The 72089-nt window shown below is 41.7% G+C and overlaps 1 protein-coding gene across 1 annotated transcript; it reads right to left on the reverse strand.

Annotated features, from left to right (window-relative positions):
* Positions 1 to 24635: 24635 nt before the first annotated feature.
* Positions 24636 to 38124, reverse strand: LOC126267440 (facilitated trehalose transporter Tret1-2 homolog). Its single transcript, XM_049972740.1, has 4 exons — positions 38000 to 38124; positions 32007 to 32287; positions 28491 to 29078; positions 24636 to 26809 (listed from the first exon to the last, which is right to left on the reverse strand). Exons 1-4 carry the CDS (start codon positions 38070 to 38072, stop codon positions 26234 to 26236), a joined length of 1518 nt encoding a protein of 505 aa, XP_049828697.1. The 5' UTR covers positions 38073 to 38124; the 3' UTR covers positions 24636 to 26233.
* Between the last annotated feature and the right edge of the window lie 33965 nt (positions 38125 to 72089).

Genomic DNA, 72089 nt, shown 5'->3' on the forward strand with positions numbered 1-72089 from the left:
GTCGTCACAACTTTACTTCTGCCAGTACCTCGTCTGTTGTGAGGACGGGACGTGAGCCGTGCTTGGGTAGCTCAGTTGGTAGAGCCCTTGCCCGTGAAAGGCAAAGGTCCCGAGTTCGAGTCTCGGTCCGACACACAGTTTTAATCTTCCAGGAAGTTTCATATCAGCGCACACTCCGCTGCAGAGTGAAAATCTCATTCTGGAGATTGCGGTGATATTCGAACAACGACGGGTTCCAGGCGTCAGAAGCAACATTATCCTGAAAGTCTTCAGGGAACTTGAGTTACTTCTTCACTATGATCCAAAGTTACTTCCAAAGGCTTTCACATGTTACGGAAGTCAGGTTTATGAGAATGACGTTAAAAGTCATCGGCAGTCATCGCATTGGGGCAATCCTTCTTCATTTCTGCCAAAATAAGTTCGGCGAGTCAAGACGAACATTAAGTCCATAATGACGGGAATGTTCAGAATGAGTTTTTATTTTAACTGATCCTTCCGTCACTTCTTGGTAGAAAAACGTAACTATAAACATAAAAAGAACAATAATGTGTATGTTCTGCAGGATTAATTTATTCTGGTTAACCCGATTTCGGTTTACAAGGCCATCGTCAGACTTTAACCATCGTCGTCAAAAAAGTTACAACATTTGTAAATAACTTCTGAAAATATGTCACTCATCTAGACTGAGGCACAAACACACAGTAAATGTCATCCTTGACAGTGCAGCGGTAATGCGGACGTCGGCTTCAACTTTGTGACGTCGAGACAACTCCCCTTACTATACCTCCATGGACACGAACACACAGTAAGTGTCATATTTGTCAGTGCAGCAGTAATTCTGCAATGTCAGAAATGACTTTTACTGTGCGTTCGTGTACATAAAAGTATACTAAGAGGAGCTGTCTCGGCGTCAGAAACTTGAAGCCGACGTCTGCATGTTAGCTGCCCCAAACTTTACCTGCAAGTGGAAGTGTTTCATCAAAACTGCCAACTTGCGTCATTTGCGGTGTACATATTGCTCTGCTTGTGGCCTAATGCATAAAGGAATCAAGTAAGTGGACCTGTCAGGCGATGTTTTCATTTCTATACACGTCTTCTGTTGTTGCGCTTTTTACTTTTACCGGTCTGGCTTTATTTCTGTCATCTGATTTTTTTATTTCATGTCAGTTCAACTCGAAAAGCAAAATATCTTTTCTGGAGGAGGACTAAACCGAACATCATTTTCGTCACTTGGTATTAAGGAAGATGCTAAACTATGAAAGCAACCTTTTCATATCACATTCTTCTTTTCTTGGTTACTGGAAAGGATAGTTACATTAAAAAGACCAAATTCGTCATATTAATGGTTCAGATATGCATGTATGAGAAGAGAAACTACTTTTCTGAGACAGTGTTCTTCAGTAAGGCACCGTAACATTTACTGTTCAAAACAACGGTTGTGGTATTGTGTTTTACATCTTTAGTTTTTATTTTATTCATTTAGTAAACCTGGCAAGATTATGGCTATAAAATCCTCTCTTACATACAACCATGCATACTACATATTTTGCTTTAAATTCGTGACGATAAGGATGTTCAAAGTTACATTTAATATTCGGCATTGCGTAACCGTTAGAGATTACTATAGAGCAGAAAAAAAACACAGTTTAGATTCGTTCATGGAAAGTACGACGGTAAACACTAATTACAGGAAGGTAGTTTAAAACTACGAGCGTCAGCAGCAGTGAACACGAGAGAAGTCGTAGGAGTGTAACGTGATAAAACACAGTTGATGAATATAGGGGAAAAGAAAGTAACTCTAGTGACTGTGAAATGTAAAGAGAAACTGCCTCGTCAGAAGGTCGATGAAAAGTGCTACGTCAGTACTCTAAGGCGCTTGAAGGAAAACATGAGACTAAAACGTCCACAATCGTTCGAATAACCGGTTATTTCACCATGACAATGCACGACTGCATATACCTATACTGTTCAGTAATTTTCGGCTTTAAACAAGATGGCAGTCGTTGCCTGTCGGCCACACTCACCAGATTTAGCTTCGTGTAACTTGTTCCTCTAATCCGAGATCAGAATCAAGTTGAAGGGGCGCAGGTTTGATACAGTGGAGGAGACTGGAGTGGAATCTCGCAGGGTACCAAACATCCTAAGAAACAAAGACTACTAGGACGAAGCGCATAAACGTAGGGATCACTGTATTCGCTCTCAGGGGACTAATTTGAAGGTGATGGTTCCGAAAAGATATAGGTACTTTTGAGTAGCTCTCCGGAGTTGAAGTTGGGGTCACACAGGGTTTCACTATCTCATTTCGTGTCTGACATGTACACTTACAAGTAAGGCTACCCAAGAGATGTACTTCTATTTCGATCGGCTTTGAATATATTGCAGTGTAGAGCAAAATAAGACACTTATTTTTTTTATATGTGCACATATCCGTTGACGGAGTGAAACACCTCCTTGAGAAAGCTTGAGTTTAGTATTTTTGATGCAACACCGTTACAACGATAACAGATGTAAACAACTTGAAATTAAAGTTCTGTAGTTTTTGATGTACGTTACAGCGGTGTACCCAAATATTTCGAAAAGTAACTTTTTTTCGAAATCCCTCACCCCGCTGCTTTACCTTTCAATTCGACATTTGACAAATAGAAAAACGTATAGCACCGTTAATACCAAATTCAGTTATATATGACGAAGTGGTATTCCAAAAATTAATTTGTCTGAAATGTGTTAGAAATATTTCTGTATCGATGTACCCGCGCCAGATACGACTGTTTTCGCTCCAGTGCCAGTTATCGTGTTGAGTTGTTTAATACGTCTTTCGTAGATAAATATATTCTAAATTATATTCTACATATATTCTCTCATGTATATTTCCTTTTAATTTTATTAAAATTAAAAAATATCTTTTGTTGAATTTCTGTTTTCGTTTTACAGTTGGTGGTTTTCTTTGTTGTAATCTTTTGAGATTTAGTTATGTCGAATTTGAAATTGTTCGTACATTATTGTTGTAACATTTGTAACATAATTGTAAATCTGCACAGTAATCTATTTATCAGACTTTTCGGGTAAACAGAAAAAAAAACACTCAGAACGAGCTCTGATTTTGCAGACCAAGCACGTGGGACAATACAGAATATACGTTAAGGATACATTTATCTGGGAAAGACTTCTTAAATAACCTAAACTGACAACTAGCTTTGAGGCGGACACATATAGAATGCGCATACAGCGATATAGAGGTATTTCTAGCTTACTTCTGACAAATGCGTCTTTGGAATACCACTTCGACACACACAACCGAATTTCGTATCACCGATATTATACGTTTTCCTGTTATTAAACTGCAGAACGGATTGGAGAGGTGTTTCGAAAAAATAATTTTTTCCACCAATCTGGGTGCACCATTGTAATGTACATTAGAAACTACAGAAATATTACTCCAAGATTTTTATTATTTCTATTACCTTTTCAATACCATTCATTCAGAAATATTAAACTCATAATTATTCTAGGTATTGTTTCATTACCTTAACGCCCATATAGGGATGTATAAAAAAATATATATTTCTTATTTTGCTGTTCATTACAAAACACTGTAAGGCAATCAAAATAGAAATGCATCCCTTAGGTAGGCTTACTTGTCCGTGCTGCGTCGGCAAGCAGAAGCGCGGGAGGTGCAGGCGGACCCAGCTGGGTTACAAATCCATCACGCCTCGGAGACGATTGTCGGTGCTTCCGCACCGCCGTTGAGGCATTATCGACTTAAGGCTGCGAATTGCCGCCGGATTAGAAGATGCGGCCCACTTTGTACCGGCGGGTCGCTCCTCGGTGATCCCGGGCTTCCAGCCGCGATTACTTGCAGAAGGCAGCGCGCGCGGCGCAGTAAAACTGCCTGTCGCGTGCCCGCGGCGAGCCGCTCCCTGGATTAGGCACCTCTGGGATTAACAGAGGGAAGCCATAAATCGTCCTGAATTAATGCAGAAACCGTGAATTATCAGTCGGCGGGAAATTAATAACAACAGATATACCGCACGATATACAGTAAGTCCCACGACCGCTAAGACCCAGGACGCCAGTTCTAAGGAAATCCACAATCACATTTACTGCCGACATACCTCCCCCATAATTTTAAAGTTGTCGGTTAGCGCTCTGTCGGTGAGAAGTTCATTCGCCATGAAGCTGGATATGAATGAGAAAAAGAAACAGCCGTGACCTTTCTAGTGACCATGAACCATTCGTCAAAAGTAATTTAGGAAAATAGTGATGTGCATAACAGAATGGTCGTATGGTATTTGAGACAGCTTCTCTTCGATTACACACCTGTAGTCTTCACCAACATAATTTGATTATACGTCTTATGTTATTGTTAACATTTTATTTTTCTTATTACAATTACGTACATTACATGGTCAATACACAGGTGGCTAAGAACTTTTACTTTGATCTCTGGGCGCTGTACACAGCGACTCTTTTAAACGGCGCTCGACCCAAAGATATCTCGTTGGATCCCCGTTGCGCAAGAAAACTATGTACCACGGTACTGGCCAGCAAAAGATGAGGCGTTAGTGGTGTAATGCTTTGACTGTGCACAAATGTCTCAGACTTTTCTACCCAGGCTCTTCAAGTGAAGGCTTGTTACATTATTGATGGTGATTCGTCTGTACATGATATTCTCGGTAGCCTCCTTGCAGCTATCTGAGAACGCTAGAGTGTATCGTACTTATTAGCTGAATCGAACACGACTGAAAATATAAGAGAAAGAAGTAGAGACTTTCCACGATAACTGCTGATAGGAGCGTACGAGTTGCCACTCACTTCAGTATGAAATATGACCCAGTTAGTTCAGAGGTATCCATTGTCGCTGTTGTGGTCTTCAGTCCTGAGACTGGTTTGATGGAGCTCTCCATGCTACTCTATCCTGTGCAAGCTTCTTCATCTCCCAGTACCTACTGCAAACTACGTCCTTCTGAATCTGCTAACTGTATTCAGCTCTTGCTCTCCATCTACAATTTGTACCCTCCACGCTGCCCTCCGATACTAAATTGGTGATCCCTTGATGCCTCAGAACATGTCCTACCAACCGATCCCTTCTTCTGGTCATGTTGTGCCACAAACTTCCCTTCTCCCCAATTCTATTCAATACCTCCTCATTAGTTATGTGATCTACCCACCTAATCTTTAGCGTTCTTCTGTAGCACCACATTTCGAAAGCTTCTATTCTCTTATTATGGAAGCTATTTATCGTCCACGTTTCACTTCTATAGATGGCTACACTCCATACAAATACTTACAGAAGCGACTTACTGACGCTTAAATCTATACTCCATGATTTCTACCCAGAAACGCTTTCCTTGCCGTTGCCAGTCTACATTTGATGTCCTCTCTACTTCGACCATCGTCAGTTATTTTGCTCCCCAAATAGCAAAACTCATTTACTACTTTAATATATCCATACACGTTATGAAAACTGATTTGCGTATGCCTGTATATTCCACATTTCCTAAGCCACTCGATGGACTTCTACTAAATTTGGGACACATATTATTTACCACCTGGAAAGAATCGCTATATAGTTTGACAAGAACCCTTCAATACGCCCTTACTTTCACATATAATGGCAATGCTACTTATGAATCTTAATGCTGTCACACTTCACTATATTTACTGAAGAGTTCAGGACGTTGTTCGTCTTTCTTTCTTGTACTTTCATTTTTGGGAAGTTCTTGTTACATGTAAATAATTAGACTTCGTGCAATGAAATCTCTTAAATATTTGCCACTAATGTAATTAACAAGAAACAAAAAAGAGAAAAAGGAAAGAACATAATCAAGCTAGCGCAGCTCGTTGGTATACCTTTGGTAATGTGAATGTGGGCTGCATTAATTACTGTAAAATAACAACTACTTTAAATGTGCTGTGAACAATTGCTCCTATAACCGCAGCTAAATAAATCGGCGCCATGAAAAACGTCGTATTTCAAGAAACAAGACTGTGCAATACGTGAGTCTAAACTCGACTACGACCTGTCAAGTATGACTACTACTGGCTCATTAACAGTATCAGCAGGCTAACTACCAAAGTTATTCATATGGTGATGTATATAAGCTTAAACCACTGCAGTCTTCAACCAAAAAATCTATTGTGAACTACATTTTAGGAATCATAAACATAGACATAAACATACACTATATTGCGTGATGTACACTTCTATTATTATTGTTATTATTATTACTGTTAGACTAAAACTGTCAAACACCCTAACCACAAAATTGTTACAATTTATTTAGTGTTGACATTTTTGGAAACCTTTTAATTCCTACACTTACTACAGCAAGTGGCCTAGCATTCAGTAAATCTCTTTCCATTCATGGTATTTTGCTCTGCTGGGATATCGGTTATACACTTCATGGTGTTATTTTGGTTTTCTAGTTGCTTTTTCTGATTTCGGATGGGACGTTTCCCAATCCCACCAACCACCTTACAGATTAGGTGAACTCTACTGAAACCTAGCCTCATATTGGATAACTTAGGTTGTTTTATTTGGTCTAATTTGTCATCTTTTTGCACCAGTATACACATGGTAATGTTTTTATAAATCGGTAGAATGGCATTTATTGAGCTGTCATAGTCATTCAGGTAACCTTTCCGTATTGCATGACTGTATGTGATGGATGATACTACTGAAGACTTGTACAGTTAAATAATGTGATTGTTTCGTTTAGTAGATCACAAGCTAGGGTATTGTACTTCGTGACCCTTTTTTGCTGCTGACGCTATGACTTTTAAACTTAGTATTAAGTTATCCATTCTACTGGCTATTGATCTCCGTGGCTGTGGAATATCGTAATTTAAGGAATACAGCAACAAGCCACCTTTTATGTATTTTTATTTATACTAATACTAGTTTCGGGTGTTCTCCCATGTGCAGTCCGCTTAACACATATTTAAATCTTCATGAGCACATCGTTTACACTATGACTCGGTTTAGGATGCTGCAGCTGGCCTGTGCCAAATAGCGATTTGTTTAGCTACTTCACTTCATGCGTTGTTTGTTTGCAACTTATTACTCGTTAGATGCACTTACTTTCAGTTCCGTTTGTCATCTCTCATAATCTCCGCATTTATAAATATGGCACAAGCACTCTTCCTTTGACGATGCACGAAAACAGCACAGCATTCACCAAGTTGGGGAATGACTTGCTTTCATGTAAACAAACATGTCAGTTGGCATTTCCACTTGGCGGATGGAGTATCCTAAGCCCGTCGATGTGACGATCATTTTCTAAAGAAGATTTACATACGCATTACACAAACTGAAGATGAGTGAAATCCCGGAACACCCATTGAGACTGATAAAAATGTATAAAATTACTGCATTTGTTAAAACTATTTATGGTTAGAGTTCTTTTATTGAATCCTATCCGTTTCTATTCCTATATTTCTTTCTCTACTTCTAGGGTACAGCGGGATGTTCTATATTCCGTCCTCTGTAGAGCCCAGTTTACACTAGGCGAATAACGGTCGAAAAGGCAGTACGTCCCCGTTAGGGATATTTGAATTCATTTCTCGGTCAATGCCTTCCAGACAAAAATGCAAGGTCTTGGCGGCATGTCAGATTAACCGTTCATATGTACAACGGACTAACGTCAGCCCCTTGCTCGACGTATAACATGTAATTAACTCTGAAGGACACTTTTGTCTTACGTCACATTGGAAAAATCAACCAGAGGTAGATTCATAATGCAAGCTCTATTTAATCGTAATATCAACTTTGGCTTAAGACATTATTTTTTTGTACATTTTGTGTAGCAGTGGTCTTTAAACTTCCAAAAATATTTGATTATTTCACTTTTACACAGTTTTTAGAGAAGACACGCTTTTCAATATGTCTTGTATCTTACTTTATCTAGCATTACTGTAACGGCAGATGAGAAGCTCATTGTATTAAAAAAAAAGTTAAGCGATAACTCTAGAGATGATATCTGCGTCTCAGTTTCCAGCGGTTCTCTTTGATCCAGCAGCACTGTTTCACCGTTGTTTGTTGTTGTTGTGATCTTCAGTCCTGAGACTGGTTTGATGCAGCTCTCCATGCTACTCTATCCTGTGCAAGCTTCTTCATCTCCCAGTACCTACTGCAACCTACATCCTTATGAATCTGCTTGGTGTATTCATATCTTGGTCTCCCTCTACGATTTTTACCCTCTAAGCTGCCCTCCAATACTAAATTGGTGATCCCTTGATGCCTCAGAACATGTCCTACCAACCGATCCCTTCTTCTGGTCATGTTGTGCCACAAACTTCCCTTCTCCACAATCCTATTCAATACTTCCTCATTAGTTATGTGATCTACCTATCTAATCTTCAGCATTCCTCTGTAGCACCACATTTCGAAAGCTTCTATTCTCTTCTTGTCCAAACTATTTAACGTCCATGTTTCACTTCCATACATGGCTACACTGCATACAAATACTTTCAGAAAAGGCTTTCTGGCATTTAAATCTATACTCGATGTTAACAAATTTCTCTTCTTCAGAAACGCTTTCCTTGCCATTGCCAGTCTACATTTTATATCCTCTCTACTTCGACCATCATCAGTTATTTTGCTCCACAAACAGCAAAACTCCCTTACTACTTTAAGTGTCTCATTTCCTAACCTAATTCCCTCAACATAACCCGACTTAATTCTACTACATTCCATTATCCTCGTTTTGCTTTTGTTGATGTTCATCTTATATACTCCACTCAAGACACTGTCCATTCCATTCAACTGCTGTTCCAAGTCCTTTGCTGTCTCTGACAGAATTACAGTGACATCAGCGAACCTCAAAGTATTTATCTCTTCTCCATGGATTTTAATACCTTCTCCGAATTTTTCTTTTGTTTCCCTTATTGTATGCTCAATATACAGATTTAATAACATCAGTGAGAGGCTACAACCCTGTCTTACTCCCTTCCCAAACACTGCTTCCCTTTCATGTCCCTCGACTCTTATAACTGCCATCTGGTTTCTGTACAAATTGCAAATAGCCTTTCGCTCCCTGTATTTCACCCCTGCCACCTTTAGAATTTGAAAGAGAGTATTCCAGTCAACATTGTCAAAAGCTTACTCTAAGTCAACAAATGCTAAAAACGTAGGTTTGCCTTTCCTTAATCTTTCTGCTAAGATGAGTAATAAGGTCAGTATTGCCTCACGTGTTTCAGTATTTCTACGGAATTCAAACTGACCTTCCCCGAGGGCGGCTTCTACTAGTTTTTCCATTCGTCTGTAAAGAATTCGTGTTATTATTTTGCAGCTGTGGCTTATTAAATTTATTGTTCGGTAATTTTCACATCTGTCAACACCTGCTTTCTTTGGGACTGGAATTATTATATTCTTCTTGAAGTCTGAGGGTATTTCGCCTCTTTCATACATGTTGCTCCCCAGGTGGTAGAATTTTCTCAGGACTGGCCCTCCGAAGGCGGTCAGTAGTTCCAATGGAATGTTGTCTACTCCGGTTGCCTTGTTTCGACTCAGGTCTTTCAGTGCTCTGTCAAACTCTTCACGCAGTATTGTATCTCCCATTTCATCTTCATCTACATCCTCTTCCATTTCCATAATATTGTCCTCAAGTACATCGCCCTTGTATAGACCCTCTATATACTTCTTCCTCCTTTGTGCTTTCCCTTCTTTTCTTAGAATTGGGTTTCCATCTGAGCTCTTGATGTTCATACAAGTTGTTCTCTTATCTACAAAGGTCTCTTTAATTTTCCTGTAGGCAGTATCTATCTTACCCCTAGTGAGACAAGCCCCTAGATCCTTACATTTGTCCTGTAGCCATCCTGCTTAGCCATTTTGCACTTCCTGTCGATCTCATTTTTGAGACGTTTGTATTGATTTTTGCATGCTTCATTTACTGCATTTTTATATTTTCTCCCTTCATCAATCAAATTCAATATTTCATCTGTTACCCAAGGATTTCTACTAGCCCTCATCTTTTTACTACTTCATCCCTCAAAGCTACCCATTCTTCTTCTACTGTATTTCTTTCCCCCATTCCTGTCAATTGCTCCCTTATGCTCTCCCTGAAACTCTGTACAACCTCTGGTTCTTTTAGTTTATCCATGTCCCATCTCATTAAATTTCCACCTTTTTGCCGTTTCTTCAGTTTTAATCTACAGGTCATTACCAATAGATTGTGGTCAGAGTCCACATCTGCTCCTAGAAATGTCTTACAATTTAAAACCTGGTACCTAAATCTCTGTCTTACCATTATATAATCTATCTGATACCTTTTAGTATCTCCAGGGTTCTTCCATGTATACAGCTTTCTTTTATGATTCTTCAACCAAGTGTTACCTATGATTAAGTTGTGCTCTGTGCAAAATTCTACCAGGCGGCTTCCTCTTTCATTTCTTTGCCCCAGTCCATATTCACCTACTACGTTTCTTTCTCTTCCTTTCCCTACTACCGAATTCCAGTCACCCATGACTATTAAATTTTCGTCTCCCTTCACTACCTGAATAATTTCTTTTATCTCATCATACATTTCATCAATTTCTTCATCATCCGCATAGCTAGTTGGCATGTAAACTTGTACTACTGTAGTAGGAGTGGGCTTTGTGTCTATCTTGGCCACAATAATGCGTTCACTATGCTGTTTGTAGTAGCTTACCCGCATTCCTATTTTCCTATTCATTATTAAACCTACTCCTGCGTTACCCCTATTTGATTTTGTTTATAACCCTGTAGTCACCTGACCAAAAGTCTTGTTCCTTCTGCCACCGAACTTCACTAATTCCCACTATATCAAACTTTAACCTATCCATTTCCCTTTTTAAATTTTCTAACCTACCTGCCCGATTAAGGGATCTGACATTTCACGCTCCGATCCGTAGAACACCAGTTTTCTTTCTCCTGATAACGACATCCTCTTGAGTAGTCCCCTCCCGGAGATCCGAATGGGGGACTATTTTACCTCCGGAATATTTTACTCAAGAGGACGCCATCGTCATTTAATCATACAGTAAAGCTGCATGCCCTCGGGAAAAATTACGGCCGTAGTTTCCCCTTGCTTTCAGCCGTTCGCAGTACCAAAACATGAAGGCCATTTTGGTTATTGTCACAAGGCCGGATCAGTCAATCATCCAGACTGTTGTTCTTGCAACTACTGAAAAGGCTGCTGCCCCTCTTCAAGAACCACACGTTTGTCTGGCCTCTCAAGAGATACCCCTCCGTTGTGGTTGTATCTACGATACGGCTATCTATCCCGCTGAGACACGCAAGTCTCCCCACCAACGGCAAGGTCCATGGTTCATTGGGGGGGGGGGGGTTCACCGTAGAAGAGACAAAATGAATGTCATTGTGTGATAAGTATTTCTACATCTACATGGACACTCTGCAAATCACACGTAAGTGCCTGGCAGAGAATTTATCGAACCACTTTCCAATAATTCTCTATTATTCCAATCTCTAACAGCGCGCGGAGAAAAAACGAACACCTATATATTTCCGCGTGAGCTCTGACTTCCCTTGCGCCGCCCCTCCCGCTGGAGATTCGAGTCCTCCGTCGGGCATGGGTGTGTGTGTTGTTCTTAACATAAGTTAGTTTAAGTAGTGTGTAGGCATAGGGACCGATGACCTTAGCAGTTTGGTACCTTAGGAATTCACACACTTACGTTTTCTGATTGCCCATATTTTATTATGATGATCGTTTCTCCCTATGTAGGTCGGTATCAAGATGATAGCATTTGTAGACTTAGAGAAAGCTTTTGACAATGTTGACTGGAATACTCTTTTTCAAATTCTAAAGGTGGCAGGGGTAAAATACAGGGAGCGAAAGGCTATTTATAATTTGTACAGAAACCAGATGGCAGTAATAAGAGTCGAGGGGCATGAAAGGGAAGCAGTGGTTGGGAAAGGAGTGAGACAGGGTTGTAGCCTCTCCCCGATGTTATTCAATCTGTATATTGAGCAAGCAGTAAAGGAAATAAAAGAAAAATTTGGAGTAGGTATTAAAATTCATGGAGACGAAGTAAAAACTTTGAGGTTCGCCGATGACATTGTAATTCTGTCAGAGACGGCAAAGGACTTGGAAGAGCAGTTGAACGGAATGGACAGTGTCTTGAAAGGAGGATATAAGATGAACATTAACAAAAGCAAAACGAGGATAATGGAATGTAGTCAAATTAAATCGGGTGATGCTGAGGGAATTAGATTAGGAAATGAGACACTTAAAGTAGTAAAGGAGTTTTGCTATTTAGGAAGTAAAATAACTGATGATGGTCGAAGTAGAGAGGATATAAAATGTAGACTGGCAATGGCAAGGAAAGCGTTTCTGAAGAAGAGAAATTTGTTAACATCGAATATAGATTTATGTATCAGGAAGTCGTTTCTGAAAGTATTTGTTTGGAGTGTAGCCATGTATGGAAGTGAAACATGGACGATAACTAGTTTGGACAAGAAGAGAATAGAAGCTTTCGAAATGTGGTGCTACAGAAGAATACTGAAGATAGGGTGGATAGATCACGTAACTAATGAGGAGGTATTGAATAGGATTGGGGAGAAGAGAAGTTTGTGGCACAACTTGACTAGAAGAAGGGATCGGTTGGTAGGACATGTTTTGAGGCATCAAGGGATCACAAATTTAGCATTGGAGGGCAGCGTGGAGGGTAAAAATCGTAGAGGGAGACCGAGAGATGAGTACACTAAGCAGATTCAGAAGGATGTAGGTTGCAGTAGGTACTGGGAGATGAAGCAGCTTGCACAGGATAGAGTAGCATGGAGAGCTGCATCAAACCAGTCTCAGGACTGAAGACAACAACAACAACATCAAGATGATTCCGCTGCACCGAAAAACGCCTTTGTTTTAATGGTGTTGACCTCAAATCTCGTACCACGTCTGTGACACTCTCTTCCCTATGATAAAAAACGTGTTGCTGTTCTTTGAACTTTCTCGATATGCTCCATTAACCCTATCTGGTATTGTTCTCACACCGGGCAGCGGTACTCCGAAAGAAGACGGACAAGCGAACTGCAGGCAGTCTCTTTAGTAGATCCGTTGCATCTTCAAACTGTTCTACCAATAAAACACAGTCCTTGGTTCGCTATCCCGCAACATTTTCTGTTTGTTCTTTCCAATTTAAGTTGCTCTTAATTTTAAGTCCTAGGTATTTATCTGAATTTACCGCCTTTAGATTTGACTGATTTGTCGTACAACCAACGACTGACGGATTCCTTTCAGCACTCACCTGCAAGACCTCACACTTCTCATTATATCGGTTAACTACCATCATATGTTGTTCACAGATAAACATAACTCATTATACAGATATTATTTTCAATTTATAGTCAGCTGTCAATAGTACCGTGTCATTATGTATAGTTAAGTTTTACAACTACCTTACAAATATTTGAAATCGCCCCAGTTTTGGTCTTTAGCCGTGTGTCCCATGATCTGGCAATTTATCGCAACCTGAAGTTGTTCGATACATAGTTTTCTCTTATACATTTAAATGCGTTATTCCATAATGAAAATCAGAGCTTGTGGTTTTAAGGGAGTGTGCTCTGAGTAAAACAGGGTTCTGTCACCTTCAGTGGACTCAAGCCGATTCGTGTCATATTCAGAAGGAGAAGCATGCAAAGGAGTTCAGATCCACAATCGAACACACCACCAAGAACGCATATTTACGTCGACATCGAAATATATGTGTACAGATTTCAGTAATCTTGTAGTGAAAAAATACAAATTATTTACGTCTACCTTACTAATTTATACTTTACAGATACAGCACCGTAAATTATGATATAACGATTTTACAATTACTCTATAGAAATAACTACAAATTTACTTAACTTTCTCTTTTGTTGAACCAGTTATCTTACACTGTTAGAAGAAATTCTGGATAACGTTTTATCAAAATTGCTAAGGAAAGTTTTTTTTGTGTTACGAAACTAAATATTACTTTTTTTCAGATTAAAGATAGATTCAGTTATCTCATGATTTCTTATTACGCAATACAAAAAGGAAGGGAATTCCACCGCAAAATGTTACTTGCGGCGTACCAACAAACTATGAGCTTGGCAGCAAACATCTCCAATAAAAAGTGAACCAAATCAGACTGAAAGCGGTATCGCAGCATCATACAAAAATGGTTACACAAGATGTATGGTTGCTTTACGTGGTGTATACTTCACTTAAATTTGGGTTTTGTAAACAATCCACAGCATTTTTACTGTTCTACACTTCACTGTTGCGGAGCTCAGGATCTCAAACAGTGTGTACATGTTACATAATAAACATTGTTCTTTTTTTAGATCGCATAAGTGTACCTATCATACCTAGCTACCCTTTTTAACCTCTCCTGTGTAACCGTATAGGCGCTCAGAAATGATTTTTGCGTGTTTTGGATGTTCAAGACGAAGGATCGATATTACAGCATGACCTCAGCCTCTAACTCGTCTTAAATTTTGTTAATCAGCAATCAACACTTGGCAGATATCGTCATGACTTTACAATAGCTCTGATTTATCTGACCTTGTTGCCTCTACAGATCTGAGGACAAGGCTCTTACGGAAATGTCGTCAATCTCTCCTTGTTGCACAAACTTAAGCAATCTCCACCAAATCAGAAGATGTTATAGCGACATTGCAGTTAGGTAGGTACCATGCTTCTACTTGTTTCATATCCATGTGTCAGCCTCATTCATTAAAAGCTGTATTACAGGAGTGCCTCATCTCTTCTTCCTACTTCGATATCGTTACTTTCTCTTATTTCACAACTTGTATCGTCTGTCTTCCATTGTTAAGAAGGTACAATATATTGTGTAAGCCTCGACAGATATTCGACTAGATTTCACGTAACAATAGCCTCATGTTCATTTAGTTTTCTCTGTAGTGTTTGCTTATCTTCTACTGAAGCTGTTTGTTGCTGTTGCGTTGCCTGTTTCTTAACTTACACGCTAAATTTTAATCCGTGTTATCGTTCCCTAATCTCTCAAAGCCTTAAAAATGTTCAAATGTGTGTGAAATCTTATGGAACTTAACTGCTAAGGTCATCGGTTCCTAAGCTTACGCACTACTGAACCTAAATTATCCTCAGGACGAACACACACACCCATGCCAGAGGAAGGACTCGAAGCTCCACCGGGACCGGCCGCTCAGTCCATGACTGCAGCGCCTCGGACCGCTCGGCTAATACCGCGCGGCTCTCAAAGCCTCACGTTTCGGGAGTGATTCTTGGAAGTTCTATTCTATTGTTTACTAATATTCGTCATTACTAGTTTATCTTTCGTGCCAATAAGCGCACACGTGTACAGTTTAAAATATGAATGTGAATAGCTATTATACGATCTAAATTATAAATGGTGCCCTCCTGACTTTGTCTGGTCTTAAAAGATTTATTTATTCGCTTCCTGACTGACTCACTCCTGTCAAAAAAAATTTGAAAGCCAACGTGTCAAAATGCGGTGCGTAATATGGAAAAAGAGTCATTGACTGTTCTTTTTCTATGGTATAATATTTCATGCTGTGTCAACATGTCATAGTAATGGAATTTTCACGTGTTCTGAACGAAGAAGGAACTTCACATAAAGATTCTCGTAGCGTGATGACACTCGACAATTTTTCACAGTACGGTTTTCTCTACAACACTACCTCCAGGAGCAGATGGTGCCAATTATGCAGAAAATGAATACTGTGGTTCCGTTTTTGTGTATTCATTTGGTCCATTACGTTAACATCGTCAGGATTTCCCACCTTAAACGACATATTCTACTTAGTTCTCGAAATTTTGGTGAATGAAGGGCGGGAAACGTTGCAAGTGCGAGTGTCACATTTTCAACTTTGGAGGATAAGCAAAGAATTAAGGTATACTCACCTTACATTTAATGAGAGGGAAATTTTCATAAAAAAAATCGAGAAAGCCGTTGCCGATGATTTGGACATGTGCACACAAGACTATAGTAACTGCAAAGGGGGCAGCATACACAGTGGAAGTCATGGGAAAGAGAGTCAAGATACTTCAAAGACAGCTATGGGACGACAAAGGACAACGATCTGGAGGCAGCATATCTTTATCCAGACGTGGTCCACGGTCGAACAAAATGAAATCAGCGAATCAACTCAGCGGACCCTGAACCAGATGGGGATACACGAATGAAAACGAAGAAGAAGGCATAGTGTGGACAAGATTTTATGTTTATTTTCGGTTTAATATTCTACAGGCCGTAAGAGATTCCCTTTATGCTATTGAATCGACCACATTGGTCGTTATTTCATGTTTTATCCGTCACTCCACTGTAAAATCTTCTCGTCCTTCCATTCGGAGTTGAGATATCCCAGGTAAAATACCAATATCTATAGCCGTTGTCGCTAATGGACATTAATGCGGTAATGTTCTTTCCAGTGACTCTTAACACTTTCAAGGCGTCCGCTCCTTACGTGGTCTTACTGAGTTAGGGTCACACTTTGCGAACTAAAGCAGAAAAACATCAGATTAGAAGAGCTGGATTACACAGTTAACATAAATGTGTCATTGGTATTGGGCATGGCCGGATCATCAGTGGAATGAGGAATCTTTGGTGTCGTGTTTGTGAACGCGGTAATGTGAGGGTGGTGTCCGGCTGCTGGATGAGTCTCTGTTTGGCCAGGGAAAGTCCTTTCGTCATCTGTTCCACAGTCCCACTGTCCGGTATGTCCCACAAAAGTAATAAGCAGTTCTGTGCGTTGAGCCGTCTACATTCCTCATCTGTCTCGTGAACTATCTACCAAGAAGCTTTGAGAACTTGGTGAAAAATGCTGTGTAATAAGAGATTTAGAACGCTGTGAGTGGTAAAAAATTTGAAAAAATTATAATTTGCGCAGTACCTTGGTTCATGAAAATCAGATCAAAACGACAGCTTCTCCATTCTAAGAAAGTCTGAATTAACTGGGTTTTCTTATGTTGGGTTGCCATGATAAAAATGACACAGCAAATATTTATAAGACTGACCTTTGTTACTGAAAAGGAGAACTGGTAATCACAGGAAATGCTGGAAACGGTGATTTCGATGTGCATCTCCCGCATCCACTACCCGAATTACTTTGCTGTGTTACTATGTTTCTCTGAGAGAGAGCAGCAGACGTGTTTAGTGACCAGTGGAATGCAACGCAAGATGGTGCTCACGATAAAACGAGTATGTTCATTATTGTGTGTTACACAAAATACAATAGGTAGAAGACTTGTGAAGAACTGTTTGTAGAAGAGTTAAAGACGGGAAGTGTTTTGGCAAAACTTCCAGCAAAGGCTGCAACGTAAAACTTAGTGGCAAACGATGCGAAAGGGGATCTATAGCGAATAAAAGCAGAACCTACATGAAAACTGTTCGAATACTAGAAAACAGTGCTCGTATGAAGGGAAGTCTGCAACAGAGGCCGACAAAATGTCGACTCCACTTGTCTATGAAAGTGGAAATTAAGAGATGATCGTGTCGAAACATTATCGGAAATGGCCTACATCTCTATCCTTACATGTACCGGGGGATCAAAAATTCAGTATAAATTTGAAAAATGAATAAATCACGAAATAATGTAGATAGAAGGGCTCAAATTGACACACATGCTTGGAATGACATGGAGTTTTATTAGAACCAAAAACATACAAACGATCAAAAAATGTCCGACAGATGGCGCGTCGTCTGATGAGAATGGCAATAATTAGCATAACAAAGTAAGACAAAGCAATGATGATGTTCTTTACAGGAAATGCTCAATATGTGCACCGTCATTCCTCAGCAGTAGCTGTAGTCGAGGAATAATGTTGTGAGCAGCACTGTAAAGCATGTCCGGAGTTGTAGTGAGGCACTGGCGTCGGATGTTGTCTTTCAGCATCCGTAGAGATGTCGGTGGATCACGATACACCTGCGACTTCAGGTAACGCCAAAGCCAATAATCGCACGGACTGAGGTCTGGGGACCTGGGAGGCCAAGCATGACGAAAGTGGCGGCTGAGAACACGATCATCACCAAACGACGCGCGCAAGAGATCTTTCACGCGTCTAGCAATACTTTTTTTTGGTTCTTATAAAACCCCACGCATTCCAAGCATGTGTGTCAATTTTTACCTCTCTATTTAAATTATTCCGTGGTTCATTAAGTTTTCAAATTTATACTGACTTTTTGATCACCCGGTACATTGTCATGCGTCCAGAGGAACTTTCGTGTGTTGAGTCCTAATAGAGGCGTGTAGCGGAATACCAGGTATTTTGGATTCTTAGTTTTTCATTTCTTCAGGTGAAATATGATTCAGGCTGTCGGTATGAGTGAACATGCACCATTATGCATCAGAAGAGCTGTGGTGTAATATCAAGACTGGTGTCTGGTAACCAATGTCACGATTTTTTCGTCGAACCTTTAATGTTAACCAGTATGCCCATAAGCTGTTTGATCCGTAAGTGAATTAGATGACGGTGTGTATGTTTTCAACAAAACGGAGTAACGGCGCAGACCGCTTTGATAAACTTGACGTTGAGGCGCACAGTGAGGCGAAGATAACCATCTCGTGGTCTTCTCCATCGCATAATCTTTCTCACTGTGATATTTACCTGGGGGACAAACTGTAGGATCTGGTGTACTCAGATAATCGTCCATACCGGAAGAGCTACAGCAGAACACTTAAAGCACTCTCCTCTGTCAAAGGTCTCACAATCTGATAATCAAGCACAGCGCTGCATCGAGATCAACAGTGGCTGTTTCCAGCACCCTGTATGATGTTTAACAACTTGGATCAATCCCACGTCACTCTTATTGTACATAGTATCCGACTCACATTTAAATTGCTCATCCTGTACATCAAAGACTTTGTTTCGAGACTTAACCACTCTCCCCAGTAATTATACTGATTTCTACTTACTCGTAATTGAAACGTCCCCTTTTAAAAATCCCTACGAAAGAATGGCCCTGACTAACATTAACCTATACGTTTCACAAATAACTTACCTCACAAAAATCTTCGTTATTTAAGCTACTGCAATACAGCGAGCGCCACTACTGCCAGCTAAATAAAAGATTCAAACTACGGAAGGCACTAACTACTGATAGCTATAGTTAGCAAATGAAAGATTTTAATAGAGAACAAACAATGTATTTACCTTAATAGTCATAATATATATAGGAGTTCATGACATCCAGTCTTACAAATTTCAAAAGTCCGCCATCTCTCTTCCCACGTTCACCACTGCTGGCGGCTCACCTCCAACTGCGCAACGCTACGCGCTCCTAACACCCATCTGCCCAACACTACAATGGCAGACAAAAATGTAAACCAACCACTGACTGCACACAGCACAGCCAGTGATTTTTCATATAAAGCGCTACGTTGCGGCGGAGTTACCAATATAAGAACCTAAACAGCCTACTTACATAGCTTTGCATGCAGTTGGATTTTCGTGTCCCAGTAACCTTCATAGAATATACAGATCACTTGAATGTGACATGACATAGCCATCTGGACATTTTATACTGAAAATTTGTGTGCGGTGTATCATGATTTAAGTGTCACGAGAATAAATGTGTTTGGTGCTGATACGTTATATTTTTTCCCGTATTTTCCACCCTCCTAAAATCACTCTATAAACGCGAATTTAGCTCTGAAAATCGTTGATTCACATGGGCCTAGTCACGTTCGTGAGACTCATGTGTTCCATCTCACCGATTTTCAAAGCGTGAACTGAGGTTTGTGTTAGGGTGCTGGATTAGAATCGTCCGCGCAGCTCTCTGAACCACAACGCCATGGAGGTGTAGTGATTAGCGAGTCTGCATGTTTAGCTGGAGACCCAGGTTCAAATCCTGGCCTTGACACATATTTTAATTCATTACTCCAAGCCTTACGCTTATCCAAGACAAAAAATTTAAATTTCGAAACATCTCACGCGAAACCTGGTGAGAGACACTTTCAGTCTTCTCAAGAGCGCTACTACGAGAGGCCTGGTATAGCCGGTTGCCGGCCGGGGTAGCCGAGCGGTTCTAGGCGCTACAGTCTGTAACCGCGTGACCGCTACGGTCACAGGTTCGGTGGTGGTGGTGGTGGTGGTTAGTGTTTAACGTCCCGTCGACAACGAGGTCATTAGAGACGGAGCGCAAGCTTAGGTTATGGAAGGATTGGGAAGGAAATCGGCCGTACCCTTTCAAAGGAGCCATCCCGGCATTTGCCTGAAACGATTTAGGGAAATCACGGAAATCCTAAATCAGGATGGCTGGAGACGGTATTGAACCGTCGTGCTCCCGAATGCGAGTGCAGTGTGCTAACCACTGCGCCACCTCGCTCGGTCACGGGTTCGAATCCTGCCTCGGGCATGGATATGTGTGATGTCCTTAGGTTAGTTAGGTATAAGTAGTTCTAAGTCTGGGGGACTGATGACCTCAGATGTCCCATAGTTCTCAGAGCCATTTGGACCATTTTGTAGCCGCTTCAGGGCCGACAGAGGACGACTTTCTGTATGATCCTAAAGCAGTGGTTTAGTTACAACTGAGAAGGGAAAAAAAACTGAAAAGAAATAAACACTTTGTACACGACGCAGAACAATAAGATCCATGGGAAAATGGAGGAATACTTAGAATATCTTATACTGTAACATAATGCGAAGTAATACAAAACGACAAAAAAAAAAAAAAAAAGAACCAAGAGTCCTCTAGGTATTACACATTGAGTAAGTTTATAAAGTTCGAAAAGGGATAAATAGAACCGTGTTTGTACTAACAGCCAACCTTCCCAAGTGTATGCTTCGATACTGTTCATCTTATCGATAAAAATAACTCTACTCGCCTAGGTCAGGAGTTCACTACACTCAGCTGGCGGCTACACGGGTAGCGGAGGCTGTGTGGCGTGGACTGGGCGGTTTTTTAGGTTAGAAGGCCTCGGGAAAGTGCGGGATGGGCTGCAGTGTCAAAGGGTGCTTGGCAATTACAGGACGTGCTTGGATCAAGGAACAGTCGGAATTATAGTTGTAAATTGTTGTAGTTGCACTGGAAAAGTCCCTGAGCTTCAAGCGCTAATAGAAAGCACAGAAGCTGATATCGTTATAGGTACAGAAAGCTGGCTAAGGCCTGAAATAAGTTCTGCAGAAATTTTTACGAAGTCTCAGACGGTGTTCAGGAAAGATAGATTAGGCAGAATTGGTGGTGGAGTGTTTGTGTCTGTCAGTAGTGGTTTATCTTGTAGTGAAGTCGAAGTAGATACTCCGTGCGAATTGGTGTGGGTGGAGGTTATACTTAACAGCCGAATTAAGTTAATAATTGGCTCCTTCTACCGACCCCCAGACTCCGATGATACAGTTGCGGAACAGTTCAGAGAAAGTTTGAGTCTCGTAACAAATAAATACCCCACTCATACGGTTATAGTTGGTGGGGACTTCAACCTACCCTCGGTATGTTGGCAAAAATACTTGTTCAAAACCGGTGGTAGGCAGAAAACGTCTTCCGAGATTGTCCTAAATGCTTTCTCCGGAAATTATTTCGAGCAGTTAGTCCACGAGCCCACGCGAATTGTAAATGGTTGCGAAAACACACTTGACCTCTTAGCCACAAACAATCCAGAGCTGATAGAGAGCATCATGACTGATACAGGGATTAGTGATCACAAGGTCATTGTAGCTAGGCTCAATACAATTTCTTCCAAATCCATCAGAAACAAACGCAAAATAATTTTATTTAAAAAAGCGGATAAAGTGCCACTAGAAGCCTTCCTAAAAGACAATTTCCATTCCTTCCGAACTGACTATGCGAATGTAGACGAGATGTGGCTCAAATTCAAAGATATAGTAGCAACAGCAATTGAGATATTCATACCCCATAAATTGGTAAGAGATGGAACGGATCCCCCGTGGTACACAAAAAAGGTCCGAACACTGTTGCAGAGGCAACGGAAAGAGCATGCGAAGTTCAGAAGAATGCGAAATCCCGAAGATGGGCTAAAATTTACAGACGCGCGAAATTTGGCACGTACTTCGATGCGAGATGCCTTTAATAGGTTCCACAACGAAACATTGTCTCGAAATTTGGTAGAAAATCCGAAGAAATTCTGGTCGTATGTAAAGTACACAAGCGGCAAGACGCAGTCAATACCTTCGCTGCGCAGTGCCGATTGTACTGTTATCGACGACTGTGCTGCTAAAGCGGAGTAATTGAACACAGTTTTCCGAAATTCCTTCACCAGGGAAGACGAATGGAATATTCCAGAATTTGAAACACGAACATCTGCTAGCATGAGTCTCTTAGAAATAGATACCTTAGGTGTTGCGAAGCAACTCAAATCGCTTGATACGGGCAAGTCTTCAGGTCCAGATTGTATACCGATTAGGTTCCTTTCAGATTACGCTGATACTATAGCTCCCTACTTAGCACTCATATACAACCGCTCGCTCACCGATAGATCTGTACCTACAGATTGGAAAATTGCGCAGGTTGCACAGTGTTCAAGAAGGGTAGTAGGAGTAATCCATTTAACTACAGACCTATATCATTGACGTCGGTTTGCAGTAGGGTTTTGGAGCATATACTGTATTCAAACATTATGAATCACCTCGAAGGGAACGATCTATTGACACGTAATCAGCATGGCTTCAGAAAACATCGCTCTTGTGCAACGCAGCTAGCTCTTTATTCGCACGAAGTAATGGCCGCTATCGACAGGGGATCTCAAGTTGATTCCGTATTTCTAGATTTCCGGAAAGCTTTTGACACCGTTCCTCACAAGCGACTTCTAATCAAGCTGCGGAGCTATGGGGTATCGTCTCAGTTGTGCGACTGGATTCGTGATTTCCTGTCAGGAAGGTCGCAGTTCGTAGTAATAGACGGCAAATCATCGAGTAAAACTGAAGTGATATCAGGTGTTCCCCAGGGAAGCGTCCTGGGACCTCCACTGTTCCTGATCTATATAAATGACCTGGGTGACAATCTGAGCAGTTCTCTTAGACTGTTCGCAGATGATGCTGTAATTTACCGTCTAGTAAGGTCAACCGAGGACCAGTATCAGTTGCAAAGCGATTTAGAAAAGATTGCTGTATGGTGTGTCAGGTGGCAGTTGACGCTAAATAACGAAAAGTGTGAGATGATCCACATGAATTCCAAAAGAAATCCGTTGGAATTCGATTACTCGATAAATAGTACAATTCTCAAGGCTGTCAATTCAACTAAGTACCTGGGTGTTAAAATTACGAACAACTTCAGTTGGAAGGACCACATAGATAATATTGTCGGGAAGGAGAGCCAAAGGTTGCGTTTCATTGGCAGGACACTTAGAAGATGCAACAAGTCCACTAAAGAGACAGCTTACACTACACTCGTTCGTCCTCTGTTAGAATATTGCTGCGCGGTGTGGGATCCTTATCAGGTGGGATTGACGGAGGACATCGAAAGGGTGCAAAAAAGGGCAGCTCGTTTTGTATTATCACGTTATAGAGGAGAGAGTGTGGCAGATATGATACACGAGTTGGGATGGAAGTCATTACAGCATGGACGTTTTTCGTCGCGGCGAGACCTTTTTACGAAATTTCAGTCACCAACTTTCTCTTCCGAATGCTAAAATATTTTGTTGAGCCCAACCTACATAAGTAGGAATGATCATCAAAATAAAATAAGAGAAATCAGAGCTCGAACAGAAAGGTTTAGGTGTTCGTTTTTCCCGCTCGCTGTTCGGGAGTGGAATAGTAGAGAGATAGTATGATTGTGGTTCGATGAACTCTCTGCCAAGCACTTAAATGTGAATTGGAGAGTAGACATGTAGATGTATAGATGTATTTCAAGAAGAACTTTTATAAAAATTCGAATAGTGTCTGGAACGTCTCATTTAGATAAATGAGTGTTGTGCCCTTTGTGAATCTGTCTCGTGTAAGTGAACGTCAGAACTCTAACCGTATACCTCTACACATGTCGCACTCTTCCATACCGTTTTCTTGCTCCAGCGGTCACACAGATGTTTAGTCTCCGTTCAGTCAAGAGCGAAGTGCTTACTACGGCTGCTGACATCATTCGCTAACTTTTACAAATATTCACAATTATAGTTGCACAGACCAAGATTTCTCCAAATGTTCCTGGATGCTGTTTTATTTATTTATTTCTTTGTTTATTAATTTTTTTGACCTACGTGGTCTCAGGAGGAAGGAAATTGTTAGGGAGTCATGCGATTTTTCTTATTTCTTTCCGCGACTTATTCCGTTCGTTGTAGCGAGTCAATCGATTCACTTTACCGGCAATGTGAAATTTTAGTAATTACGCTGATGTCTGATACCTTTCTATGAAGTTATTTAGTTTCTCCGTGTTTGAGACGCCGCTTTCTCTCATTCACACTGTACCGTAAAGAGCTTCTAGAAAATCTTTATTACCTTTTTACAATACCATCATTATTTAAATTTCAGTAAAAAATTAATCTCCCTTTTCTTTCATTTCTGTGTTGTATTTCCATATGTGAAAACCTTGACAATAGCGAATGGAAAACATATGTTCGTAACTTTTTTATTGGCGAAACGCAGTTTGTTCTCCCTAAAATCAGACGGGAGGAGAAAGGAGAGTTCTTGGTTGTTTAGCCAAACGTTATCTTAGGTTCTGTAAGACATTACTGCAGTGCAAGTAATCTGGACAAAGCAGGAATACGAATAAAAAGAAGTAAAGTATAATTTTGGTCACAGCAATTTATTGCAAACAAATATGTTTCGAATAATAATACTGATTTTCATACAAAGTACAAAACAGTTTATATATATACATAAATTTTTATTTATATATTTATTCTATTAACACTATCGCAGTATATAATTAATTAACCTTATGATTGACGTCATATAATATCATTTCAGTGAAAGTGAGCTACAACAGAATGAGATTCCAGTCCTGCGTGTTTGCTTAAATGTGTCGTGATACTGTAAACTGATGCAAGGGGATCGTGTAGCTTATGCGGCAGCAGTGTCACTGTGTAGTCGCTTATTACTTCAAAACTGTGCCTTACTAGCGATCAAGCAGCCCAGTTTTCAGATCCATGTTCTTCCTAGAGAAGCCAGAGCATTTCTTTCGGGCATACACCCTAACACTAGGTCACTTGGACAACCAGAGTACAGGAAATCAACATTGGCCCTGTTGAAGGAATAGTCCCAGCATCCACCATAAATAATAACTGGAATAATGTAAATGAATGAGGAAGGTATGTCTTGAGACTGTAGTCCTGTAGCGAAGTGAAATGGAATATTAAACTGTTCAGACAGTGAAGAGAATAACAGGTTTTGAAACGTGGTGCGACAAAAGAATGATAAGTTAGGTTGAGTTAATACCCAGTGAGGAGGTATTAAATCAAATGGAAGAAACAAAATATTTATGGCAGCAATTGATTAAAAATTGATAGTACTCATTCTGCAATACGAAGAAATATTTGGTAATCGGCGGAAGTGTAGAGGGTGAAATTGTGAAATTGTACTGGGCTCCAACGCTTGACTATAGTAAGCAGGTTCAAATGCTAGGAGATGAAGAGGATGCAAAGGACAGGCTAGCGTGGAAAGCTGCATCAAACCAGTCTTCATTGTAAATGCACACAATAAAAATAGTAACAACAAGAACGAAGCACTGGACTAAGGCATGACCTCCCAACTGGGAGCCTGCACAAAATAATGTATGTCGCAACATTCTCATAAATCTGCAATGAAATGTGTATAGAAGACTAATACAGGTTGATCAAGAGCGAATTAGTGGCATTTATCTCGTGGTGATACTATCAGATGGGAGTTTCTCTTGGTTCGCTGATGTAAGTTACAGTGTCGGATACAACTTTAGTCACTGAGTCTGCTGCCGGTTTCACACTTTTAATTCATCAACATATTCGTAGTATCTTTTGTTGAGTGAGCTTTACTTAGTATGTTCAGAGCATAAAATCTTCCAGAACCTTCGTACATCCGTAGTTTTACATGGCAGACAGCTTATTTGGAAAAGTGCAGGGTAAGATTCTCTTTTACAATAGACCAGCGCCCCTGCTTGTCTCGAAATGTGTCTCGTCACAGAGGCTGAAATAATTTTCCTCCCTGTGAAAGGAATCAGCGTCGATGACGTCTCTCTATACCACTCAAACTCGCAGATGTGGACGAATGTCAGCAGTGCGCTTGTAGCCATCAGTGACAGCTTAACTCATTCTGTGGGGTATGTTCATGCCCCTCTAAACCGCTTCCGGCTGCGTGACTTTAGACCCGTTTCAGTCAGGTTCTGGTTGCAGGCTGGGGTCCACGACCGGATCGCGGGCGGTGAACCGCTAGATGACATCACCGGAGTCCTCAGAAGTGCAGCAGGTGAAGCAGATGGGCGTTCCCGCGTCCGTCAGCTTCTGCTGGATCTCCTGCGACTGGAGGCCGCGAGTCTCGGGCACGAGCGCCGCGGAGAAGACCGTGTAGATGATGCAGATGCCGCCCAGGAGCGAGTACGCCGGCGTCGTGCCGTACTCCTCAATGAAGCCGTCGAAGAGTCCGGTCATGATGCTGCACGCTATCCAGCTGATACAAACGGCGACGCCCGCCGCCCACTTCTTGGAGACGGAGGGTAGCAGCTCGGCGATCAACAGCCAGGGTAGCGGACCCAGGCCGACGGCGAAGCCGATGAGGAAGACGTTGATGGTGACAAGTGGCAGCCAGCCCGCTGCTTCGTGCAACCAGAGCCAGCTCTGGTGCACCGCCAGCAGCAGGTGCGACACGGACATGAGCACCCCGGAGGCGATCAGCAGCGGGCGGCGCCCGAAGTTCTCCACAAGGAGAGCAGAGGCGCCGGTGCCCACCAACTGGACGGCGCCGGTAATAACTGTGGATATCTGCGGCGAGATTGAGGTGCCCGCCTCCTGAAGGGAAAAGGAGCTGTATTAGTGTCGAGGAACTGATTCTTCTTATTGTGAAATGTTCTACCAGCTATGCACCCCATCCCACATGGACCATTCGACGTCTACTGGCCATTATATCACTCTCTGCCATTTGCGTCTTTCAGATGTGATTTGGTGGGTGTAGAGTCAGCATAACAGCCTCCAAAATGTCATCAGCTTGCCAGACATGGGAGCCGATACTTCTCACTTAACTGCTGTATTGGCATCATCAAGCAGAGGGCACCCATCACTAGTCGTAAAGTGTAATAAATGGATTGGTTCAAATGGCTCTGAGCACTATGGGACTTAACTTCTGAGGTCATCTGTCCCCTAGAACTTAGAACTACTTAAACCTAACCAACCTAAGGATATCACATACATCCATGTCCTAGGCAGGATTCGAACCTGCGACTGTAGCGGCCTCTCGGTTTCCGACTGTAGCGTCTAGAACCGCTCGGCCACTCTGGCCGGCGAATAAATGGGTACTTGATCGAAAATTTACACTTGAACAAACAGACTTTCACTATGACAATATTTCATGCGGAAATCAGTGGCGGCTCGTAACCATACATTCACAAACTTATTCTTTTGAGACCCACAGCTATTATCGTTTAATACCACCCCATGTATATATGCTATTAATTATGATAGACCGTGTATAATTACTTACAGCGAGTTAAAATATTTAGTGGAAAGCAAATACTCTTTGGGCGTGTCTGTGCACTGTGTCTCCACCCATTTAGAGAACACACTGCGAAAGGATCGGTACAACTTTGGGAAACTGCCTAAGGGTGTTCTTGGTGACTCGGAGAGGTAAATAGAGAAGATATTCGCCCGCTGGCTCTTTATTTTTCAGGCAAAAAAGTCTACTGGTCCGGGCACCACAAACCACTGTAGCTGAAACGACGCTGACTTCAACAGTCTGCCACCACAGCGTTTCGTCATCACAGCCAGCGCCATGTGTAGGTAGTATTACGTGGTCAGCAGCCAGAGGTATTTCTGAACTCCGACCCTTCTAGTCACTAACCCACTTGGAACACCATCGCCAGGTGCAGCCATCCAGAAGCTGGGAGCCAGAGTTTGCCCCGTGGATGATACCGCCTTCACAGCAAGCCACTTCCGTGCTGGCAAGCAACATAAAAAGCCAGTTCAACAAAATACAAGACTGCATGAGGAGCAATAGCTCACCGATAGCAATGCTGACTTAATGTGGACACGAATCTCCAGAAGTCAACTAATTCCGATCTGAGTGAGATTGGACCCGATATACATTGATTTGGATTGGATTCTTTCGGGGAGGAGACCAGACAGCGAGGTTATCGGTCTCATCGGATTAGGGAAGGATAGGGAAGGAAGTCGGCCGTGCCCTTTCAAAGGAACCATCCCGGCATTTACCTGGAGCGATTTAGGGAAATCACGTAAAACCTAAATCAGGATGGCCGGATGCGGGACCCATTACAGGTTCCACACTTCTGGAGAGAAGGTGTTGCACCAGCTGTTCCTATAAGTCTACTCCTGAACCGCCCGCCTCCCCCCCCCCCCCCCCCCCCTCATCTCACAACAGGGTCGTCGCTGCCCATTACTGTCAATGCCGGTACATAAAGCGAAACCGTTTGAAGGACAAAGTAAATCACTGCAGAAGGAAGTGAATGACGATACTTACAGCGAATATGTCAACCGTATAGAAGAGGATTGCGTCGACGCCACTGAGCTGCTGGAAGGCCATGAGCGGGAAGACGATGAAGCACGCACGCAGTGTGGGCGGCTTCTGCTTGGTCGGAACCTCAGGCTCGGGCCTCGGCTGGTCACGTTGGGCGTGCAGCTGCCTGAGGCGCTCGTCGTCCAACTTCTGCAGCTGTAGACCCTCCTTCTGCTTGATGGCGGCGCTGTCCAGCAGCACGGAGGCCAGCGCGGGCGGGCTGTGCTCCAGGTGCAGCCACGCCTCGGCTCGCACCGCCTTCTCGTGCCGCTTTCGGTTGTGCAGGTACTCGGGCGACTCGGGCATCAGCATGAAGGCGGCGCAGAAGCCGAGCGGCAGCACGGCCATGGTGACGGTTAGCCAGCGCACCGGCAGCACGATGCCCACGCCGTACACCACCAGCAGGCCGGCGGCCAGCATGAGGTCCAGCAGCGTGCCCAGTGCGCCGCGGATCTCGGCCGCCGCCACCTCCTCGGCGTACAGCGGCGCTATCGTCGTCACACCAGCCGCGGCCAGCCCACAGATGAAGCGCCCCACCATCAGCAGGATCAGCTGAGGACAACATACAGTACTCCTTTCACTATCACATATTCCCAACTCTTGAGAATAGGGCTGACTGTTGAGGCTCTGTCCCTTTCAGCCAAATATCGCTGGAAGCTGGGACTGGGCCTGAAGGAGTCCCAACTGGGATTACTGGGAGGGGATCACCAGTTCCGGCATTCTCCTGGTGACCAACTGGAACCTTCCGATAATAGTGGTCAGACTGATTGAGGAGGAGGAGATTAGTGTTTAATCTCCTGTCGACAACGAGGTCATTAGAGACGGAGCACAGGCTCGGATTAGGTTCAAATGGTTCAAATGGCTCTGAGCATTATGGGACTTCTGAGGTCATCATTAGAACAGCTTAAACCTAACTAACCTAAGGACATGAAACACATCCATACCCGAGGGAGGATTCGAACCTGCGACTGTAGGGGTCGCGCGGTTCCAGACTGTAGCGCCCAGAACCGCTTCGGCCGGCCTCGGACTACAGAAGAACAGCGAAGGAAAATATTCGTACTCTATCAAAGGAACTATTGCAGCCTTTGGCTTTAAACGATTTAGGGAAATCATGGAAAACCTAAATCTGGGTTGCCGGATGCAGGTTTGAACTGTTGGTTTAAATGGCTCTGAGCACTATGGGACTTAACTCCCGTGGTCATCAGTCCCCTAGAACTTACTACTACTTAAACCTAACTAACCTAAGGACATCACACACATCCATGCCCGAGGCAGAATTCGAACCTGCGACCGTAGCGGTCTCGCGTTTCCTGACTGTAGTGCCTAGAACCGCTCGGCCACTCCAGCCGGCTACCAATAGAAAAAGCACCTATTACAGTCTGTGGTTATCTTTACGCAGTTGTGTAAACTAGTTCTTCGCCATATGACGAATCCACATTTATGTTATTTGTTGATATTATCAGTGGGGAGAGATATGCTCCCTGTTGATGTAAAACATTTGTGGATAAAAATCATAGGTCAATATTTCAAATTTTCTGTACTGATCACCGGTTTCGGCTCATTACTGAAGCACCTTCCTGTCCATTTAACATATTGTTCAATGTGTGACACTCATTCCAAATCGTTGTATTTTTTACAGGCAAGTCTCTCTAATTTAAAAAAAATCGCAGTCTGAAAATCTTTGTTATATAATTTGACAACGTCAGTCACTAATCAAATGTTACAGTACCCAATTTACCAGACATATTTACGAACGATCGACAGCAGTAGTAGTTGTATCCATTTGTACATATGTGCGTTAAATGGGAACTGTAACAACATTTGATTAGTGATTAACGTTGTCAGTTTATACACCGAGATCAGATTTTTACTTAGGATTTTAACGAGGTCTAAAATATACGACGATTTCTAATGAGTGTCGCAAACGGAATAACAATTGAGATTGAACTGAAGACGGCTCGATAGTGAGCCAAAAACGACAATCAGTAAAGAAAATTTCCAGCTTTGACGTAGGATTTTCATCCACAAATGTTTTAAATAGATATTTGCATTCATAGCAGGAACAATTTAGCACCATTGCTGTTACCTATAAAGAAATGTGTGGAGATGTGTATTCATATCTTGGTCTCCCTCTACGATTTTTACACTCCACGCTGCCCTCCAATGCTAAATTTGTGATCCCTTGATGCCTCAGAACATGTTATACTAACCGGTCCCTTATTTTTGTCAAGTTGTACCACAAACTCCTCTTCTCCCCAATTCTATTCAATACTTCATCATTAGTTATGTGATCTACCCATCTAATCTTCAGCATCTAATCTATAGGAACAGTGACAAAAATGTAAATTAAATAGCAAACATATGTACATATTCCAGGCGACTGATGATGCCTTGCAGAAAACAAAGGCGAACGTAGGCAACAGCGTATAAAAACTACATCATTCATGATGGCGACACGCGTAGTACGCTACTCGTAGGTCGCAGTTCGTAGTAATAGGCGGCAAATCATCGAGTAAAACTGAAGTAATATCAGGTGTTCACCAGGGAAGCGTCCTGGGACCTCTGCTGTTCCTGATCTATATAAATGACATGGGTGACAATCTGAGCAGTTCTGTTAGGTTCTTCGCAGATGATGCTGTAATTTACCGTCTAGTAAGGTCATCCGAAGACCAGTATCAGTTGCAAAGCGATTTAGAAAAGATTGCTGTATGGTGTGGCAGGTGGCAGTTGACGCTAAAAACGAAAAGTGTGAGGTGATCCACATGAGTTCCAAAAGAATCCGTTGGAATTCGATTACTCGATAAATAGTACAATTCTGAAGGCTGTCAATTCAACTAAGTACCTGGGTGTTACAGTTAGTAACAACTTCAGTTGGAAAGACCACATAGATAATATTGTGGGGAAGGCGAGCCAAAGGTTGCGTTTCATAGGCAGGACACTTAGAAGATGCAACAAGTCCACTAAAGAGACAGCGTACACTACATTCGTTCGTCCTCTGTTAAACTATTGCTGCGCGGTGTGGGACCCTTACCAGGTGGGATTGACGGAGGACATCGAGAGGGTGCAAAAAAGGGCAACTCGTTTTGTATTATCACATAATACGGGAGATAGTGTGGCAGATATGATACGCGAGTTGGGATGGAAGTCAGTAAAGCAAAGACGTTTTTCGTTTCGGCGCGTTCTATTTAGGAAATTTCACTCACAAACTTTCTCTTACGAATGCGAAAATATTTTGTTGAGCCAAACCTACATAGGTAGGAATTATCATTAAAATAAGAGAAATCAGAGCTCGAACGGAAAGGTTTAGGTGTTCGGGAGTGGAATGGTAGAGAGATACTATGATTGTGATTCGATGAACCCTCTGCCAAGTACTTAAATGTGAATCATGTAGATGTAGATGTACATGTCACTCCGTAAAAATGTCTGCTCTGAGTGAACGAGCAACGATATTGCCTAGCGATGAGCTGGTCAGGGACTCACCGACTCGTAGAAGATGAGCATGACCCAGCCGGCGAAGAGAAGGAGGCCGAAGGCGAGCAGAGGCAGCTTGCGGCCATAGCGGTGCGTGATGAAGCCGGCAGGGATGGAGCCGATGAGCGCCCCGACGGGCAGTAGAGCACCCATCCAGGCGCCCTCCGTCTTGGTGAGCGGCACGCCGGAGTACCACACGCCGTCCACGTCCGCGTACTGCAGCTGCAGCACCGGCAGAACGGGGGACGTCCAGCCCATGGCGCAGCCCACGCACAGCGTGCTCAGGTTGGCTGTGAGGACGAGCAAACGCAAAGGTTGGAGGCGCCACATCGACGGATGACATTTGAGGAAGCCAAAGAGAGACGGTACTACCCAACAGTAGCAGGAATGAGACTAGGGATAAACTTATCATCCAGTAGATAGGTCAGGCACAGATCGTTAAAGGTGCTAACTACTGCCTGATTCCGGAACTCGCACTACACAAGAGTAGCAGGAATCTGACTAGGGATAAACTTATCATCCAGTAGATAGGTTAGGCACAGATCGTTAAAGGTGGTAACTACTGCCTGATTCCAGAACTCGCACTACACAAGAGTAGCAGAAATGAGACTAGGGATTAAGTTAACAGCCAGTAGACAGGTTAGGCACAGATCGTTAAAGGTGGTAACTACTGCCTGATTCCGGAACTCGCACTACACAAGAGTAGCAGAAATGAGACTAGGGATTAAGTTAACAGCCAGTAGATAGGTTAGGCACAGATCGTTAAAGGTGGTAACTACTGCCTGATTCCGGAACTCGCCCTACACAAGAGTAGCAGGAATTTGACTAGGCATAAACTTATCATCCAGCAGATAGGTCAGGCACAGATCGTTAAAGGTGCTAACTACTGCCTGATTCCAGAACTCGCACTACACAAGAGTAGCAGAAATGAGACTAGGGATTAAGTTAACAGCCAGTAGATAGGTTAGGCAGAGATCGTTAAAGGTGGTAACTACTGCCTGATTCCGGAACTCGCCCTACACAAGAGTAGCAGGAATTTGACTAGGCATAAACTTATCATCCAGCAGATAGGTCAGGCACAGATCGTTAAAGGTGCTAACTACTGCCTGATTCCAGAACTCGCACTACACAAGAGTAGCAGAAATGAGACTAGGGATTAAGTTAACAGCCAGTAGATAGGTTAGGCAGAGATCGTTAAAGGTGGTAACTACTGCCTGATTCCAGAACTCGCACTACACAAGAGTAGCAGAAATGAGACTAGGGATTAAGTTAACAGCCAGTAGATAGGTTAGGCACAGATCGTTAAAGGTGGTAACTACTGCCTGATTCCGGAACTCGCCCTACACAAGAGTAGCAGGAATTTGACTAGGCATAAACTTATCATCCAGCAGATAGGTCAGGCACAGATCGTTAAAGGTGCTAACTACTGCCTGATTCCAGAACTCGCACTACACAAGAGTAGCAGAAATGAGACTAGGGATTAAGTTAACAGCCAGTAGATAGGTTAGGCAGAGATCGTTAAAGGTGGTAACTACTGCCTGATTCCGGAACTCGCACTACACAAGAGTAGAAGGAATTTGACTAGGGATAAACTTATCATCCAGCAGATAGGTCAGGCATAGATCGTTAAAGGTGGTAACTACTGCCTGATTCCGGAACTCGCACTACACAAGAGTAGCAGGAAGTTGACTAGGGATAAACTTATCATCCAGTAGATAGGTCAGGCATAGATCGTTAAAGGTGCTAACTACAGTCTGCTTCCGGAACTCGCACTACACAAGATTAGCAGAAATGAGACTAGGGATAATCTTAACATCCAGTATCTACATTAGGTGCAGATCGTTAAAGGAGGTAACTACTGTCCGCTTCCGGTACACGGGAATGCGAACCGTCCTCGGATCGAATTCACATGGCGGTTTAACGACGGGCGCCGGTGCCAAGCGATGAAAACGTAACTTTTTGCTGTCGTCGATTTGGCATAAAGAAGTTTAAAATCTAGATCTGCAGATATGGTTACAGCAGTGCGCTTTTACCAGTCTGGGGGGGGGGGGGCGGGGGAAATGTCTCAGGGGGTTAGTATAATTATATATGTTACTAGCTTGGACCGTGGCGTTACCCATGATTAAACAGTTATTTATAAATAGATGTCAATGCCGGAACTCACTATTCACGCGTATGCACTATCAGAAATGCACTATCAGAAAAGCCATCCCTTGTTATATCTTTATAAGTACATTATAGGTAAAGCTTATTTACAAAATCATATACATACAGGTATACGAGGGGAATTCAAAAAGTGAGGCACATTTGTGAAAAACTACTTATTCTGATGATAGAAAACTGAAACATGCGTTATTTTTCTACGTAACCTCCCTGAACTTCAATGCAGTTTCCCCAACGTTTTACGAGTTTTTTTATTTCATCAGAAAATACGTTTATCGGTTGCATCTGTAACTAATTTTGCACCGCAGCAATGACGTCTTCATCACTTTCAAATCTTCTTCCCTGTAGTGCTTCCGTTAAGGGTCCAAACACGTGAAAATCGCTTGGAGCCAGGTCTGGACTGCATGATGAATGTTCCAGCACCTCGAATCTCAACTCCTTTATTGCGTCGGCTGTCCGTTTGGCAGAATGTGGGCGAGCGTTATCTTGCTGCAGGATAACACCTCTTCATAGTTTTCCACGACGTTTGGATCTGATTGCAGGTTTTAGTTTCGTACGCAGCACATCACATCCACCATACAAGACAGACCTGGCTCTAAAGCCTCGTTTATCCTGGGGCGACGTCTTGCAACATGGTGGCATGCAACGGAAATGTGGCGTGCGTCGTCTTGTCATTTAGTTCTAAATGTTTTGAAATGCTTAACTACTACATAACACTTTTTTCAAAATTAATAAGCAAACATATTAACAGTATTAATAGTAAACTTTCAGTGTTCGGTTCCACAAATTTAAATTATATGTAAAGTTTTACTCCAGTGCATGGGAAATAAACATCCGAGGTTGGGATGCATATACTAAAACCAGAGGAGTGGATGGTCTGATGCCGCCCCCCCCCCCCCCCTCGCAAATCGCACACTGCAGTACTATGAACACTTGGCTATCTGACACGTAAGGATTACTCATCCACGATTTAATGTATGCCTTTTGTGTCGAACATCCGTGTATAACGGACGCATGGAATGCTTTAAGTTTCTTCATAACGACGAATGTTCGAAATTGCTGTCGCAATAAATAAAATATTCTTCACAACAGTCAGTGGAAATTGGCATTATAAATGAAAAACAATATATGTGTATGTTCCATACGATTCTGTAGAGCATAGACAATATTGTGTTTTTCATTCGTAATCATGTTATTCCACTAAGAAGCGAAGTAAGAATCGTTTAACATGGAAGTTACCATGTTTAACATCATATGAAAATCGCATATCAGGTAGACGAAGTGGTGCCTCAAACAAAAAGAAGAAATTTTATGTCCTCAGCTTCGCAAATATTTTCATGAAAAAATTCCTGGAAATACTATCTGTTTAGCGGCAGTCGCGAAGAAAATTTACTATACTTATACGGCAATGTGATTCAGTCCTCACATGAGGTCCAGTAGAAACTGAGTTGGAACAGGTATGTACAAGTGTGTGATACTTCCGTATACGCCCTTTAGGAAGAACTGAATTACTTGAGAAAATAAATAAGACTTCTTGTCTCGGTTGGAAGTAATCTGCAGCAAATAAGTCAAATGAATCTGAAAAGTAACGCAGTAATCTTGCGTCTATCTAATATGAGATATCGACGGTAAAACCTGGTTCTACAGACACCGGGGGAAACAGTACTGATGCTCCGGTTTTCTCTTCAATAACCTTAGAGTACGCACAAGAGTTAGCTGCTCGTAGTACCTATTATTTATAGATCGAAATATCTTGCAAAGGATTCAAATATTAACAAACAATGACAATATAAACATACTCCGGTCAAATTTGGCTGGAAAATGCAATTTCCGTTTGTAATTAAAGATGTTCTAAACATGGTTACTATGTGTAAGATGCGTATCGAGGAATGCAATAATGATGACGCTCCTTCGAAATTTCCAACGCACTTCTTTCACCTTTCTTGCCTTTTTAACGTACATTAACCGATTCTCTTACTCGAAGAAAACTACTGTGAAACCAAGTACAATTTTTAGCAATCATTAGCAGTCACTGAATAAATGTACGAGTACTCATACAAGAAAATGTTCGTTTAATTTAAGTTCTTTATATAAAATGATTACAGTTAAGAGCACTATGGGACTTAACATCTATGGTCATCAGTCGCAGTTAAGACAAACGTTAAGTAAATATTTGAAGTTGATTAAATAAAAAATGATCTTGTGTAAATTTTATTTGTTAAGGGCAACAAAAAACATTTCGAGGATGGCGTACGTGCTAGGTCTTCTGTTTCATTACAAAGTGAGCCGTTATTTATTATTAAAAAGTATACATTCACATGCAATCTTTCCACTCTCTAAAATGTAGCTAATATATTGACTATTTATTTACTCAAATTCACAACGAAACACTTTAATCTGAATTCATTTGTCTACGCAAAATACCAGTCTATAAAATATTGTTTTGAACTCCGCAGGTATTGATGTTCCAAGACGGAGAGAAAAATAATGGACTTTTGGAACAAAATCTTGACCGGCTAGAATGGGCTAGTAATTTAGTAACTTTTTTGAAATTATACTCCAGTTTTATGTACAACTGCTACTAAATAAAAGATGAAATATTGCACAATACAGTTAAACCTTTTAGAACATAATTTTATTTGTATTAAACGTATGCAGTGGGAGAGACTTAAGTAAATGGACAAATTTACAACAAAATTTTTAAAATATTTAAGCAGGGTGACCTTTAGTATGAGTTCCCAAGGAATGATTCGCTTAGCACATGCACGTTATTCAAAGAATAGAGGATCATTTACTGCAGTGTAAATGGTTAAGAACAAAACTCAACAACAACTGAATCAGGAAAAATCTTAAACAGATTACAAAGGGTAAAGAATAAAGAACAGCAGATCGCCAAATTATGACATCACTAATTACACTTGTTATCAGGAAGGTGTTAATCGGCTACAGGCTAGTTTGAATCTAAGCTAGAGGTAGCTGCATAAATTGAGACCATGGTGCTGAAATAACAATGTCAGTTGGTACCGATGAGGGAATGTATGACACTGATTACAAAACACTTGCTCTTGACAGACCATCTCTTCCCCTTTGCATTGTATAATTAGTTCTTGTCGTTTTCTCTTTCTAGTAATACTTTGTAATTACCATTAACATGAGTGCCCTACTAACTGATTTCGATCAATCCTGCTACTGGCTTGGTTCAAATGGCTCTGAGCACTAGGGTAATTAACATCTGTGGTCATCAGTCCCCTAGAACTTAGAACTACTTAAACCTAACTAACCTAAGGACATCACACAACACCCACTCATCACGAGGCAGAGAAAATCCCTGACTCCGCCTGGAATCAAATCCGGGAACCCGGGCGTGGGAAGCGAGAACGCTACCGCAAATCCAGCTACTGGTCAACATGTGTTTATTAGACTAACTAGCCTCATTACTTTTTTATACTGATAATAATATATGCAGAGGAAGAAATGATTGCTTTTGTCGTGAGAACTTCCCACGAGATACTCTACTATTGATATCGATGCACCACGTCACTGACGGGAGCCAGCAGTCATATCTGCTGTTGTGTGTCGTGTGTTGTCATGGGAACGCTCGGTACCATTATCGAGCCGGTAATAACTGCTATGTCACCGGTGGTCAGTAAGGTGCAAAACGACTCTAGAATGATAAATTTCGTACGACGTTCCGTAAAGGACCAAATTTCTATATCGGCAGTAAATGCGTTTCGAGGTAGTGACGTCACATGAGATATTATGCTAATGATATAAGAATATGACGATATGAAGAGAGGGGGAGCATAGAGCAAGCTTTTACGACTCGGAAGTCCACTTACCAATAGTGGCAGCGGCCACTTGTTGCCAGTGAATGATCTTCTTTTCCGATGGTTCGGGTTTCGTGTGCTTCATTTTTAACGAGGCGCCTCAACGATAGTATGAGGTAGTCTATCTATCAGGTGATAGAGAGCGCGCGGTGCGTTGGAACTGTGTCCGCCAGCTGAGGACGGCGCCCTTATATTGACCGCTCTTATCAGGAAGGAGGTGCTTAGCTCTGGTCGCGTGCTTCGTATGTACCGCGCGACGTATGTCGCGGAAGGGGAAGATATACAGACCAGCGCAGTAGCTGGGCATCTTCTAGAACAGCGCAGCGATCACACTGACACTGATACTGAAAACGACAGCTGTCTCTATTTCGATCAGACCTTTTTTCTTTCGTACTGAACTTGCTCTAGGGATATGCAGTATATGATTATGTCGGTTTGTATCTCGGTAACTAGATACCCTGTGGTCTTTCTTCTCGTGGTAGTGTCTTCGTGACAACAAATTAGGATTTTGTGTGTGTATGGCGATTCGCTTGTGGCGAATCAAAATTGAAAACTTGAAACAGTAGAAGATTACCTGAATAGGAGACTGAGGTTGTTCATTATTTATTTTTAATCCAGTAGACAGAAGCGAATTCTTGTAAAATAGTTGGCACGAGCATCATGGAGGGGCTAAGCGATTTGCCGTCTCGATTACTACAGGAAAGACGTGCTTTACGTAGAACCTTCCTGTCTTAAAATCCACAGAGCATAAATTTCAAGACGAGCCAGTAAGTACATCGGTATCTTAATGACTGCCGCGGAAGACTTATCCGAATCCGGGCTTATGTAGAAGAATGACAGTCCTTCCTCCCGTATACGAGCCATGGAAACAGGACGTGGGAACGTTATTAATTAAACATTTGTCCCAGTGATCGTCACTAATTATCCTCGAATGTGGAGCACAGAAGTTAACACAAATGTTGAGTATCTCCACCTCGTACATAAGAGACGAAGTCAAGTGCTATTCCTCAACATGAAGCAAACCTGAAAGTACATTACGTCTCTATCAGTTTTGCACAGGGGGCACTGCAATGAGGTGTCAAAACAACGCCTCATCCGTTCACCGTTTGTTTTTCATGAACTGATACACATTTATGTGTTTGGTGTCTTGTAACTTGACGTCATTACTTGTATTTTGACATTATGTTATGTGTGTAACAGACGACTGTGCAGAAATTAACGCCTTAGGATTAGGTACGCGTTGGTAGTGATTAAAAACTTTAAATTCTTGGAAAATCAAGTTGCACAGAGGAATGTTGACAGTCGTTTTACCCGTGTACCGGGTAATACATATCCTGTAAAATTACTCGTTCTACACCATTTTCATAAAAAAACATCGTTTCAATCATCCGAGAAATATGTAACTAGCAAAATAAGCAACTAATTCAATTTAAACACGAAAAGAATGAGAATCACCCACGGCGTTATTGTAGGGACAATCTCGATGCAACTGACGAAAAGTCTAAAGTAGGTTTATAGGTAGACCCACAGTTGAATGTGCTATGTGGATGGTGATGTTATTTGACACTTTTCGCAGCGATAATGCCTTACCAAGATTGGAAACCGCGATTGTTGCCTAGAACTTTGGATTCGGCCGTAGACAGCCACAGATGGTTGAAAGAACTCTCCCGGATTATCGATAGTGCTCACTGACCGGAGAGAAGGGAAGTTATACACTACAAACTATTATTAACAAACAGTACTGTAGCTTAGGGATTCGAATGTGTCCGAGATCTCTATATATGAAGAAATTTTCGCTTATTATGAAACAGCTGATCATTTCAAACGATATTCTTTCCTTACGTTCAACGCGTGGCACTGCAGCTCCGCCTCAGTAGACTCACAAAGACAGTTTAGTATTAGTTTGTTACGAAGTAACACAGCTACAGCGTTCGGTATGTCCCAACTGGGTGACAGACTTCACACACCACCTTCTTCACTCGTGTTTTGACTTTGCGAAGTCTGTACGTTGCGAAAGTTTCCGCCTTCTGATTTGCCACACTGGAACTATGCTTCAACAGAGTTTGATTACTGATCAATGTGATGTCATTGTCTTGTTTTGCTGTTTTTTTTGTTCCTACGATGCGCCGTCAGACTCGTGCTGAACGCTCACTACAGTGAGCAGTACTGATAATCCGGGACGGTTCTTTCACTTGTCTGTGCGAGACTACAGCCGAATCCAAAGTTATTGTTGGCAGTCGTAGCATCCTCTCGTGGTAAGACACTGCCGTTGTGAAAAATATCAAATGACACCTCAATCCAGATTGCACATTCAGCTGCGGCTCCACCTATTAACTGAATTTAGGCTTTTTCTCAGTCGCATCGAGATTGTTCCTACAATAACGTCATGGGTGATACCCATCGTTTTCGTTTTTAAATTGAATTACTTTGTTACTTAGTTATTTACATACTCTGTAGATGGTTGAAACAAAGTTTTTTTATGAAAATCATGTAGAACGAATAATTTTACAGTAAATGTTTAAATAGTTTGCTTTAAAATGATTAGATTACTGATTAATGAAACTATTTTTCAGCCATACTCGTACCACCACCCATAAAACTAGATTTTTTCTTTGCACGCTTCAATTTTTAAACAAAAATTCGCCTATGGAGTAGAAAGGGCTATCCAGAAGAAACGCTTTTAGGTTAGATCAAAAATTTACTTTGATACCTGTCAGACATTTTATGTTGGTGGACAACTGAGTTAACATTTTATAGCTACTGATCGCCTTTGTCCAATAAATACTTTTCCCGCAACTGATTGTATACTTCAGAAAATTATCTCGTAAGACGTAACTGAGAGGAAATTTGCAGAGTGTGTTAAGAGGTTGATTTGATTCTTTCCAGTACTAGCAATTATTCGAAGATCAATAGTTGCTGAGCTTAAATACTTGATCATCTCAGTAACATGTCTCTTCCAGTTCAATGTTTCGTCAACATGTAAAGCCCAAATTTTCGAGCACTCTTCCCTGGTTACTGACTGCTGTTCATGTGCTACATCAGCTGTTCGTATGACTATCTATTGTACAGAATTTAATTTATTGTGATTTCTGAAAACTAAAGGGAGACTACATTTTCAGACAACTACTTAACGGGTCTTTGAAAAACACCATTAACAATTTCTTCTGTTGCTTTCTCTCTGATGGGATTTATTATAAAACTAGCATCGTCTGTCAAAAGTACCAATCCTGCTATATGAATTTCATGTGGAAGGTCATTCATATAGATGGGGACCATAGATGAATACTCTGGGATTCCCATCGTGATTTCTCCCCACTCACTAAAATTTCTTCAACATTGTCTGAATTATTCACTACAAATTTTGGCAATCTGTTTGTTAAATACGACGCAAAACAGTTGTTTGTAAAGCCATCACTTCTATAAAAACTAAATCTTTCTAACGGTTCTGGCGTGCTTCGTTGCTAATTATCGACACGGCGTTATACTCTAACGTACGCGCTGGACAAAATAGACAAACTTTCTCATGCATTACTATCCTTCCGAAGTATCCACTCGAATGAAGGTGGTAACCTTAGTGGACTCTGTACGCAGTTCGTGGTTTCGTGGTAGCGTCGCTGCCTCTAGATCTTGGTATCCCGCGTTCGGTTCTCGACCGGATCAGTATGTTTAAGTTACTCTCGTCATTTTATCTCATCATCAGCATCGATCCGCAAGTCGCCAAAGTCGCGTCAAATAGAAACACTTGCAGGTCAAACTACCGCAGACTGGATCTCCCGGCGAATAATGCCGTACGATCTATTCAGAATGGTGGACAATGTTTCTTAAAACAATACGGTAGACAAAATGACGGAAAGACTGATAGAAAATTGTTTTACCATTGAAATTTTTGACATGTGATGTATACCTTGGTTCTGACTATCACAGTAATGAAATATCGAGACGAAAATGAGTCGTATTTAAAGAAAATGGCTGCAGTAGACGTCGATCCAAATCCTGAACTAGTGAAAACCAAATACTGAGGCCAAGTCTGGAAGAGAAGCTTGTCATCTCCACGACTGGGAACCTCCCAAGGTAAAGAGTTCAATTGTGTTGGCTGCTTCCTGCACTGATGGTGTGTGCAGATGAACAACAGGATCTTGAGGTCGCTTTCACCTGAATGTACTGGCGGCTACAAACAGAATTATGAAGGTGAGGAACCAAATGACGTCGAAGAACGTCCTTGTTCCCCTACACCTGTCATGACGTTGGTTCTTTCTCAGAGATTCTGATTATCGATTAAAACTAACAAGAAAACTGTAATTTAGGTGTCAAAAAATTCACAAGTACCATAAAATAAATGCGTTTTCAGTCCAACAATAGAATGCTCCTCAGTTTGGCGTAATACCAACTAAATTAAAATATATTTGTGCGCCGGCCAAAGTGGCCGAGCGGTTCTAGGCGCTTCAGTCTGGAACAGCGCGACCGCTACGTCGCAGGTTCGAATCCTGCTTCGGGCATGGATGTGTGATATGTCCTTAGGTTAGTTAGGTTTAAGTTGTTCTAAGTTCTAGGGGACTGATGACCTCAAAAGTTAAGTCCCATAGTACTCAGAGCCATTTTTATATTTGTGCAGTGTCTGTATTTGACTGTGTTTGTAAAGTTCCATGAAATGCTCCTTCGGACATGTATGCATGTCTGAAGGAACACTCGATCGATCTTTACAGATATTGTCAAGCAAAGATACTGCAGAAATGCATTAAATACCAATGCCAAGGCCACCTGGGGACGAAACTAAGTAATTCTCTCCCTATGCGGGAATCACATAATCGTGCGAGCACTATGGGAAGCAGACAGTGGGACATGAGGAAATTTGAGTTTGTTGGTGAAACAGGTAAGCCGACTGTTCGAGTAATGCAGGAAATCGAAGTTCGAGTCTGTGTCTAGCACAAACTGTTATTTTTTTCTCTCTTTGGTGATACCGTATTCAAAATCGGCTATTACATTTCACACATTAAAATAACTGGGAATTCACAGCAAGAATTTTCAAAAATCAGATTCTCTTTCAGAAAGCTTACGAACTTTTGTGTTGGAGACGGACTCCAAAATTCAAGTAGACAGAAAGAGATGTTAGGAGGAACAGACGAGGCAGAAGACAAATACAAGACCTGGAAGGAGATTATACTGCAATGTGCTGTGGAGGTCATTAGAGATGGAACACAAATCTGAATTTGGCAAATGTGAAGGACAATTTGAGTCAGAATTAGCGAATAGAGATCTGAACGTTTTTCCACTTGATTCCGAGTCTTTTTCTTAAACTGGAAGAAGGAAAATTTTTCTTCATGTGGCAATGCTCTTAGGTGATTTATTGTAATGATTTTGGATCCAAGACGTATAAAAATATATGTACCCGTTTCAAAACATACTTTGTACACTTCGCTTCATTATGTGGACTAGAACAACAAATTACGGGATTCTCCGTTCTAATAAACAGTGAAGTGATCGTTCAATAATTATCATGTAAAATAACGGTAACAATATTGAATTATAAAGTGAAATATAGCGAACAAGCCAAATCTGATTTGTTGGTGGTCACGAACTGCTGCGTACTGCTTCATTGACTTGCTGATATTTTCATGGTGAAGCCCAAAAGTTGGTAGCACTTGCCCATGATGAAAAGGTTGAACATTCACATATGTGTACCTCAGGTTTCCACTGCGAAAAAAATACTTCTGCTGTAGCTAAGACACAGTAAAAGTTAACGTACACAATTGTAGCCACAGGGCCTCAAAGGGTTAAACAGTCTTCAAAATTGCTCAACGCCTTCAATGACCCGGCGCTGGATTGGTTACCTTTGATGAGCTGTATAAGCATTACTCATAGACCCAAGTTATAAGTCGACAATAAATTGTTTATTGCTATTCTAATGCGAATTTCCTACAGGGACTCCCGATTACACAGCCCTTTTCTGCGTATACTCCTCACCACCTCTTTGGTGGCGGCAATCACTTCGTTTAGAGGACTCGAGCCAAAGTAAGTGATCGGTGGCTTTTAATCTGGGGGCACATTAACAACTCCTCTTCTAACTTACAGTTAGAATTGTTGAATGTAGTAGCCAGCTGAGTTGTTTCGACTCCATGACTGTCTCATTTTATTTTTGATATGAAATGAGATACCACAGCGGAAAATCACCTATTCGGAGCAAAGGGCCTTCCTTATCTTTCGGGAGGACACCTTCTCCTAATACCAGCAAGGCAGCATTCGTTGTGCAATTTCGACGCGATTTATCAACGAGGCTGAAGATATTAAATTCTTAGAGCTAAAGATAGCAGTAACGCTTTCTTCTAAGTTACACAACCGTGACTACGGTAACTGCTCAATGGTGATATCGTTTGTGTCAGTACAACATCGTCAACTACAGCTGATAATAAAACTACTTGTATACACAATTGTAATTCACCTGAAACATGTCTTAGCGATAAGCAGTAGGCCAAAGAACTTTTCAAATGCAAGAATTTCATGTAAGCTGCTCTTTTTGATTCTACGAATCGGGTTCAAATGGTTCAAATGGCTCTGAGCTCTATGGGACTTAACATCTGAGGTCATTAGTCCCCTAGAACTTAGAACTACTTAAACCTAACCTAAGGATTTCACACACATCATTGCCCGATACAGGATTCGGACCTGCGACCATAGCGGTCACGCGGTGTCAGACTGAAGCGCCTAGAACCGCTCGGCCACACCTGCCGTCCCTACGAATCGGGAATTTGGAATTTATTCTCTTATGCCGTTTTGTTCCTGCTAATAAGGGCAAGTTTAGGTTAACCTTTAATAATTTATTTTAAGTAATTCCTGCATACAGTAATAGCAAATGTACAGAGGCTGGACAAAAATATAGGAACACGGCGAGAAACGCATTCTTGAACATAAATGCAGATATTGGCCAAGCAGCCGCGCGGGATTAGCCGAAGGGTCTGGGGCGCTACAGTCGTGGACTGTGCGGCTGGTCCTGGCGGAGGTTCGAACCCTCCCTCGGGCATCGGTGTGTGTGTTTGTCCTTAGGATAATTGAGGTTAAGTTGAGTGTAAGCTTAGGGGCTGATGACCTTAGCAGTTAAGTCCCATAAGATTTCACACACATTTGATCATTTTTTTGCTGGCCAAGCCTGCAAATTGCGCTGTTTGTATTTGACCACGATCGGTACATGCACGATGTCCTCGCTACTTTCCAAGTGTCAGTCGGGGTCACAATAGTGTTCTGTGTAATTATGAGCGCTTTGTGTCGGGCCTAAGTGAACCCCACGTTGGCAGATTGTTGGTGTTCATATGGTGGCTGATTCCGTAACCAAAGGAACCGAAGTGTTTGCTGTTTCAAAAGACATCGTACTGAAGATTTATACTGTATACAGGGAAAGTGGAAGAAAGTTTTCCATTGAGTCGCAACGCTGATGAAAGTGTGTGTTGAGTGATCGTGGCTAGTGCTCATTGAAGAGCACTGTGGAGAAAAATAAGACGACAGCCGATAAAGACCCTGCAGAACTGAATGTCACACGCGTGAACCCAGTCAGCACCAAAGTAACACGAAGGTTTGGCGTAAACAGGGAACTCAAGGGTGATCTGACATTCGAAAACCAGTCATCAGTGATGCAAATGTACATTTGGACCGTGGAGCAATGGTATCTTGTTGCAAACTGTTTCCAACGCCCCAAGTGTATTCCATGGGCCCCATGGTTATGCTACAAGATCGCATTACTGCCAACGATTATGTGATCATTTTTTCAGATCAGGTCCATCCCATTGTTCCCAAATGGTGCTCCTGTATTCCAAGACGACAGTCCCACTGCTCACACAGCTGGCGACGCCAAGGACTGGTTTTATCTTCTCGAGGATGAATCGCCGCATCTCCACTGCCCGCTACTGCCACTGGATCACAGTTATTATTCAGCCTTTATGGTCTACTTCGGAGAGAAGGGTGCGTGATAGGCATCCAATCCCATCATCGCTAGCTAAATTTGGCACTGTTTTGCAGGAAGAATGATACAAGACTCCCCTGGAAATCGTACACGACCTGTATTCACCAGTTCAGAAACGACAGAAATCCGTTTTAAATGTCACCGTATTAGACATGATAATGTGTTGAGTCTGTGATGTTTTCATAACTCTGTCCAACCCTGTATTTTCCATTGTACTGCTACGTGATTACTGCCAAACAGAACCTGACTACTGCAGTGGGGATACAGAAAAACCTCAAGGAGACGGCGCTAAAGATACCTTGAGCTACCTTTACTTTTACCGCAATAAAATATAGTCAAGTCACACGCAAAGAATAAGAAAGTTTTATTTAAACTGATTATACACATATATAAGACAGTGCCATCTTATGATAAAAAAGTTACAATTGTGGTTCTCTTCCTTAAATGATGAATTCTATGTGCCTATTCCTCCTGGCAGACAGAAACGTATAAAGTACGATGACGCGGACGTGCGTGATACATAGGAAAGTATAACCACTCGATAACTCGATTCAGCCACGTCGACTGCCGAAAGAAGTGAACGAATAGCGTGCGAGGTTACTGACGGGGGCAGAATTGCGGTTGACCCCGCATGGGCGGTGGGGGGGGGGGGGGGGGGGATGGTGCCTCACGCGCCCCCCATATGTATCCGCCACTACACTACTGTACGTTTCGATTCGGCGTGTTTTGTTTTCATGTCTGTAATGCAACGAATCAGGTACACAAACAATATAAGTTGTTCATACAATGTAGGCTTTCACGGCCGGTGTCATCTTCAGTTGAAACTTCCGGGCCGAGAGGCTGTGGTCGATGTATAAAATTTCTACCTGACGTTTCGTCTCCAGCTGCGGGAGACATCTTCTGAGGTCGTCCGGCTATTGCCACTGAGGTTCCAGGTACTCTCGCATGAAAAACGGATATACCAGCAAGTAAATAGACCTAGTCCTCCATCAAAGAAGAAAAGAAACCAGAAGTCCAGATCAACAACGGTCACCTACTGGAAAAGTTTTCCTACCGTTCATTAATAAAGTCACGGACTGTATTGGGAAAGTTCTGGCCAACAATGGGATCGAAACAATCTTCAGGCCCACCAAGAAGATTAAGGAATATTTAAGAACTGCAAAAGACGCCCGACACCCCCTAGCAACACCCGGGGTATACAAAATTCCATGCAGTAGTGGACAAGTATATATTGGAACAACGAAAGAAAGTATAACACCCGCTTAGCCGAACATAAAAGAAACTGTCGCTTAGGACACATCGAAAAATCGGCCGTAGCTAAGCATGTTTTTCGAGGTGGGAGTCATGAAATTAAATTTAATGAGACAAGCGTTCTGGCACGAACATCCCATTATCCCATTATGCGCAAATGGATAGAGAAGCAATAGAAATTCACAAACACCATTACAATTTTAATAGAAAAGAGGACAAAATATGGATGTCGACGTTGCGGCAGCAGAATGACAATCGATTACTCTTAACCGAGAATGATGACGCCTTCCAAAGATAGATATACCGTCGGCATCACATGACGAATTGTGGTGCTCTCTATCCTCTCTATAAATGCTAGAGTACCTGGAGCCTCAGTGGCAGTAGCCGGACGACCTCAGATGATGTATCACGCAGCTGAAGACGAAACGTCAGGTAGAAATTTTATACATCGACCACGGCCTCTCAGCCCGGAAGTTTCAACTGAAGAATATAAATTGTATTACATATTCCATTTTGTTTGTTATGTATCTCTCTTGCCGTAGATAGTATATAAACATAGTGTATTATTCAAAATCAGCGTAATTATTGTGTCGTTTTCTGTGCTAGTTACGTAATTTTGAAGTCCATGAATACAATTTCTGCGTTAACTGGCCTATGGGGTTAAGAATACAGATAAACGAATAATGAAAAGGGCAACACCCTGAACGTACTAGATTGTTTGACTGTCGTTGCCCATAATCCACGAGTCTCGAAACTGATTACAAACACTTAAAATGCTTAATCTAAGTGGAGACGGAGTGTTAACATCAATCTTCTGCCCGGTAATCTCAGAGAGTAGTTTGTTCCGATTTCTTCGGGAAATCCATGTGTACATCTCGAAAAGATATTCCTATTTCGACAGTCGCAATCTCAGACTAATTTATTTTTCTTGACAAATATTGTGAGAACGGACCACATCCATCTCAATACAGGTGATCGAGTGCCAGATAATTACATCGCAGTTTCTGCTGGGAGATATCAGGAAGCTGTCATATCGCTTGATGGTCTGACGACGCGTAGAGATTTCGTCTCTGCTGGTAGAGTATCTGTTTCAAAGGCTTCGGTGCGCGAGGGAACACATACAAACACACACACACACACACACACACACACACACACACACACATCTGAACTCACTACATTGTTCCTGAATCGATATAGTTATTTGTTTTCTTGAAAAAAGTATGCATGGAAGCTGAGCATAATTTTTTTGCATGTAGTACTGACAAACCGATTTCAAGCACTGTAGTAGATTATCCCTTTCCTATCCTCACAATACTTCACTTCTCAAAACTAAAACGATTCGGGGCATACGTAATTAACAAAAATGCTTCTGATAAATGTGTAGGCTGCATGTTAAATATCAGTTCAATAGTAAACATTTGTCCTCAAGAAATAGTACCATCATAACAACCGATCACCTGCAGAGATTGTATGCAAAAAATATTGAATCAAACGTACTTGCACAAACACAACAAGTCTCAAAAACAGAGTTCAAGCTGCCTTTTCATGAAGCAATAATTTATCACAACAAAATTCACACTCAAAATACAGGTGTAAATTTTCTGCATGAAAACATTACAAAGATCGCTTATCTCGCAGAGTAAATAGACTGAGGTGACAAAAGTCATGGGATAGCGATATTCACCTCCACAGATGGCAGTAGTATCGCGTATACGGGGTATAAAAGGGAGGAGCATTTCGGAGCTGCCATTTGTACTTAAGTGATTCATGTGAAAAGGTTTCCCACGTGATTACGGCCGAGCAGCCAGGCGTGGTCTCCCGGCCGATAATGACACACGATCATTTCATTTCCACTTGACAGTTCTAAAAGAAGCTAAATACAGGCAATTTATGTCTTTAAGGTCGATACAGAAAAGCGAATTGAGTGTTTTCAAATTAGGAATCTCAGCTGTCAATTCAATTTATACCACGTCAGCAGAAACAGGACTCATTTACGGCTGAAACAAGATGTAAGCCATGCGGAACGGTAATACGACATTGGCTAGTCTATTCATCCAGACGAAAGCTTAGCGATCAAGAAATTTGCCCAGAGCTTACACTTGTCTCCGATGGAGGTGCAATACTTGTTCCACGTGTGTTCCCCACACAGCACGTTTAGTATCAGACTCACAAGGTGGTACTGATAGTCCTCAACTATCTGCTGTGCAAACATTTATTTGCTGCGCACACTGACCATTTTCCAGTGCGTTCAATGAACTAGTCCCTCGTAAATTTCTATACTAGGCAACAAATGGTTTCCAACTCGGGTGGCGTTAATTATGAAATGGTTCTATGAACACTCGTTTGAAGGGTTTAGCGGATGGGGAGCGTGAAGGAGTCAACGAACTCGTTATGTATGACGGTCCGCTAACATCATAGGGATTAAGACACAACGGAATTAATGACATTAGATGACAGTGGGCACTGATTTAACCCAATGGGAAAGCTGAAAATTTGTGCTTGATCCGGATACGAACCCAGGCCTCCTACTTATGAGGCAGAAGCGCTGACCACTGTGTTATCCATACACAGTGATCATCATGACTGCACCAACTATCCTAGCATGCCTCCCGTCAGACCTAAATTCTCAACCACACACTACTAACGTAGTGCCTTTTGCCCATTATCCTTCATACTCGTGGCATTTTACCGATTCCAGTAAGAATTCGAGAGTGGTGTTGGTCGTCCTCCCCTTAATAATATACTGAGGCGCCGAAGAGGCTGCTGTAGGCATGCCTAGTCTAATATGGAGGTATGTAAACAGACAGAATACGGCGCTACGGTCGGCGACACCTATATAAGACAACAAGTGTCTGGTGCAGTTGTTACATCGGTGAGTGCCTCTACAATGGCAGGTTATCAACGCTTAAATGGGCTTGAACTAGGTGCTATAGTCGGCGCACGAGCCATGGGACGCAGCATCTTCGCGGTACCTCCCGTACTACCATTTCACGAGCATACCGTGAATATCTGAGATCCCGTAAAACATCAAATCTCCGACATCGCTGAAGCCGGAAAAGGATCCTACAAGAACGGGACCAACGACGACTAAAGACAAACGTTCGACTTGACAGAAGTGCAATCCTTCATCAAATTGCAGCAGATTCTAATGCTGGCCCATAAATAAGTGTCAGCGTGCGAACCATTCAGCGAAACTTCATCGATATGGGCTTTGGGAGCCGAAGAGCCACTAGTGTACCCTTGATGACTGCACGACACAAAGCTTTACGCCTCTGCTGGGCCTGTCATCACCGGCATTGGACTGTTGATGACTGGAAACATGTTGCCTGATCGGAGGGTCTCGTTTCAGAGTGTTTCGAGTGGATGGACGCGAACAAGTATAGACACAACCTCATGAATCCATGGACCCTGCAATTCAGCACGGGGCTCTTAAAGCTGGTGGCGTCTCTGTAACCGTGTGGGGCGCGTGCAGTTGGAGTGATATGGGATCCCTGATACGTCTAGTTACGACTCTGACAGATGACACGTACGTAAACATCCTGTCTACTCACCTGCATTCATTTATGTGCATTTTTCATTCCGACGGACTTGGGCAATACCAGCAGGACAACGCGACACCCCACAAGTACAGAATCGGCACCGAGTGGCTCTAGGAACACTCTTCTGAGTATAAAGCCTCCGTTAACTCCCCAGACATGAACTATATTGAGCATATCTGGGGTGCCTTGCAACGTGCTGTTCAGAAGAGTTCTCCACCCCCTCGTACTATTAAGGATTGTGGATTCGCGATGTCAGTTCCCTGTAGCAGTACTTCAGACATTAGTCGAGTCCATGCCACGTCATGTTGCGACAATTCTGCGTGCTCGCTGGGGCTCTACGTGATATTAGTCAGGTGTAGCAGTGTCTTTGGCTCTTCAGTGTATTTGTGTGGTGTCTGATCCTTCGGACATGGGTCCGACGGGAAGAGGCGGAGAAGCCAGGGTACCCGGGTCTCGACAGTGGCTAGGTCGGGTCAACTTTAGTCCGTCTGGACAGCTGAGTGGTCAGCGCGGCATAATGCCATGCAAAAGTGCCAGCGTTCTATTCCCGGCTGGGTTTCTCCACTCAGAGAGTGGGTGTTTTGTTGTCCTCATTATCAGATCATCCCCATCGACATGCAAGTTGCCGAAGTGGCGTCACCTACGAAGACTTGCACAAAGCGACAGGTCTACCCGGTGGAAGGCCCTAGCCGCAAGAAATTTCATTTCATTTCAGGTCTACAAAAGGTGTTAGTTGTTACCGGTACTTTTTAATTCCAGGTACAGCTCGGAATGATTTATAATCTACAGCAAACATTTGTGAAAATCAACTAGTCAGGAAGTATATACGAGTATATAAAGACAATGAAGACGGCGACATATAAGCAGATTTACCAAAGTCTTCATTAGCAAGTTCTGCCATATGATAGGTGCGAAAGGCAATAATGTCTCTGTCAACGAAACTTTCGAGTCCAGCAACACTGGGTACTCCTGTGCCTCCACGGACAATGGTTACAGTAAACCATCCGTTACCATGACGAAAATAATCATTAATCTACAAAACCATCGAGAACATCAAATTTGCTACAACATCTGGAGACAAGAAGAATCGTATACCAGTAAAATATGTTGCTGCTCAAGCTTTGCTGGACGGACCGTCTGTTTTTTATGGTTGCCGTCTTAATTTTAGTTTAGATATTAATGATTCTTTTGGTCATGGTAACGGATGGTAGCCATTGTCCGTGGAGGCACAGGAGTACCCAATGTTGCTGGACTCGAAAGATTCGTTGACAGACACATTATTGCCTTTCGCACCTATCATATGGCAGAACTTGCTAATGAAGACTTTGGTAAATCTGCTTGTATGTCGCCGTCTTCTTTGTCTTTATATACTCGTAATAAGAGAAAAATATCTGTAAATGAGTCTGTATTCATTTGGGTAAAAGGTAAAGGAGTATGTGAATATGTAAAATTTGTTGGTGATTGTACTCCATATTTTCATAAATAAATTGTTTATTTGCAAACTGATCTGTAGCGTCAGCCATTAACCGGAGACATTATTGCCTTTCGCACCTATCGTATGGCAGAACTTGCTAATAAAGACTTTGGTAAATCTGCTTATATGTCGCCGTCTTCTTTGTCTTTATATACTCGTAATAAGAGAAAAATATCTTTAAATGAGTCTGTATTCATTTAGGTAAAAGGTAAAGGAGTATGTGAATATGTAAAATTTGTTGGCAAATTTTATCATACACCCACCACAAATGATTGTGTATTATTTTTCGGTGTACTACAACCTACCAAGTGACGGGGCGTAGTGCTAAAGAAAATTCGGTAGGAAGGTGTTTCAAATACTGTTCGGCGGTCAAGATACAAAATTCCTATCGTTTCCTCAAATTGGTCTTAGTTAAATTCAGAGATATTTCCTTTGAAACGGACGCGGATAGTTTGTGCTCGGTCTCTGATGAGACCATCGTCGATGAGACGTTAAACACTCTTACTTCATTTCCTTTATTGTCACCAATGTAAGGGCACAAAAGAGTTCTCAAGGCGGTTACCAATATTTTCTTCACACAGATATTACTCTTTAATATTTCGAGGTGCTCACAGTTGGTTAACTCCATTAGCAAATGTTTCACACCTTTCGAACATACTTAAAATTTGTCCGTCCATTATTGTACTTTCTTTGATAACAACATAAAAGAAAAATTTAAAAAGACAGATTTAGCTGCGCAATCACTGTAGGAATGTGAGTACCTTATCAAGTCATCATAATCATAATCCACAATATTGGCAGTTGTTTCTGATGTGACGTTAAGAATTATCTTCCCAGTCAAATATAAACTGGATTTTAGCAGTTAGCGGTGTGACTGAGTACAAAGTTATATTGACTTATTTTTAGAGTATGGTTGAAGCTTTTATCACATCACACTTACTGTTTCATCAGAAAAAATCCTTAAACACATTTGAAGTGTATTCTTATCCAGATCCTATATTACTTGATTAAGCATGTTGTTATTTGCAGTATCCGGAGCTCCTTGCAACAGCTTTATGCCGCCACAAATGTAAGGGCCGACCAAAAAGTTTTCTTTCGAAGGCCGTACAGTCCAGCATCGATATGTCAATCACGCAGAATCGCCGTGAGCATTGAGGCAATTATCTCACCGGCGCACGAACTTGAAGATACTCGTTTGGTAACACATCGTGTCCTGCTGCCTGAAGAAGTCTGTAACTGGCTGCGGCACATCCTCGTCCGACAGGAATCGATGACCCTTCAAGATCTTTTTAACGGACCGAAGGACAGACGGTCGCATAGGGAGAGATTAGTTTACACGGTGGATGCTCGAGTGTGCGAGTGTCCCGGTGCGAATGTCCAGCCTTCCATGTCGGTAGTTGTAATTGTGTCGAATTGCGACCAGTACGGAACTTCGCACGTTCCATGACGGTGGACTTAGACAGACACGCTGCCCCACACACGTCCTTCATATCTACTATGGATTCATACCGAAGTTTGACCTTCGGGAGCCAAGCAAAGCATAAATCGTGTTGGTCTCGTTTGGACGCAATTGGTAACAATGTCACAGTAGTTCATGTTTCCCCATTTACCATAAGCACGGCCTAAAGTCACGAATGCCACAGTAACCCTTGCGTACGTGGTGGTGCTTATAAACCAGCATCGGAGTCGCTCACCGTTGCATATACGCTGCACCAATCCCCTCAAACAGAAAATTTTGATCGCCCCTTGTCTAGAATTCCCATGTCGCACAAAGGGAACATTTAACAGTTCAAATGGCTCTAAGCACTATGGGACTTAATCTCTGTGGTCATCAGTCCCCTGGACTTAGAACTGCTTAAACATAACTAACCGAAGCTGGCAAACATCGCTCCTGCTTCCATACGTAGAGAGAAAGCAACCCAGGATATGGAAGAAAAAATTGAAGCAAACCCAAGGCTACCATACATGCCGACATGGGAGGACCCACGAGACTCAAGTCCAGGAAACCTATCGTCTGGAGCAGAACAGAGGGTCTCGATGCTGAATGGAAGAATGCATGGCAGGGTCTGAGAAGAGGCGTCGTGGAAAACCATCACCTAATACACGACCCAACCAAAAGGGTTGAAGGCTTCAATCTCAGCAACAAACATTGGTCGGCTTTAAACAGGTTTCGCACGGGAATTGGACGGTGCAGACAGCAAACAACCAAATGGGGCTATACAGACGATTCGTGTTGTGACTGTGGTGAGGTACAAACAATGGACCATCTTCTGGTTTGTAACATTCATGGTTTCAGAGACGGCTCTCTGATGTCGTTCCACAAGTTAACGGACAATGCCAGGAAATGGCTCCATAATCTTAATGTTACTGTGTAATTAATTGTCTTCAATTTATGTGATTTTGTTCCATTTAATGTAATAATGTACTTTCCCTGACATAATTGTAATGTAATAACTGATATACTTTGTTTCCACGTTGTAAGTTTCAAACGTTTATTCTGATTTATGTTAATCTTATCTGTTCTTTGTAAAACGCATCTGGCAGATCGAACGAGAAATAAAATACTAACCTAACGACATCAAACACATCCATGCCCAAGGCAGCGTGGTTTCGGACTGAAGGATCTAGAACCGTTCGGCCACAGCGGTCGGCCTTTAACAGTTACAATCGATAGTAGAAAATCGACTCTTTTAATGTTGTCAATACTTATTCAATCAAGCGCACATAGCAGTTCCCAATTCTTATGAAAATATGTCGTAATATTGTAATCTCTCTATTATGAGTAATTTTTCATCTGCGAAAATAGTTAATTTGGACTGCCCACGAGCTCTAAGATCCTAAAATCCAGCAAGAAAAATAAACCAACAAAATTAGAATTCCCAGTCAGCGTGTGTAACATTTTATTAATTTTCTTAAGTGTAATGATTTGGTCGGACATGAAATTTCTTAAAAACCTCTTGTGATGTTGTTTTTACGCCATAAATACCGGTAGCTTAAATTTTTTTCGTGGTATTTGCTCATCATACAATGAAAATGGAGAATCGTTTTGTTTTGATCGATTTCATCGTTAGTGCTAACATTAATTATAAAGGCGCAAAAAAGGATCCTGTATTTATAATAATAAATTCACTTTTCTTATTTCTCTTTATAAATAAGGTAATATGACCTGTCACAGACATACGAAAAAGCACCGGTGTATGGATGAACTACAGTATTGTACTGGTACCTGGTATTTTACAACATGCGCCATGCCAGTTTCATCAGAACACCGAGCCGCCGGGAGTTTATTGAAATATTTACGCCAGATACCATCGGTCATGTGATAACGTCATGATAAACCCGTTTCAATCGTTAACTATGTGAAATGATATAAATCACAGAAGTCGAGATCGACTCTGTAGTGGAGTTGGTCCTTCACTTCACATATGATGTAATCGCGTGCACTGTCTGCTGAACGTTAGTATGGTATCTAAAGATTTTCAAATTATGTACCGTTTAAGAAGCGTCGTTTAATCGTTTAACACCCGATGGCCTTCCCAACACTAAAGAATCTGTTGCGTGATGCTTACGTTCAGCACGCTGTCAACAAACGTCAGCAATGACTTTATGCAGTTGCCTTCTGTAATAGATGAACTTGGGGTATTATGGCATAGTTCAAAAAGTTCAAATGAGAATTAATTCCTAAGGGACCAAACTGCTGAGGTCATCGGTCCCTAGACTTACACACTACTTAAACTAACTTATGCCAAGAACAACACACACACACACACATGCCCTAGGTAGAACTCGAACCTCTGGCGGGAGGTATCCGTGACAAGGAGCCTCGAACCACGCGACCACTCCGCGCGGTTATAGAATAGTCGGGCAATATGGAATATCGTGATTTTATCATCCATCGAGTGGTGCTCTAACACAAGTAGTTCAATAGCGCAACTGCTACAAAATTTCCCTGTGATCCTCCGCAGCGAGTCCATTTCATCTCCCAGCAACTTGTGAGGTACGACGCAGCAAAAATTGTTCTCGTATTTTAACAAAATTATTTGCAGGTAATTGTGTAAAATATGCAATAATTTTTAAAAAGGACACTATTGATTTTAGCTATGTGATTTATAAAGTAAAAGAGTTGTTGGTCGTTATGGATCGTTCTATTTGTTGGTATGGAGAAAGTCGGTAGTGTTCGTATGTTGTGATATCTAAGACGGTATGACGGGAAATATGGAATACTTGATATTCCATAAAATCATCCTTGACTGTGGAGGTGCTGAAAACGAACATTAGATATATGGTTTATGCAAATAGATGATTACAAAACGAATCAGCTCATTACATAAAAAAAACACTTTTTGGGAAGCTGATAAATTTAACATATTTTTTATCGAATGAAATAGTTTCTTCTGTTACTGATAAGTAGTTGTTTTGAAACTTTAGAATTGTATTTTATGTGCATAAAACATGTTTTTCTCAAATTTACGTGATCATCTCCATTTTTACTACCTTATTCCATACTTCCCGACTAGTCCATATTAACCTGCAAGTATAAAATTTTTCTAAAATCTATTTTTTGGTCGTGATTTGTTTTTAATTTTACCAACTGAATATACAAATATTTATTTCCAGACATTGAAGATTATGATAAACTGTGTTTTAGAGCTAAGAATGAGTTTACTTTGGAGATGAACTGCAAAAGTAAATGTTATTCGTCAACAATTTTTCTTCTTTAGAGCCTGCAGCATAATATATGCCAGATAAAGACGTGATTTTTAGAAAGATGCATCAGAATAGCTGCTTATAATAAATAATCTTTATTCATGACAAAGGGTTTCAGCATTTATCGCCATTGTCAAATACGTCTACAACGATTACGTCGTTAATGAACTATCTTATAGCTTTCACTATTTTGATAAGATGGTAAATGACCTACATACATTGAAAGAAAACGTTAGTTATGGTTTGACGTCGTAATTTTTGAACTGCCAAACCGTAATAAACATTTTATTTCAGTATATTTTTCTCATTAGCCATCTTTTCAAAACAGTGACAGTTGTAAGATAGTTCACTGAAGACTTAACATGGTCCTCACATTCGATCTCTGAAAACGAGTATTATTAGCCTAAAATAATTAGATGAAATGCAACTGGAGAGAGAGGATATTAAAATTCTGCTCGTACTGGCGAGTAATTGCAGAATGTGTACAAGTTAAACACCACTGAAGAAAGTTGGAAAAACAATTTAGGAAATGTGTACGTAGCAGTTGATATTCTATATAAGATTGGTTGAGTTCCTGTGAATAGTTTACAACTTTAGCCTTTCTTATTATAACTGTTATCGTTGCAATCACCTTAAGGCAGGTCTTGTACGTACACTTCGGATTTAATTAAGACGTATGTAGCGTGCCATACTTTGGGTACTTACCGAGCCATAACGACGGCTGGGACGGGGGAGCTCTGCGTCGTTGCCTGCAACGTACTGGCTCTCATCGGAGGGAAGCGGGGACCCGTTTCGGGAAATACTCCACAAGCAGGTCCTTCTGTCCCCCTCTGGGGGGAATCGAAATTCAATAAAGGAAGAAACACGTCCAACTGTCGGTGAGGTTTCAGGTCAAGACGGAGGACTTCCCCCCCCCCCCCCCCCCCCCCTCCACGCACTAGCAGTACACAGGAGGTAACGGAGCAACGTCCTCGAGCGTAGAGATCGCCGCGGAAGGCCGTATCGTGTATGACTGTCCTCGACGGTATGACGTAAACTCCCCACGTGCCTCAGGCTACTGTTATTTACGACCTACACTAATGAGTTACTGGAAGCTGTTACTTCTACGGACCTATGGACAGCGTATAGGGAAAGCAAGCCGTAGGAGGAAAGAGGAAATCGCTTCCACAACAAGCCGGACTTCATGAGAATTCCGCATTTTTTAGTAATTGGTCCCGAACCTACAGCCCCTGAGGAACGAGGAAAGAAACTAATGTCTTCGTTTGTATATAGTAGTTGCAATTAGAACATTTTGTAACATTCACACAGTGCGGGGATTTTGGAACGACCTAATGGTTATCCCCACAACGTTTCTCGCTTCCGTAGCCGGAGTCGCTAACTCGTGCGTCTGCATTGGTGCTCGACATGGAGGTACGCGGTTTTAATCCTGCTGGTAAAAATTTTCACCTCTACCTCTCCAACCTTGGCAGCCACATTGGTGCTATTTGAGAGGAGAAGACTGTGTGCTGGCAATGGATTTCACCATCTCTTTTCTCTCGTCATCATACAACGAAGCATGACAACATACTACTGACGCGTCTATTGCAGTTCAAGACGTACGAGACTCTCACACACAGGAACCATTGTGTTGGAAAATAAAAATCTTTTCCAATTCTGCAGCTGAACATAATTCTTGGAGTCTCCCGCCCAACAGCGCCATATGACTCCTTGTCTGGTAACCACTCGTTCATGCTGCCGAAGAATGCCAACCGAACCCACTGAAGGACATTAGATCATTTTTGATCGCGTGGTGTTGGAAATCACCGTCGGTGTCGGAGAAACATGGTAGAAAATGGTTCAAATGACTCTGAGCAGTATGGGACTTAACTTCTGAGGTCATCAGTCCCCTAGAACTTAGAAATACTTAAACCTAACTAACCTAAGGACATCACACACACCCATGCCCGAGGCAGGATTCGAACCTGAAACTGTAGCGGACGCGCGGTTCCAGACTGTAGCACCTAGAACCGCTCGGCCACCCCGACCGCCAAACATGGTGGACTAGACTCTTCAGTCGTTGTTTTAATCAGCATTACCTAACAACAAAGAGGAAATTAATTTTCATAGAGCGCTTGCGGAAACTCAAAACACAATAATTTTCCTAATTTCGATTTATGCACCAAGTAAATTTGCATTTTTCGCCTTTCGCCTATTTCATGGCACGGTTTTATAGTTTTGCTGTTAGCCAAAGGTGTTTCAGCACTTCATCTGCTATCTTTTGGGGAATTCTTTGTTTAATTTATTTTCTGAAAAAAAATTATTCATTAACCTCTTGTGTAGGTTATATGATTTCCTTTTTGGATAGAAGCTATTTAACCGTCAAAAATCTTACATTACTTTATATACTGTATACAATTAAAAACATACGTCCCGAGTTGATGCTTCGTATTTTGTTCACTCAAGCAATACTGAAAGATTTAGACAAAATTTCATATAGCCTACACTACAGGTTGAGGTGCAATAACAATTTTTTAGAAAGAAAACATACAGAAAACCCTTCTGAATGTAACCCACTAGGTGCTAAGGTATATTTGATTAAAAACGCAGCCATGAAAGGTATTTTTCTTAAGGCGGAATTTCTGTCTACGTTTTCTTAGCAAGCCCCGAAATAAGATGATTATAAATCTTCTATGTATAACATGTTATGACAGGTAAATTACTTGAAGTTATCTCAATGTGAGGATGAGTGGAACTAAAAGATAATTATTATTAATATCAGGTGTACGGAAAATTATGTGCGTAAATTTTAAATTATCTCCTCCTTCTTAAACTTCGAATTGAATGCAAATAATACACTACTGCTTTTAAAAACTGTGAGAGCATGTAACAATAAACAGAATTAATAACGATCCGTGTGCGTGGGTTTCCGGTAAATTGTATGGCCTAAGCTACCATCCTGTTTCTTGTAAACTAGCACATCCACAACACATGGAGGCATGGCAGAGAGGAACTAGGCCGTTTTCACAAACATCTAAACGGTATTAATCCGAAGATTCAGTTTACCATGGAGGAGGAGGCAGAAGGGAGACTAAATTTTCTGGATGTGCTAGTTTACAAGAAACAGGATGGTAGCTTAGGCCATACAGTTTACCGGAAACCCACGCACACGGATCGTTATCTACACCGGGATTCGAACCACCACCCACAACAAAAGCGAGGCATAATAAAAACGTTGTCGGATAGAGCGAGGAACATCTGTGAACCTGGGCTACTGGATACGGAACTGGAACACCTCACTGATGCATTACTCAGGAATGGTTACTCGGCTGCTGAGATAAAAAGAGCGTTAAGACCGCCGCGTGAAAATCATAGCAATGCACAAGCGCTTGCAAAATCGAAAGTTTTCCTGCCTTTTATTAAGGACGTCACTGACCGCATAGGGAAAATATTGAAAAAACGGAATATCGCGGTGATTTACAAACCTACCCGGAAGATACAAGAATACCTGAGATTGGCTAAGGATGCTCGTAAACCGCTGGAAAAAGCAGGAATTTACAGGATCCCGTGTAGTTGTGGGGAGGTATATGTGGGTACCACAAAAAGAACGGTCAAAAAACGACTAGAAGAGCACAAGGGCAATTGTAGAAGGGGAGAGATTGATAGATCAGCTGTTGCGGAACACGCTTTGCAGTCAGGAGACCACCACATTTATTTTGATAGAACTCAAGTACTGGCAGCCACAAGTGGATATCATGAAAGGCTTTACAGAGAGGCTATAGAGATTATGAAACACCCCAGGAATTTTAATAGGAAGGAGGAGGGCGTGAAATTGAATGACATCTGGATGCCGGTGCTGAAGAAGATGTGTACCAGCCTTCCGCCATGGGATGATAGCAACAGCGGACGGCGGCAACCGACAACGGCCAATTGCGCTCGCGTATTCAAAACATGTGACGTCACGCCTATGCGCGGGAGCACGCGAAAACAAAAATTTGCTGCAGTCAGTAGTGAGACAGTGTGTGTTTCGGAAGTTAACAGAAGCCACGAACCCCCTTGAAGATGTCCTCCGCAGATGGGGACGAAACGTTGGGTTACAATGCGAAATCCATCAGACCACGGCATAATAGCCCGGAAAAGAATTTTATTAATCGTTATTAAGGAATACACCCGATTGATTACACGAAATGAGAGGGCACGTACATTCACGAGTGAGAGGTTCAAAATAAGAATCAATACCGTAAAGGAAGTGGGTCATATGTATAGTTACGTCGGTACACACTCAGTTGTACGTGAACGTGCGCCGTGTTAGAGACACCTACGTTCTAAGTACTATCATTCCCTGTGGCTGGGTAAAAATACTTGATATTTAAATGCATTTATTCGTCTGAGAAATAAATAAATCGGACATCGTAACTAAATGAAAAGAAAGATTGCATGTTCTGAATGTCGCGGCAAATATGACCTAAATATAAAAACTGACATTGGCGACCACGAACGGAAAGAAATGAACACATTCATGTACCTCTATTGTTGAGCAGCGCCATCATGAAGATCGTCGCGTCAATCAAAATTCTCCATACAAAATTAAAATAATAGTAATCTTCCAGAGTTACAGGAGCTTGGATGCATGGTATCGTAAATGAGAAAATCGTATTGTTTCAGAAGTTGCTTTCATTACTTAGCACAATTCCACTTGAAATTACAGAGCACTTCGTTTACACGTCTTAACACCAGGCCATGAGAACAACGAAAGGTAACTGTTACTAAAACTAATAAAAGAAGAGCGTAAATCTGCTTTTGTCCGTCAGTGTTAAATTCTTTGCAAATGAATCCTCGGTATGAGAGTCGAATAATCATCTATACATTTATCACTGGGAAAAAATGATTAAGTTTCTTCACAAATTCATCAAAATGAAGAAAAGTTTCAGTGTCTCTGACTCCTAAGCTTTCAGGTATGATATAATGTTCCATAAGGTATTTTGATTTATATTTTAACGTAATTGCACAATTTGTAATTTTTGCTTTTGGTTTGTTTGTTATTGGAAGAAAAATGACTATTTTCATGTTTTAAAAATTCAGAAACTTTGACATATGTAATATATGTTTTCCTAATTTCATACTTTACTTTTACGGGATTGGCGCCGGCCGTGGTGGTCTACCGGTTCTAGGCGCGCAGTCCGGAACCGCGCGACTCTTACGGTCGCAGGTTCGATTCCTGCCTCGGGCATGGATGAGTGTGATGTCCTTAGGTTAGTTAGGTTAAGTAGTTTTAAGTTCTAGGGGACTGATGATCACAGTAGTTAAGTCCCATAGTGCTCAGAGCCATTTGAACCATTTTTGAACGGGATTGGCACTGATGACTATATTCGATAATCGGCAACTGTTATTATATTTCCTGAATTATAGATATTGTGAAGTGCCCAATAACGTTATTCTTTGAAATATCGAATGAATAGATTAAGCGGCACGATCTATAATCACCCGAGATCGTAAAGTTCGACTGGAAGTATTTTATAAATATGTCGAGATCATGTCTATAATGTTGCAACTTTTTTCTCCAAGGCTGCTCCAGGCCCGTCTGATCGGGGCTAAGATCAGTACGGCTCTCTCGGTTGCTCTGTGACATCCACGGCGCTCACACAGTTCTTTGACTTTAGGAAGTCATTTCACATTCTCCCGCACTGCCGTATAGTGAAAAAAAAATGCCAGACTGCCGGGTATCGGGTCAGATTTCTACTGGATTCAGGATTTCCACGGAGACAGAACTCAAGAAGGCACACTCCGCTGCAGAGTGAAAATCTCATTCTGGAAACATCCCCCAGGCTGTGACTAAGCCATGTCTCCGCAATATCCTTTCTTTCAGGAGTGCTAGTTCTGCAAGGTTCGTAGAAGAGCTTCTGTAAAGTTTGGAAGGTAGGAGACGGATACTGGCAGAAGTAAAGCTGTGAGTACCGGGCGTGAGTCGTGCTTCGGTAGCTCAGTTGGTAGAGCACTTGCCCGCGAAAGGCAAAGGTCCCGAGTTCGAGTCTCGGTCGGGCACACAGTTTTAATCTGCCAGGAAGTTTCACAGTATCTATTGTAAAGTACCTAGGAGTATGTTGCCGCTGTGGCCGAGCGGTTCTAGGCGCTTCAGTCAGGAACCACGAGGCTGCTACTATCGCAGGTTCGAATCTTGCCTCGGGCATGGATGTGTTTGATGTCCTTAGGTTAGTTAGGTTTAAGTAGTTCTAAGACTAGGGCACTGATTACCTCAGATGTTAAATCCCATAGTGCTTAGAGCCATTTGAACCATTTTTGAACCTAGAAGTAAACATGAGGATCAACCTTAACTGGTATGGCCGCAGAAAAGAAATAGTAGGAAAACAGATAACTGACTGAGATTCACAGGAAGAATATTAAGGAAATGCAACTCATCCACAAAAGAAGCGACTTCAAAACACATATTTGATCGGCCCTTGAGCATAGAGAGGGATTAAGAGAAAAAAATAGAGAATGTCCATCGAAGAGAGGCGGCTTTCGTCAAGGGACCTTTGGTGGCGTGACAGCATTACTGAGACCCTCAAAACACCCCAGTGGCAGACGCTCCAAAAGAGGCATGGTGGATCTGGTGCATCACGGAGAAGTTTGCCATTGAAATTGCAAGAGAGTACTTTCTGGGAAGAGTCGGCCAAGATTCTGCTTACTTCCACATACGTCTTTTGAACTGACACCAACGAGAAAATTCGAGAAATTAGCGATAACACAGATGAAGGCGTTTGATACAGTTCCCCACAGTCTTTAATAAACAAAGTAAGAGCATATGGACTATCAGACCAATTGTGTGATGGGATTGAGGAATTCCTAGATAACAGAATACAGCATGTCATTCTCAATGGAGAGAAGTCTTCCGAAGTAAGAGTGATTTCAGGTGAGCCGCAAGGGAGTGTCGTAGGACCGTTGCTATTCATAAGATACATAAATGGCCTTGTGGATAACAACGGAATTTCACTGAGGCTTTTTGCGGATGATGCTGTAGTACACCCAGATGCTGTAAAATGAAAAATTGTACCGAAATGCTCCCGGCGGAGGTTCGAGTCCTCCCTCGGGCATGGGTGTGTGTGTTTATCCTTAGGATAATGTAGGTTAAGTAGTATGTAAGCCTAGGGACTGATGATCTTAGCAGTTAAGTCCCGTAAGATTTCACACAGATTTGAACATTTTGTACCGAAATGCAGGGGGATCTGCAACGAATTGACGCAATGGCAATTGAACCTCAATGTAGACAAATGCAATGTGCTGCGAATACATAGAAAGAAAGATCCTTTATCATTTAGCTACAATATAGCAGGTCAGCAACTGGAAGCAGTTAATTCCATAAATTATCTGGGAGTAGGAATTATGAGTGATTTAAAATGGAATGACCATATAAAATTAATCATCGGTAAAGCAGATTCCAGACTGATTCATTGGAAGAATCTTAAGGAAATGCAGTCCGAAAACAAAGGAAATAGATTACAGTACACTTGTTCGCCCACTGCTTGAATACTGCTCGCCGGATAGGGTTGATAGAAGAGATAGAGAAGATCCAACGGAGAGCAGCGCGCTTCGTTTCAGGATCATATAGTAAGTGCGAAAGCGTTACGTAGATGATAGATAAACTCCAGTGGAAGACTCTGCAACAGAGATGTTCGGCAGCTCGATACGGGCTTTTGTTGAAGTTTCCAGAACATATCTTCACTGAGGAGTCAAGCAGTATATTGCTCCCCCCTACGTATATCTAGCGAAGAGACCATGATGATAAAATCAGAGAGATTAGAGCCTACCCAGAGACATAGCGACAATCTATCTTTCCACGAACAATACGAGACTGGAATAGAAGGGAGAACCCTCCACCACACACCGTGAGGTGGCTTGCGGAGTATGGATGTAGATGTGGATGTTGATGTAGATGATTACTGACAGTCATTCGAGAAATGAACAGGAAAGGGGGTATGAATTAGCGGAGCAAGAAGTACCCTCCACCACACACAGTCTGGTGGATTGCAGAGTACTGACGTAGATGTAAATGTACGGAAATGTATATATGCCTTATGCAGCACATTGTCCGAATATCAGCCCGGAATGGGACGGAAATGGTTCAAATGGCTCTGAGCACTATGGGACTTAACATCTATGGTCATCAGTGCCCTAGAACGTAGAACTAGTTAAACCTAACTAACCTAAGGACATCACACAACACCCAGTCATCACGAGGCAGAGAAAATCCCTGACCCCGCCAGGAATCGAAACCGGCAACCCGGGAGTGGGAAGCGTGAACGCTACCCCACGACTACGAGCTGCGGACAAACTGGGACGGAGAAAGGGCGAATGAGGGTGGGGAGCGGAATGGGGACATTGTGGGGGGGGGGGGGGGAGGGGTTTTTACCTGTGGTATCGATAGCAACGACGCCACAACGTAGGTCCGCTCTGCTAGGTTGGCACTACGAGAGAAACCGACGACAGCGCCCTCTAGCCGGTGCTGTCGAAGTCTACGAGCTCGGCGACTGCTTCAGCCCATTTGACCAGGTGCAGACAGCCAGGACACTTCGCTTCAACTTCGCACCACCTTGCAAGTTATGTAATATGTTTGCACATGTTATCCGCTAGTAAAGGTGCCTTAACTGTACCTGCAGTACCGAGGGATTAGTACCTTTTCCTGTTCCTGTTCCTTAACCACGCGCCGCCTCCCAGGCGGGATACAAAAGTACCTGCACAAAACCGAATGCGGTGCAGCATTTGCATGTTACGTGATACACCCTGCGCCACTTGCGCTGTCACCACTGTGTGTTCATTAGTGTCCAATGCGAGTGATATATAGCACACAGGACAAAATGTCGTAACATATGAAGCGAAGAGATATTCAGTTTCATTACAGGGATTGCCTGTTTGAAAATTTCAAAAAATCGGTTGTTTGGACTTAAAATTTTCTATGGGGTCTACTTAACTGTAGTGTTCATTCCAAATTGTCAGAAACTCCTTTTACAGAGTTATGAGGCAATCTATGAAACATTGTCTGCATAAAACATTCACGACAGGAAAAAAATAGTCGTATGTAATTTCAACGATAGCCTAACAGGCATTATGGAAATTATGCAAGCCCTCGAACTTGAAATCCGAACAGCCTGTTACAACCTGTTCACAAACTCAGACGAAAAATGTACCGAAGGAGTAGGGCAGCAGATGACGGAACCTGACAAACAAGCCCGCAGGACAAACATGGCCACAAAGAATATGGAGAAGGATTTTCTTTTGGATCTGGAAGGAGTGCTATACTGACTTGACATACGTTTAACCTAACTACAAATCCTGATGGATATCGTGCCAAATTCTGTGCAAGTGCCGCGTTAGATCGTCAAAATCTGTCGATGGTTGGAGAGCATTGCCCATAATGCTGTAAACATTCTGAGTTGGGGAGGGACCTGGGGACTTTGCTGGCCAAGGTATGGTTTGACAAGCACAAAAACAGGTATTAGACACTGTCTCAAATGCAAGCCCAGTATGGCCTTCCCTGAGGGGCAATAAATCGACGTGTAGAATGTCGTCGACGCACTGCTGTGTTGTAAGGGTACCATGGATGAAAACCTGTCCTGGTACGAAATGAAACAGCGCTCTACACCAGCGCTCCTTGTTGCTTCAGCCCTTAAGCGGATTTCGTACAAGGATAGTCCAAGAAGTAAATTTGGCATTATCAAGGTAGACCTTTTTGAATGGTGCGCTACACTTCAGAGTGATACCGACACATGACACTGTTTACCAACTTTTATTGCAAAGTGAACCAAAGACTGCGAGTTATTGGCAGAACACTTCGCAGATTCGTCAGATGTACTAAAGAGGCGACCGACACTACGCTTTTCCGCCCTCTTCTGAAGTACTGCTGCTCAGTGTGGGATCCGAATCAGATAGGATTAACGTAGGACACAGAAAAAGTTCAAAGACGGGCAGCACGTTTCGCATTATCACGAAATAGGGGGAATGTACCATAGATATGATATGCGAATTGGGGTGGCAATAATTAAAACAAAGCCATTTTTCATTGCGGCAGGATCTTCTCATTAAATTTCCATCACGAACTTTCTCTTCCGGTTGCTGAAATGCACTCTAAGACAAAAAAAAAGACTTGTCTGGAGCCGTCCCGGACCGTGATGGGGATACCAAGTGGACTGTCGCCCGCGATACCCCCCGACTGCAAGGAGTGGTGGTTTAGCGTGCCATTTCTTTTTACGGTAGAACCCCTTTTGTTGCCATCCGAGGCACCCCTACAACACAGCGGCGCGTCGACGGTATTCTGCGTCCCGTCTTGTTACCCTTCGAGGCAAGCCATACTGGGCTCACACTTCAAATAGACAATATCCACATGCACACGCTGAGACTTTCTATCTGGTCTTCGTGCTTGACAAAACGTACCTTCGGCATTAAGGTCACCGGATACCCAATTGAGAACTTTTGGAGCATTTTGGGCAACGACCTCGGACAATCTATGGCTTTTGACGGCCTATCACGCCAGTTACACAGAATTTGGCACCATATCCATCAGAAGACCATCCAGTAACTTTATTAATCAATACGAAGACCAGTAACTGCTTGCATAAGGGCCAGTGGTGGACCAACGCCTTATTGACTTGCTCAATTTGTAAAGCTCTTCCTCTTTAATAAATTCCCAATTTGTTTTGAAATTTCAATCATTTGATTATCTGTACATGTACGTCACATCTGCCGGTTGCCATCCTATTTGGGTAATTCCTTTGTAGTGCGTAGATCTTTCTGGTCTTAGCTTATATTCGGTTGGCGCCCACTTAGAAACGGAGAAATTATCATCATAATAAAATAAGATGAAAATATAATAAGATAAATCAGGCCTCGCACGGGGAGTTTCAAGTTTTTCCTGTGTACTATTCGGAAGTGGAAGGGTACAGAAATAGCTTGAATGTTCTTCGATAAACCTTCTAACAAGCTCTTCACTGTAAGTTGCAGATCATCTAGAAGTAGATGTGTATGTGGATGTAGTGAAACATCCCCTTAGAACAATTATACATGACTGTGCTTAAACTGACACACAATATTTTTTAGCGCAACACAATCTGACTTTCAAAAATCCCTACAAAAGAATGGCACTAACTAACATTAACCTATACCTTTCACAAATCACTTACCTCACCAAAAATCTTCGTTCCTCGAACTACTGCGAGCGCCACTACTGCCAACTAAATAAAAGATTCAACCTACTGAAGGCACTAACTACTGATAGGCATAGTTAAAAAATGAAAGATTTTAATAGAGAACAAACAATGTATTTACCTTAATGGTCATAATATATATATATATATATATATATATATATATATATATATATATATATATATATATATCAGTTCATGACATCCAGTCTTACAAATTTCAAAACTCCGCCATCACTCTCCCCACGTCCACCACTGCTGGCGGCTCACCTCCAACTGCGCAACGCTACGCGCTGCTAACAGCCAACAGCCCAACACTACAATGGCGAGTATTACAACAATGCCAATCAGCCACTGACTGCACACAGCACAGCCAATGATTTTTCATACAGAGCGCTATGTGGCGTTACCAATAAAAAAAACCTAAACAGCCTACTTACATAGCCCCCATGCTCCCCACAAAAAAATTTGACAAACTGTTTTGGGCAGAGGCCAATACAGATTTGAAAAAAAAATTATAATTACAATAACAAAGTAATGAAATGCACACACTTATAGATACAATTTTGGTCAAAAGCTAAAATTTTCTCACAGTCCATAAAGACAGTCCTGATCGTTCATCACAGTAGAATTGCAGTGTTTTTGCTCAATGTCTGAGCAGTAAAAGAAAATGCACACGGAAGTAGTGGATTTCCATGCAGTCTTGGAGAAGTAGTATTGTCCTTCCAACGGAAAGACAGTGCTGACTCTTGACATGCTGACAGGTAATGGGCCACAACAGAGCAAACCCACAGCAGAGTCAGTCGAAGTTTTGAAGAATATTGGTAGGTAGGTCATCACAGAGTAGACCCACTGTAGTCCTGGTAGAGAGTGTGGCAGTGGTTGGTCATCAAAGGTGCAGACCCACTGCAGAAAAAATGGTATTGGTGGGTCATCAAAGGTGCTGAACCACTGTAGTCCTTGTAGAGACTGCCAGCAGCCATCTGTTGCGACTGTGCAGGTGCACAATCACCATCGAAAAGTCTTGCAGAGAATATAGTTAGTCCATAAACCACCACTTGTCCACTCACAAAAAATTTGTTTGAAATGACCTTAGAACCAGGAATGCTGTTATCCAGTCCCTTGCTGAATTGTCAACACACTTGCAAACACTAACAGTCCCTACTTTTCACATATTGTCCATATACTATGACCAACAGAAACGTGTTCAGAGAAATGTAACTTACAAATTGACAGAAAGTGTTCACATTAGCAAATGCATTTAATTTTATTTTATAAAACCAATCCTGCAACACAGCTGGAAACCAGATATCAAATGAAATAATCAACTATGAAAGGCAAAGCATAAAAATATTATTCAATAGTCAGGTGACATTTCATAAGTTAGTACAAAATCTCTCAACTCTAGTAGAAAGACGCTTGTCATTATCAGGTGTGCGGATGTAAGAAAGTATCTTTCCAAGTAATGAGCGTGTCGTTTTTGCGATGCTTTCTACAAAGGAATGTCAATAGCGAGGATAATGGCCTCTTTTTTTTTTTTTACCTAATGGCTTTGTTTTGTCAGGTGGCTGTCGCGCAGCTGGGTGCCCACGACGCATTACGTGCAGGTGGTCACTTCACTGTATTACAGAAATATTTACGATACCAGTTTCCGCTACAGTGTCAGTCTCATATAAAAAAATTCACAGGTCAAGAATTTGCGTTATTCATCTGTAGAAACAAAATCCTATTGATATAACAGTGTCCAAAACATTTTCGTTGGCACTGTAATACATTCACGCATTTACTTACATTTCATAACTCTTAAAGTACGATTCTTGGTTTCCAACAACCTTTTTCACAAAACAGAGTCCCTAACCACTACTCATTATTCCTTACCTTATTCGTCGACACTTCTTCAATATTTCATCATAACAGATACGTAGCATAGTCAAATAACACATATAGCATCAGCTTATTGATCATAAACATACCGCAACAGCATAATACACATATTCATCGTAATAATAACATCATAACACCTCAGTCAACTCTCAAAATCGTCGTAGTTTCCTCCAATAATTTCAAAACCTAAAAAAAAAATTCTCTGCTCATGTCAAAAGTGTCATCTACCTCAAATGTACTTTAAAAATCATGTTCCCATACCAAATGTGTCATTCGAAGCTCTCATAGTATCACAATGGTTCCGAAAAATATGAACAGTTCACAAAGTATAGACAAAATACAATTTCATAAGTGTGACGTTATCCAACAGTGTCACTACGTAATCATCTGTCACTGATGTAGTAAAATGAATGTTTGTCTCTCCCAGTTAAATGATCAGTTAGCTGTGTAATTAATGTGTTAGAGAAATATGGTACCGATGTTTAAAGTTGTATAAGCAAATACCATATTAGCTAGAGCTCCTTGTGTTTGCCATACACATGGTACACAAAGTAAGCGTGTACCCCCCTGAGGATTAATATAATTATACCCTCAGGTGTTACAGATTACAGCAATGGAATGAAATGTATCACGGAAAACCTTTGTATCATTGTACTTCAAATATCTTTAAAAGTAAATGTTTTAAATACACAATTAATCACTCAAATACGTTTACTGTAGCGCTAAACTGTGCGTCTTGTTGTAAGATAATCTCTGTGGAAGTGTCGTAGTTATCGTCCTCCGAAAGCTAAGTTCTGCAGAAGTCAATGTACTTACCTCTTGATAAACAAAAGTGAAATGCTTTGCGTATAGATATCGTAGTTACTGCGCTTATTTCCGTGATGAAATAAGTACTGTACTGTAACGTATTGTTGTGCTACAGAAAAGGCTGTCTCATTGTAGCTACACCACAAAGTTACTACTAAAACACGTTTTCCTTTCCAGAAGAATTCAGAAAAACTGTGCAGATATAAAACAGAATCATCGCAAAACCACAATGTAAATTGTGTCACACATTAGTAGCGTCATGACGTAATGGTGTAGCTGTCAAAGAAACCAAATACTAAGTCATTTTTAATCTCACATAAAGTACTTTAAATCCAGAATGTGTTCTCAAGTAAACCAAAATGTTGCATTAAAATCTCGTTAGCAGTACCAGTATATGTTCTAAGTATGTAAGTCTGAGAGTCGTTAGTAATCGTGCAACTAACAAGCAAGAATGTACAAATACAACACTGTGTCGTCTGTTCACTATAACAATGCATTCGTAATTTCTGTTTAAAAAATGTTCCCTAGGTTCTAGACTGGATATTTAACTTCAAACATTGTTGCATAGTAACAGTTTCTTAAGTCTGAAAAAGCATACTAGTAACGTGAAGTGAAAAATTTTATGGCAGAGACGAAGTTATAAAGCAGATTATCTTTCAATAAACGGTTTTACATGTGAAACGTGGTGCAATCTTTTACCCTTTATAGTGCTCAGTTTCAACTTGAACGCAATTATCGTGCGGTATACGTCGTGTAACATTACAGGACATATTGAGACATATTGAAGTATTCGATACTGTGGAGTTTTAGGGGATGTCGATACGGATGTGCAAAATGTGAAGGGAGGCTTTGGCGACGTTTAAATATTGTACTGTGTCAGTATTAGGACATTTTGCACAGAAAGAACAAAAATAGAATTAATGTAAATATATATTAGTGTTAGTAACCTATTTTCATTCAATTTTGTAATTATATTTCATTTTGTAAAGGAAAGACTCACTGTTTGCTGTAGCTCTGATTAATTGTATAAATTATCAGTTTTGAGCTAAATTATTTCGTACAATATGGACGAGATACTTTTAAAAACTCACCAGCTAAAGAGAAAGTCTGAAAATGAACGTTTAATGCACGCTTCTGGAACTTTCTATGGAGAAATTCTATATTATGATCGCAAAAATACGAAAACTTGTGAAAACTGTTTCATAATCTAATTTAGAACGACGATTTGTATCAAGAAATATTGCTAAAAAGATTTGTTTGCGTTTTGAAACACGATTTAAATCATTTTACATACAGATAGTTGTTCCAAATCACTCAA

The sequence above is a fragment of the Schistocerca gregaria genome, chromosome 1 (genome assembly GCF_023897955.1).
Source record: "Schistocerca gregaria isolate iqSchGreg1 chromosome 1, iqSchGreg1.2, whole genome shotgun sequence".
Taxonomy (NCBI): Eukaryota; Metazoa; Arthropoda; class Insecta; order Orthoptera; family Acrididae; genus Schistocerca; species Schistocerca gregaria.

Coding starts and splice junctions, on each gene's coding strand:
- LOC126267440 (XM_049972740.1), bottom strand. CDS start 38,072: ATGAAGCACACGAAACCCGAACCATCGGAAAAGAAGATCATTCACTGG. Junction 32,288..37,999: donor AGTGGCCGCTGCCACTATTG/GTAAGTGGACTT, acceptor TCGTCCTCACAG/CCAACCTGAGCACGCTGTGC. Junction 29,079..32,006: donor TGCTCATCTTCTACGAGTCG/GTGAGTCCCTGA, acceptor TGTTGTCCTCAG/CTGATCCTGCTGATGGTGGG.